Source organism: Pseudochaenichthys georgianus, chromosome 3, assembly GCF_902827115.2.
Source record: "Pseudochaenichthys georgianus chromosome 3, fPseGeo1.2, whole genome shotgun sequence".
In the NCBI taxonomy this organism is placed as follows: domain Eukaryota; kingdom Metazoa; phylum Chordata; class Actinopteri; order Perciformes; family Channichthyidae; genus Pseudochaenichthys; species Pseudochaenichthys georgianus.
Genome location: NC_047505.1, coordinates 11,411,362 through 11,483,450, shown reverse-complemented (window position 1 = coordinate 11,483,450; position 72,089 = coordinate 11,411,362). Strand labels below are relative to the sequence as shown.

Below are 72,089 nucleotides of genomic sequence, written 5' to 3'. Positions count from 1 at the left end.
ACTTCCTTATATCTTGAGTGACTCAGACATTACTCGTTGCCCTCTCTGTCTCTCACCCTTATGCTCTGGGTCACACGTTGTTGTGGCTGCCATCGCACTTTGCATGGAGGCGACCAGACTTGTGAAGATGTCGGTATGAGTCATACCCCCATATGATCTGAAGCGGGAACAATCATTGGACCATTTTTACAAAGCAATATACATAGGGGTCAGGTGGCTTATCTGGGTTTTGTGGAGGATATGCATGCATGAACATAACACGCATCCCAGCTCTATATCATGTAGGAGTGACGAGTTCAGTGAAGCAGCAAGTTTCAGAATGAGAGTGGGCACGGAGAAATGAGAAATTCTCCACTCTGTGAACAGCGTTCCACACACACACACACACACACACACACACACACACACACAAGCCAATCTTTGCCGAGTGCCTCTCACACACACTGGGAAGTGAAAGAAAAGGGAAATTCTTGCGCTGAATTGATGCCTGAGCGTCCTGCTGGGACAATAGAGAGGGTGTGGGGGTGGAGAGAGAGTTAGTTTACACGCCATGCACTTCAGCAGGTTGAACAGTTGTGCGAGAGAAGGAGATTATCGTTGTTTGAGCTGTAAATAAAGGTTTTCTGGTATTCAGGAAATGTCACTTTAATGTTAAATGCACACATTGGTAAGAGGGGCACACAATGGCACGACACAAAAGGGTGCTGTGTAAGTGGGGGATATTTTCGCATTCTCTCAAGCATTTCTAGAGAACTGAGCCGTCCACTGTATCTCCCCCTGGCAGCCTGTGGGTGGGCGACTGGCCGCGCTTCAGTGCCACTATTTCTTCTTCATCCATACACTGTCTATATTCAGTGAGGCTGACATGAGTCAGGCAGCCTTCGCCACCAGTGCGATACTGAATTAGTGTTGTCCACTCCTGTTGTTCAGTTGTGTGTCATTGCTTTCCCCGAAACATGCTTACGCCTGATTTGGTTTAACTTTAGCCCGTGTGGACATTGTTCAAAGTATGCCATCGCTCAACTTAGGCACCTATAGGTTACATCATTTCTTATTACTTTGTTAAAAGAAAATCACTTTAACATGTATTGTTTTATCCTTTGATTTTCTGTCAGTTGGATTTGAGATGTAAAACTGAACAGTTACATAATAAATGTAAGACGTTGTATAACTTCTAACAATATGATGTCGTCTTATTAGTGGCTTTTATTTCAGTATTGTAATCTCTCCGGTTGATTTGGGTCATTGTGTGTTAATGTTGGAGAGTTGATCTTGTGATGTGTATTTGTTGTTGTTTTAATGCATTTTGATTGTCAGGATGAACTGCTGTTTTCAGCTGTGTGTCCGTAAAGAGAACCGTTTGGAAAAAGAGAACCCACAAAAAAAGTGCACTTGAAACCAATGACCAGAAAAATGGGTTTACAAGCTAAAGTACTGTCTTTTACAAAGTCAACAAACAGCCTTGTCTATATCTGTGAAGTTTCCATCAGTGTTTTTGTATTACAAATGCATGCTGGGTAGTTTTCCCTATCTTGCATTACAAAGGTGAACAACAATAGCCGAGTTCACTGAGAAACAGCAAGGTATTCAGCAGATCGATCAAAGATATGAAAGGTACATTTGATGTACTCTTCTCTTGACCCTCAGACTGATAACGACGTTGATCTGAGACGTAATGTTGCGATTGATTCGGCGGGAAAGCAGTCCCGATCGTTTGTTTCCACAACAATTGCAGATTAAATAGCCAAACTAAAAAACACAAAACGAGAAGTTTAATTCTTGGATAACATGACGAAAAACTTAAGTGACCTTCTGGTACTCACTCAAATAACTGCCAGACAACGTTACGTTATCACAAAATAGATAAAGATGTTACCTTTAACCTCTTTGTATTGTAATTGTAGATTAAGCCCACGTTGCTGTTGGTTTATGTAGACCTCGGTGCAACCACGGCATGCTTGCTTTAGCATAGGAGACCACTACCACAGTCGTAGGCTGCTTGGCTGTCTTTGGTTGTTGAGCCACTTAACCAACTCTAGGCTGCACTCATATAAGCATGTGTAAATGCGAACCATTATTAGTTATTGAACTCGAGAGCACCCGAGGCATGATTTTCACCGGTGAATTCCATTCTGCATGAGGATGGGTGTGAATAACACATACGTTCATTGCATAAACCACTGTGAAGTCCCGCCTTAACACCTTTTCCCCAAACCTTTATTGTCACTCTTGAATTGATAGAAAAGGGAAGTGCCAAACCACAAAAGAGAACCATATGATGCCGTGTGAAAGATTCAATAGTTGCTGTTTCACATGATTTTCACACGATTTAACTGAAGTGAAAGCATATCATATTTTTGTTTAATGTAGAATGGTTTATTACAGTATGTACAAAATAATTAGTTTTTCTTCCTGATATACATTTGAATTGAAAATCACCTTTTAAAGACAGTCAGAGTTCAGTTTGAACTAAATCTGGATTTCGGTCGGAGCTGGTCAGTTCCACAGATCCGAGACCAGGGTTCATCTGATCCAAACACCGAGCCCCGTCTGAAACAAGCCCGTGTAAATACTGCCTGATCATCATAATGCACAACATCAATTCAAACGCCGAGTGGAAACTGAAATATATAACTTAAACCACAAAATACATACATATATAATATGCTTTGGCAACAGTTTGGTCTTCATGAATGTCCCTCATACTATTTGTAATCACGTTTATTTATTTGTTGTCTTTAAACATGACATTTAAAAACATAAACAAACACACATCACTTTTGCTACAAAGCTCAGCCATGGGTCAAACGTGTATAATCATTTGAATTGGCTCCACTAACCTCATGCCAGAAATAAATGTGGTCTTTAAAAGTGTTGCTAATGTCAAGTTTTCAAAAGTCTTAACACTAAATAAGAATCACCACAACTACTTTATTCATCCCAGGGGACATTTGGTTAAGTGACAGTTGCTCCATTTTAGAATGAAATCAAATGAATGATGAGTCAAAAAATAAATATGTACAGTATAGAAACTTAAGAAGGGGCAATAAATAAAAAAAATATACAATTAAATAGAATAAAGATATTTATATAAACACAACAAGTTAAAGCCTGGTGAATGTGTGTTCTAATTTAAACACCATTCAATTTCAAGCAAATCTCATAAAGGACACTGAAACAGTGTTTTGCAATCCAAAAGCCTGAACTGTAGGTACAGTTTCATCGCAGTTGTTCATCGACATCGTGACTTCTGTCGTGAGACTTTCGAGGTTCCAGACAGCCTTTGAAAGATTGCTATGTGCGGGGAATTTAGCAGGATACAATCCTATATAAGCTAAAGGTTAACAAGCTAGATCAAGTCCCAGCAGGAGATGTATGCTGCTCGCACGGCTGGTTTTGTGTAAAGAACTTTGAAACACATGCATTATGATCGCACATGAATCGGACTGATTACATTCACAGTTAAGGGATGCAAGCTACTGTTAAAGTGTCACAACACATCTCTGTGTGTTTTTGTTTATCAGTCTGTCTACGAGAGGTTGTCCACGGCTCTGTTTCTGCTCGAGTATCAGGTGTGTGCTTCAGCTAACCCTACAATTATAAATAGTCCACTGTCCAGCAGCCCACCACCCCCCAAACCCCCCAGGATATGTAGCTTGATATTTTTTTATTTTTCTTTCAGTTTCTGTCTGTCTGTCTTTCTCTCTCTCTGTGGTTCAACCTGTTGCCAGCTTAAGATGTTGAGCCGACGACCGCGGCTGCTGTGTTTCCCCTAAAAAGCTAGCGTCTGGATGTAGACGGTACTAGACACGCATCCCACTATATGTCGCACACGCACGTAACTCCACAGTCATCACACATCCAGTGTTTATTTGATGTGTTTTCAAAACAGCAACGTGTGACCGCAGTGAATGTGCCAGTCTTGTGACAAAGCCGAGTTATCATACTGCTAGCAGCCAGGAAACCTTGAAGTCTGGTCGCTGACGACTGTCTGTATGAATTGTTTGATGACGGGGGTGTGTGTGGTAAATTGATACACGTCTGTGTGGTAACACTCACATGATTCTCAGGTTGTCTACTTTGATGCAAAGTTGTGTATTTTCTCGGAAATCCATGCTCTTATTGTCTGTGGCGTGTTGATATAAAAACAAATGGGCTATGTTACTTATTACTTGCTAGTGTGAAGGAAAGACTGCATTGTTGGCGCGCTTGGCTGAATGTGTGTGTGTCAGTTAAAAGGAAAGACTGTTTCCATTGATAACGGCGCAGAAAGGTCCCGTGTGTATTTTCGGCATGAACTCATTTGTATTCATTGATAAGAGTGTAGATAAGAAAGCAGGAAGAATTATATCATTTAAAGAAACGTGTTCAGTCTAACCAATGCTGCCTCGAGATAGAGACTTTTTGTTTTATTAAGGATGTGTGTTTGGAAAGAAAGAATGTTAGATATGTTTTCCTTTTATTGAAATGTGCCTTTTACAGTTGGGCTTTTTCCTTGAATCCTCCACTTTACCAGCAGCACGTTGCAGTGGTGGGCGTTTTTAATGTGTTGCCTGTGCAGAAATAACAAATATATATGTGTGTTCCTCTTTTACAACTGCATTTCTTTCTCACCAACAGCAGCAGTTAGAAATGGAGCCCCGGCTAATGAATAATCTGAGGGTGGTGCTCCTCTTCTTCATCCTCATCTCTACAGGTAAGATAAGCACACATGGAAAAAAGCACCTTTTATCTTAAGAAGCTTTTTTAAACTCCTTTTCGTTGTCTCAACAGTGTTGCTCAACTTTATGCGTGTTTGTGTACGTGGTGTTTCAGACGTATTCAAGACGAGACATTCAAATACAATTTATGATGGAGACTTCAAGTTTCTTTATTGTCAAACTAACATAGCTACAGAGTACTTATGTCGTTGAAAATCTTAGGTCATAGGCTTCTCCAACAATGCAACACAATAATACAGATAAGCAGACAATATTAAAACAATATTAAAGTATACTATATTAAAAGTAATACAAAAAGAAAAATAGTTTTAAAAAAAGTATTGGAATGATATAATAGATACATAATTACTAAGTAGCAGATGAATGTTATGAAATTGTTTCAGCAGTTCAGTTGTTGAACAGTCTTATTGCCTGCGGGATGACGCTGTCTCTGAAACTTCTAAAATACACAACATGTTTATTATGGCAGACATGACCATTTCTCAGGTAATGGTATAACTCATGAGCCAATTGCCTTTCTTTTTTATGTTTAACAATATAATACGATAAGTGTAACATTGTGAGAATTAGGCACCTGAAGTGCCTCCTTTTAAAAACAACAACAAGAAGGATCGTTTTGCAGGCAAAAAGGAATGCTTTTATCAACAGCAATGTGCAATTAACCACAAAACATACAAACTCAGACCAACAAGAAACATGCAGGTGCATCCGCTTGCAGCAACAACTCTGCATTTTCTTCTTGCATCAATAGCTGCTTTCACACCAAGTACTTTGCCGTGCTTAGTTCCCAGTACTTAGTCCCGCTGAACTCTTTAGTCCCGGAACTGTCCAAGTAAATCGCGTTCACACCGGAATAAGTCCCTGAGGGCCGCTGACGTCACTTCTTCTTCTTCTGCTTTGGGTTTACTGGCAGGCCGCAAACAACTTCACGGCGCATACTGCCACCCGAAGTCCGCGTCTTCCGGGTAAAATCGCCAGAGCGCAGGACCACCTCCTCTATTCCAATTCCAACCGCTTCCCGAGTTTTATTTTGTGTTGCCATAAGTTCTGTTAGTCCCTCCGTTGGTGGCGCTGGCCTAATGCTAATAATGCTAATGCGAGCAATAAAATGGCGGGCTTCACGAGACTTTTCTGAGTTTTACAAAGGCGTGGTTTGCAATTCACCCAGCCAATCAGAAATTGGAACCTTTTCCTCCCCAGGAAAGTACCACCTCTCGAGCAGGGACTGAAAAGGGATGAAAAGGTTCCCATGAACTAGGTTCTAGTTCCAGATGTTTTTGGTGTGGAAAGCAAAATCCCAAGAACTATCAGAACTATTCCTGGGAAAAGTACTCCGGTGTGAAAGAGTCCTAACGCTTCCATTCCGCAATTCTATAAGCTGGGTGATAGGGCTGTCCCGAATAACCATTTTTCGGGCTCCGGATATCCGGTAGTAATCAGCAGCGAACCGCTTCAAACACGTGTATTTCGTTTTTTTTTTCATGGCATTGTTATTCTACAGTATTGTTGTTTTATAATTATTTGTTAATGTCTGTAACCCAATTTGTGTTCTTTGAAATTGAAAAGGATATTGCATTGTGTTTGTTACTTTCGTTGCAGTTGTGTCTTAAGTGTAATTTGGCTTGGCTTCCTATTTTGTATGGACATGCTTTTATTTTGAAGGAGAGTTAGCGCTGTTGACAGGAAGTTGTTGTTGCTATGGAAACAACGTGACGGAGATTAACGGCGAAAAAGTAATATCTACATATAGATATAATATAAAGACGGAGAAAGTAAACGATAACGTTTATGGTTAACTGTTAGCACCCCTGAAGAGACACAAGCTCTTACGTTGATATTGGAGTTTTCAATAAATTCAATTTGAAAAAAAGAAACAAATATCCGAATAACGAAATTGAAACCCGAGTAGTACTCCAACGAAACGAATTTTCGCATATTCTGGTACAGCCCTTCTGGGTGACAATTTGTTTTACTACGTTTAGAACCTCAACAATGTTTTATCACCATTAATTGAGCATATAAGGATATTGAAAAATATATTGGAAAAATAACACTCAATCAACGTTTTTGTTGTTGTTATGACCACTGTTTTGTTGTGTGAGCTCATCATGTATTTCAGATAAGTTATACCAAACATCAATCCAATGTGTGACTACGTTTTGTCTCGTTCAGCTTCCTGTGAAAATGACCTGGACTTGAAGTTTTGTGGCTTGTGGCAACACGGTAAGGGCAGTCTGAGTCTGAACGTCAACCTCTCCAAAGGCTGCAGCGGGATCTCAGTCTCAGCCAATCAGAGCGCTCTGTCCATCGAGGGCCAGATCACAGCTCAGTGTAAACAGGCCAATGAGATCCAGCTTGGACTGAATTTGAAGGAGGAAACTCCCTTCTGTCTGTACTGGGACCCATTGCTGGACCACTTGATGCTGCAGGTAAATCAGAAAAGAAGGAGGCTAGCAGCAGATTTGTTGAGGAATTTCCATGCAGTGGAATCTAACCCTGGCTTTATTGTGTTGTACAGGTGGGAGGGAAAGACCTGACTCTGTGCTACCCTGCCAGCCTAAAGGGTTCCTCCTGCTGCACCGATCTGTCCGACGGTCCCAACGCAGACCAAGCCCCCTACGGCATCAAGAATGGAATCGTCAAAACTGATTTCATCTCCTCTAAAACACGAACACACTACAATTTCATAGCACAACCAATCAACTGCAGTAAGAGAGAATGTTATCTACAGCTCATATCTGTCTATATGTAAATTCAGCTACTCAGTGTTTTGTTGTATCTTATTGTTGTTATTTGTATTCATACTGCTACTTATCCCTGCGGGAGGTGTTATCTGTGTTTCATTTTGTTATTCTGTTGCTGCTTTGACACAAACTTTCCCCACGGGGATTAATGATGCTCTCTTATATTTTCTTTTCATTTTCTATCCTATCTTGTTTATTTTTCTGATTGTACATACATTTTCTGTATGGTTTTATAGGTCACTGCTTGTTAAAATGTTCCTTTTGTCCAGGGTGAATGTTATCCTTTTAAAGATGTTTTAAAATTGTCTTTAGAGTCATACAAACTCCAATTCCTATGAAGTTGGGACATCAAGTAAAACGTAAATAAAAACCGAATACAACGATTTGCAAATACTTTTAGACCTAAATTAATTGAATACACTACAAAGATGAGATATATAATGTTCAAACTGATACACTTTGTGAACAGGTTAATTGGAAACAGCTGAGCGAAGAGGAAAAGGACCATCCAGATTGTTATCAGCGCAAAGTTCAAAAGCCAGCATCTGTGATGGTATCGGGTGTGCATGGGTTGCACATCTGTGAAGGCACCGTTAATGCCGAAAGGTACATACAGGTTTTGGAGCAACATGTGCTGCCATGAAAGAGACGTTCCTGCTTATTTCAGCCAGACAATGCCAAGCCACATTCTGCACATGTTACAACAGCGTGGCTTCGTAGTAAAGAGTGGGGGTACTAGACTGGCATGCCTGCAGTCCAGACCTGTCTCCCATTGAAGATGTGGGGTGCATTATGAAGCGCAATATACGACAACGGAGACCCCGGACTGTTGAGCAACTGAAGTCGTACATCAAGCAAGAATTGGAAAGAACTCCACCTACAAAGCTTCAACTATTGGTGTCCTGAGTTCCCAAACGCTTAGTCAGTGTTGTTAGAAGGAAAGCTGATGTAACACAGTGGTAAACATGCCCCTGTACCAGCTTTTTTGGAACGTGTTGCAGGTATCAAATTCAAAATAAGTTAATATTTGCAAAAAAACATGACGTTTATCAGTTTGAACATCACATATCTTGTCTTTGTAGTGTATTCAATTGAATATAGGTTGCAAAGGACTTGCAAATCTCGGTATTCTTTTTTTTTAGCGTCCGACCTGGGCATAGGGGCGAAAGACTAATCGAACCATCTAGTAGCTGGTTCCCTCCGAAGTTTCCCTCAGGATAGCTGGCGCTCAGAGTCTCGCAGTTTTATCTGGTAAAGCGAATGATTAGAGGTCTTGGGGCCGAAACGATCTCAACCTATTCTCAAACTTTAAATGGGTAAGAAGCCCGGGAGTGGAATGCGAGCCGCCTAGTGGGCAGTTTTGGTAAGCAGAACTGGCGCTGCGGGATGAACCGAAGCGTCCCAACTTCATTGGATTTGGGGTTTGTATTTCAAGTGTCATGTTTTAAAACGTTTAAATCCCCAGCTGTGCTTTTTTTTTGCAGAAATATTATGTGATCAACAGAGCCAGCAGTCCACCAGAGGCAACATGTAATTTCCTCTCTTTTGTTCTCCTTACACACCGTCACCGTCCTTTGTCACATGGCGTTGTGTTCATTTCTAAGGCCTCTTTAGTGAAGCCTATGTAATGAAATGCACTACAAACAGGAAGCTAAACTGTATACTATTATAGGGTGGTGGGGGGGGGTGTGTTACAAAAATATGCTTGCTCCTTTACCATCGAAAACCACAGTTTTTAACGTAGTATCATGGTGTGTGTCCAGGACTGAACGGGCTGCGGTGAAGTCCTTCGCTGGTTGGAACATCGAGCATCCCTGCGCTCGCAGCTCCGAGGTGGAGATGACGGAGGATTTCAGAGGCGTCTCCGTCACATCGCCTGTAAGACTAAGATTCAAAGATATAATGGCTTTATTGTCATTTGCACAACAGTTACAGTGTAGTACTAAAGACATTAAAATAAATAAAGATGTTAAGTAGTAACATGAAATACTGTACAGTAGAACAATTACTTAGATGTAGACTGTTATCAAATGTAAGTGACTTATATCTTCTTTTTTTTCAGCACATTACAGACCTTATTCATGTTTTAAAGGCTCAGTGTTATAAAAGAAATGTAACAGAAAATGTACTTAAAAGTATTTCTGAGGCACCAGAATCGTATGCCGGGAAAAAGATCCAAAGTCCAGGCAAGAATGTATTTGTGTGCAGTTTATTCCAAGAAACAAAGGGTTAATCATTATTGCCTTGCATCACCAGGTGCCCAAAACCACCTTCAAAATAAAAGCATATAGAATGACTTTAACTAAAATAATTACACTAAATAATAATGAATGAATGTTAGAAAAAGTCAAGAAAATAAATATTTAACTATTACAAATTATAAATAAACAGATGGCTCCAACACGCAGATTTAAAGACGTGTAAAGTAAACGGCACTAAAGAAAACAAACTTTCTACAAGGTCCATTTGTTTGCTTTTTATCGAGTCATCATAGCATATTGTACATAAGAAAAACTTCACACTTCAGAATTTCCACTGACATGTCGTGTCACAGCCACATCAGCAGGATGTCGTAACAGTGTTTCCATCTTAGTTTCATTTGAGCTGCATATCCAAAAAATGACACTAATTTCCTGGGACACAACAGAAACTGAAATGCATTACTTATGTATTTCCTTATGCATGCTTTCCTGTAAATTGAAAGGTTGTATAAGCAATCGTTCGTAAAACACTGAAAGTAAGTGACTTCATGCCAGAAAACAAAGAAAGCTGCTATAAAGATGAATTAAGAAGTTCAATTGTATTTAAACAAAGCATGTCCGGGTAGAGACGGTAAAGGATTTAGTTATTTCCGAAATTGTTCATTAATTCAGTAAAAGTGCCATTGACTTGTCTCGACTCCACAGTATATTACAGGTCAGCTGAGTGGGCAGCATCTCTGTGACTGTGCACGTCCATCTTTAATCAGAGGCTAACTTTATAGCAGGTTTCAAACTCAGTAACTTTTAACATTACATTTAAGTCGAGGGTGGTGGTGATTTAGTTGAGAAAATAGGTGAGAGGGTAACCACATGAAAGTGAACGATACAAGCATTTTACTGACAAGTACAGGACAGATTTTGAAAGCCGGCATTTTTCCTTCCTAACTATTTTAAAATAGGGCCATTTGTGTTAAGTGCCCAGCGATCCACATGCAGATGTACTCATTACAGCTCTCACAAGCAGAGCAGAGGCTGCTTCGACTCATTGATGTAGCTCCAAATATGTTTGACATTGTTCCTGCATCCTGTATTTATTGCAATATGAAGAACTGATGTTCTGTTTATGGTTAAGGGATATCCAGTTCACTTTTCATTTGCATTTACTAAAATTGACCCACTCTAACTTTTCAATGTATTGTTCCTTTTCTCTGTTTTCAGTTCTCTAAAGGTGAATCTGCAGAGTCCGCTACCACTGTCCACCTCCCTCCCGCTCTGAAAGAAGCTGCAAAAAAGTCAAACAAAGTAGTCTGCACTTTCTTCCAAAATAACTCTTTGTTCCAGGTAAGGCTCTGATTGCACGCACCTTTCTGTCTGCATGAATCACGCGAGTATGAAACACTTAAAAGAGAGGACATGTTATGTCCATTTTCAGGTTCATATTTGTATTTAGTGGCTCCACTGTGACATGTCTCCACGCTTTAATGTTCAAAAAGCTCTTTATTTTTCTCATACTGCTCTTTTCCCCCTCTGTCTGAAACCAGAGCCCAGTCTGCTCTGATTGGTTAGCTGGACAGCGCTGTTGTGATTGGTTAACCACTAAGTCACCAATGTAAAAGAGAACATCAGAAATATATAGGTTTTTTTTGCTGTTGACACCTCGTCTAGCTTTGCATGGTGGGATCAATCTCGTCACACATTAGATTTTTTCACAAATCAAATGTACTTGGTAATCAGATTTAGGAATAAGTGAATAGTTTTGCTACATTGCTATGAATTGTGCCTATTCAGAAAAAAACAATATAGTGATATTGAGGAGATGAAAGCTTTTGTGAATCAGGAAGTGGAACACAATTGACAAATGTTCAATGCTGTTGCACCACAGTGGCAGTGGCTCCGTCAGTAAGGGCTTGGACTGGGAGCTGTAGGGTCGCCGGTTCAAGTCCCCGACCAGACCTAAAATATGGAGTGTTACTTGGAGAGGTTCCAGTTTACCTCCTGCCCTGCCGTGGTGCCCTTGAGCAAGGCGCCGGTCACCCCCCCTCACTCCTATTGCTCCCCGGGCACTGTACAATAGCTGCTCACTGCTCCTGGTGCTAGACTCCTGGTACTAGGATGGGTTAAATGCAGAGAACACATGTCACTGTGTGCTGTGTGCCCTGCATGTGTGACCAATTCACCTTTGCGGGTGATGTGAGATGATCTTGCAAAGTAAAGCAATCAGTGGTTCCTTGTCAAAAATGTAATTTCTCTTTCGAATTTCTGACAAATATGTCGGGTGTGTTATAAGATAAGATAAGATGGACTTTTATTAATCCCTCGTGGGGAAATTGTTTCTCTGCATTTGACCCATCCTAATATTAGGAGCAGTGTGCTGCCATTTTGAACGGCGCCCGGGGAGCAATGTGGGGAACGGTGCCTTGCTCAGGGACACCTCGGTAGCACTTGGTCTTGCCGGGACTTGAACTGATGACCTTCCAGTTGCCAAGCCAAGTCCCTATCGACTTCGCCACCACCGCCCATCACCCATTTTATATCATATCATATGTATATCAATGTTTTTGTTTGTGTTCCAGGAGGTTGACAAGGAGGCCAGGATTCTTGATGATGTGGTGGGAATCACCGTGGAGAACGAGATCATCGCCAATCTTTCTGAGCCAATCAGGATTGCCTTTCACCATGATGTCATACCTGTACGTTTGTGTTTTCTTTCATCTCAATTATCATTCTGAACAGTGACTACTTTATATTGTCTTAAAGATCTCCTATCATGCTATTTTTGGTATATATATATATATATATATATAGGGTCTCAGATATATATACAAATATGTAAAAAACATGTCAATGATGTGTTTTGCTCAAAATACCAAACAGATCATGCATTGTAGACATCCCTCATATCCCTCTATCCCAGGCCTGTTAGAGAAGGGCTGATTCTGGGTCCTTGAAAAATACATACAGCTAAATGCTGCCGTGATGAAACGCCATATCATGTTCCAAATCACACCAAGGATTATTTCTGAAACAGTATGGAGCTCAAAAGCTTTTTCTCTTGCGGGTTTACTACAAGGTGAGTTCCTCCTTTTCCCCTGCTTTTTACACAGGGTGTTTCTCAATGTCGAGGAAGGCTGCTCCAGAGCCACTATTTCAAGCATACTACGTCATCGAGTGCCGCCGAAAGACTGTTCCAATGTCCAGCATACTTGGAATTCTACCAAGGCCGGCGTACTTGGTAGCGCAAAATTTCGAGGCTCCGCGGTCTTAAAATCCCCACAATGCTTTGCGCACGGACCAATTTCCAAATCTTTGGCGGAAATCGAGCTCCATTTAAGGCGGGGCCACGCATATGACGCACACCTGTTAGCCTGTTCCACAATTCTTCGATTTCCAAGGCTAGGAAGGATTCTTGCCTCGCTTCTGAAGCAAGTGACTTGGAAGACATGTGCTACCAAGCAAGCCTCCTCGACATTGAGAAACACCCACATACTCTCTCCAGTACAGCTTAGCTCTGAGTGTTTCCCCTAGATTCCACCGGGTCCGTCTGCACCGCGTTACGGCTGCGCCGCGGCGTTCACAGCGATTGCGGCCACTCGAGTCAATGGGTGCTATTCCACCAGACGCGCCGCGTTATGGCCCAGAAGCGTCGCAGAAGCGTCTCGGCGCTGAGCTCCAGAAAGTGGAACGGTCAGAGCATCCGGCCCATCCCCAAAATAAACTAATTTTGCAGACCCTATCCCTCCGTAGTATTTCAAGTAGGAGAATAAATGCCAGCGTTCTCCTCCGGTTTACTGGCACGGTGTAAATTATATATTTAGAATAATTATGATGATAAATGCATTTTTTTACCACTAAAACACAGCAACACAGCTTTGATGTAGTTTATAACTGGAATATTACAATTATTATTAACTTTGTCTGTACAAAGTAGCCTGTCCAGGAAATATGCCCAAATCAACAAACTGCGAGCCGGCATGCAAGACGCTCCGCTTCTGAAACACGCCCGGTTGGATTATGACGCTGGAGGAGGTCGGACCAAAACCGCGGTGCAGACTGACCCGGTGGAATCCTGGGGTTAGCGATGCTTGCTAATGTAAACCAAGACCATATAAAGTCCAAAACACATCGAGCATTGTTTCTGATAGCAACGTTTCTGATTCTGATTCAGATATTACGTCACACCGGACGCAAATCTGGATCAGCTCCATTGTACCCCCGTGTTTAAAGATTTGGGTACGGAGGAAAAGAGAGAGGGTTTTATTTTCTGACGCTTTGAGTTCCCTGACACAACGGGGACACATATTTATGTATAAAGTGCATTTTGCATGATAGGAGACCTTTAATCTGTACTTTCATACTGTATTTCTAACACATTTGGTAAACAATAAAAACATAAAATCTCTCATACAAAGTTCAGCAAGTATTTTGATGCTACATAGATTTTGGTGAACTCTGGTGGTGCACGTCATGCTCATTGTGTACCTTCGGCCACAGGAGTATATTGTTTTTATGAAAAGCAGAGTTGGATATTTCTCACAAACTTGCAACAAAATGTTATTTCAAAACGAGACGCTTTTTTTTTGTTCAGTGACGTCTGCTTTAGGCCGTCTACCTCAACAAGACACAGAACCACTTGAAAGTTACTGTTCTTACTTCACATCTCTGTAGCTTCCTCTCTGCAATGCGCACAAAGCCACCATGTCTGGTTCACATGATTTCTTACAGTATTGTAGTGACACGCAACGAGCCAGATTTTGCACGTAGGTCTTAAATAAATGCAACTCTTTCAATCACTATAGAATCAAATTCTGCAGTGGTTACCTTTTTAAAATGTCGTAAATATGAATACAAATGAGCTGCAGATTAAAAGAATAAAACTCACATCTCTTTCTTTTCCTTTTTTTGTTTTTGTTTCAGAAAACGCATTCACGGAGTTGTGTTTCATGGGACACGAGGAAAGGTAGGAAACCTTGGAACAGCCGTACAAGCAATATTCATTTGTCAGAAATATAATTTACTGCAACTCCCCGAGATGTTTATTAAGTACAGTACGTGTCAATCTGTGTTTTCTTTGTGCAGATCCGTTGCAGGTCAATTGGTTAGGAGATGGATGTGAGGTCGGACAGAAAGGAGAGAAGTACACCGAGTGCCTCTGTAACCATCTCACATACTTCACTGTGCTCGTGGTGAGATACAAACAGGAACACTGCTCCTGCCTTCACTCAAGAAACAAACACATGTGTACTTATCGATAGTTCCGTATGTGACCTACAGTATCGTCGGCACGCCCACATTTTGGAGAAAAACACAGTTACGGGAGTTAAGGCACGTCATCTGAGCAGTATACAGCTGCATATGAAGACCTAATATACAAATATATATCAGTTTAAAGTACGCTATATTAAGAATATGTGTAAGCCTTTACTTTACATATATAACGGCTCCTTGTCAGAAAGGGCTGTTATCTTCCTCTTCCAAACTACCAGACTCCATTGATAAAAATGCAATTTTACCATGCCGATACAGAAGTTGCCCGTCTACTGTTGCCTAGATACTGGTTAGATTGTGTTATTGTGTGACTTTGGTGAATCTGAATAACCCTTTAAAAGCACCAAAGTCTCACATTAAGAAACACTAACTGTTGGAGGCAGTTTCCTGCGAGGTAGCATGACTGTTTTTGTATGCAGTATGGTGGCTTTGAAGATAGCATAGGACAAGTAGGTACAGTAACTAGTTCACTTCAGCTTTGCTCATGTGCCGTAACTCATGTGTGTTTCTAAAAACTTGGGGCGTACCAACCACAATCTACGACACTGAGTATGGATGAGTACATATACAACCCCACTTTGAACAAATACGAACACTTATTGAGGAAACTGACCTTTGGAATAGCAACACGTTATGTTGGTGCATGAATTCCTTTCTTTGTTTCCCCCTGACAGCAACTAAAGCCTCGCCCAGTGCGCCACCTCCTGGCTCTGACCGCCATTTCATCTCTGGGCTCTGCTGTGTCTGTGATCAGTTGTGTGGCTGTCATCGTTTTTCTCGCCAGGAAAAGGTATTACTTATTTTTAAGGGATTATATAAAACATACTTCGATTTTTCCTTACAATTAACCCTGTTGTTTCGCTCTCCCTGTAGCAAGCGATGTAAGGAGGCATCTATCCACATCCACCTGGGCTTAGCTGTGTCCCTGGCCTGCCTCAACCTGCTCTTCTTCTTCACCGGGGTCCTGGCTAACGTGGGAGGGGAGAGCGTGTGCGTCTGGGTGGGGGCGCTTCTTCACTACAGCCTGCTCTGCTCCTTCGCCTGGATGGGTGCAGAAATTTTCCACACCTTCTGGTTGATCTGCATCATTTTCAACCCCCCCCCGAAGCCCTATGTGTGGTACACGGTCGGTTTCGGTGAGTACAAGAAGATATATTTCTGAAATGTAAAATCATGGCACAAACGTGATACTAATGGTCGAACTGAAATTGTTTTCTCCAGTTCTCCCTGCGGTTCCCACAGTCATCCTCGCTGCAGTCGGGGACATTTACGGAGTGAAAAAGGTGGCGCCGAGCGATGACATCAACAACCCGTATCTCATGTAAGCAACATTTGTAGGATCAAGATATTTGCTGTGGAGAAAAATATACAGCAATGCTTTAATAGTGTCAACCACAGCAAATACAAAGTGTTACAACATATTTTTTAGGAAGGAGGATGTAGACATTTCTGTTTTTAGGGAAAGACGATAATTACATAATTCCTGGATTTGACTCCTCCCTCTTTGGGATTATTTGCTTTCCCCCTCTGAGTGCATTTTGGTGTTTCCAGGTGCTGGATGAAAGAGAACCACAAGGCCTTGCTGGCCCATTATTTCACCAACATGACAGTCACGATGGTCCTGGTGTTCTCGGGCTTTGTGATGCTCTTCATGGTCTACAGAAAGATCCGCCACAGAGAGGAATGGAGGCAGAACCGCAAGGCTTTTCTCAGCATCTGGGGCCTCAGCTGCCTCTTTGGGACCACTTGGGGTCTCACCTTCCTGGACTTTGGACATCTCGCTGACTTCATGCTCTTCATTTCCTGCATCCTCAACTCCTTACAAGGTCTGAGCTTGCGATATACCGTGTTAGTTATTTAGATAGATATATAGATGGTTGTGAATGTTGGCTTAAATAATAGGTTTTGGGGTTTTCCCTTCACTGTAATGTGTTGGAGGGTTTTGTGCATGAAAGTGGTCCGCAAAGGCGAACATCTCAAAGTTCAAGTCAGGTGGAAAGAGCATGTTAACATATTACAGTAGAGGCACAATATACACAAATGAACCTGGAAATGAGCATAATAGGGCCCTCTAACTTATCATAAGGAGCTTGGCTATCACACACCTGTCAAAACAGGAAATAGAATTGCCTTGTTTTTACCCATCTTATTAGACTGTTACCCTTGTGCATATCTTTAAAAAGAATGCTCTGGTGTGCTAAGAGAACAAAATGTCCATGTTGAACAATTTCTTGAAATATTGATATGAACATTATTTCCCACTTTCACTTAGTTCAATCTTTTAACCAACTTCAGTCCTCTGCATAACCTACCAAATAATGTGTTATGATTCCCATGTTAAGCTTTGAGAGGCCAGTGTGTATAATAGCCTTATAGGGCAAACATAAGAAAGTGGCTCAACCTGGTGGAAATAATTAGAATGACACTTTGAAGCCAGGGCTCTAGATCTAAAGCCATATAGCATGTGAGGTGTAAATGTGTTTCTATGGGCGCATCTGTGTCCTTTAGCGTCCGAGTGTCTGTATTTGGCTTTAACACTTTTTTATAGAAGCCCAGGTTCAACTTCCAACATTTGAAAAAAGAACTTGAGCCCCTGGAATAAATGTATTGCATATGCATTAACACAGTCAAACACAAAATCATGATCTTATCAAAACCACTTTCACCGAAGGTTTCTCTTGATATAATCAGGGTTGTTTTGTTGCTGACTGTATTTTGAGCCAGCAGCCCATTGTATCAGTGTGGGAACGAGACAATGGCCGTGCTTATCAAGGCCTTCTGTTACTGCTGCCTATCAGAGGAAAGGCTGCTTCCTCTCACATGCAGGGCACTCGTTTTGGAATCAGGTCCAAACAATTCAACACAACCCCATTTTTGCTTCACATTGCTTGGTCATTAAGAGCATTTTCGATGCTAACATGCTAACGCTAAAGGCCGAGTTATGCTGAAAAGATGAAATAGATAAAGAACACAGATGAATGACTGACCCCTGGTTCTGCCCCCTCCTCCCAGGGTTCCTCCTCATGCTGCGGTTCTACATGCTGGACTGGTTGAGGAAAGAGAGCGGAGGCTCGACTCTGGGCACCAGCAGCACCGGCTCCACCCGGCAACACATGCTGAAGGCCCAGGAGCAGGGCAAGAGGGACAGCGAGCAGAGCTGCAGCAGTCACGCTTTGTATGCCAGAATGCAGAATCCTTTTCAAAGGAAATGAAAGAATGTTCCTCCACCGACTTGTAGACTGACTGCCTCCCCTGCTGGAGTTCTGTGGGAAATGTAACGACCCACGACTGAAGAGAGAGAAAGCAGTGAGTGAGCTTTCCTACACTTGTTCTAGTATTGGCAGCTTTGGAGGGAATGGATTCAGCCATTGGTGTGCATGCACTTGTGTCCGTTGGTCATCGTATGAAGAGTTTGGATCTGTTTTGCAGTAAATAATGTTTGCAGCAAATGAGAAGACAATTCTGGTGAATCCATTTTCTAAGTCTGATCTCAAAATAAATCTCATGTGTTTAGAACCTACTAGAAAAGTAAAAAATAGCTGTTGCCAGTATAGTCTTTCCAAGCTCCTTACGAAGGATGTAAAGTCATTTAGAACATGTGTTACATGTTACCTTCAGCCTCTTGTGGACAGAATGAGTATTTCCTCAACTCAAGGAAATATTTTAAGTTGGACGTAGGCATGGATACCAAGACTTTGACCTTCTTATTGCCTCTCAGGGCTTCCATACTTTGCACTGATGGAGAGAATCTGAATATACTCAACCTTGCTGGAAGTTTTTTAAATAACATAATCCGCTTTGCCGTCAAAACGGGTTAAAAAGCCTCGATTCATCTTCTCGTGGAGAAGGTGTGACCCCATCACTCAGGAAATCATAATACAGGCCTGGAGCCTTTATTTATAAAATATCTAGACTGGGTCTAGATATAGAAGGGAACGAATTAATTTCAGATTTGAAATTGAAACTGTTAATAAAGTTAAGCTTTCTTTCCAGACAGCGAAACATGAGCATGCTCAATGTTTCAAGTGTCTCTGTTGTCATTTCCATTATGTTGTCTACAAAAGAAATATATTATTTCTGAAGATCTCCTTGAACCTTAGATAAGCTTTTTATTTGTTTTTTACTGTGTAATTGTTTTGTAGCTAATTGTAAGTCTTTTTAGCACTTTAGATTTTCAAAAAATTATTAGCAGAACGTTTCATATTCATAGCTGAACTAGATGACTTTTCCAGGCCCTGTTGAGACCTTCAGTAAACATTATAAAGTCTTTCATTTCAACATGTTCCTAATTGCATTTCAATTGAGGTCATTTGAACAAACCTGATGGCAGAATCTGATTTAAAAACATTTGATATTTCTGTAAATATAATTTCAGTGAATGTTAAGATACTGTGATATTTGCACTTTTTTATTTTTTTCTAATGAAATAATGTCACTTAGATGACTGTATATGATTTTTTTAATGATGTAAATAGACTGTTAATAAAAGTTATTGTGGCATAAAGGAATGAACAGCTGTGTGTGTCAATAAGTGGTTGTACAAGTAAGCACATTTCTGTGTCCCTGCTCTGTCCTCCCTCCTGATCTGTGCCTGTGGGTTTCCTCCCTGGGGGGTTGATGTGTTCTCTTCACAAACACGCTGTTTGTTTGCCATTGAATTACTCAGGCTGCGGCCCCACGAGGACGAATTCGGTCGTTTGCGTTACTGTTTAGTGTCATATAGACCGTTCGGCCACACGAGGACGACCGAATATGGCACTAAACGACTGAGGAAACGACAACGGGTCCCAAGGTGGATAGAAATGCATACGCCACTCTCTGGGGGGTCAAACAGCTCCGTGTGTGCGCCCTATACGGACATTTTCAGATCACTGATAGTGATTGCGCAATAGCCCCGCCTCTCCCCACCTCTTCTGCTCACCTCCGCTTACCCCGCGCCAGTGCTGAAGTGTTTCGCCACCAACAACAACAACAATGGCGGATCGCAGAGTTGCTATCGTGCTCCGGACGCTATTGACCATGCTACAGTTGTTTGTGCAACATCTACAGCAATAATGATGAGGCAATAGCCCCGCCTCTCCCCACCTCTGCTGCTCACCCCCGCGTCAAAGTAAACTGCACCCTGAATTCAGATTATTTATCTTTCTCTCGCGAGTGAAGTCTAATCTGACAGGACGGAGACACGCAGCTCTGCTCACCTGCAGCTCCTCCCGCTGCAGCAAAACACACACTTCAAGTCAGATCATCACCCTTAGCTATTTTAATTACCTCTCAAACTGCCTAAACTAGTTATAAATATGTTTATTTTTACTGTCGGCCGGGTCACTCATTACTGGATCAGCTGCTGCATGAGACAGACACTGACGCTGTCCGAAGAGAAGGAGGAAAAAGAGAGGCTCCGTGTATTTTATCATTATATTATATAGAGTCGTTATTCATTTATTTTAAAGCTCAATAAATAACAAAGAAGACCTTTGACCGGCACTTTTATAATTTTGTCCGGAAGATTTCAATTTTAATACACGCTGACTGGCGAAAAACTCTGCCCGGTTCCCTCGGCCCCCACCGCGGAGAATAAACAGAAGGGCAACCATGCTTCTTCGCTGCTTTTGTGGAGGAAGTTACAGCGCCATGTACAGGCTCGGCATATGTACTGCAGCTTCTCCAGCGGTTGGAGCTAAACGGAGCGGTCTCGTGTGGACAGACACTATCCAGATAACTATTGCATGTGGACGGAAGCCGTTTGCGATTGCGTTTGCGTTAATCCTATGCGTTTAGCCATTTTCGTCCTCGTGGGGCCGCAGCCTCAATGTCTCTGCTACAGTTGTTTCCCCCTCAGGGTGTTGGAGGCCACCAGGGGGGTATACTACGAAGCAGGATTTTCGCTAACTTCAGGGAAAACTCGGGGTTTCCGGTCCTACGACGCTGGTTCTCTTTTAAACGGGCTAGATCTCCATGGTAACTTATGCTGTGCGGCTAACCTGGGGGGTATACTACGAATCTAGTTCAACCTATCCTGGATATGTTTTGAGTTATCCTGTTGACTTAATCCAAAACAAAGCCGCTCTCGCTAAACGGTCCTACACGCTGGCTGTCAACTCGTTCGCTCAAGCCAGCCGTGTCCTATCTAGTGAGGTGCGCGTTCACATAAAAGGGGTGGTATCTGGAGCATTCAACCAATCACAAACATGGAGAAGCGTACTGACAGCGCAGCGTCATGCTTCCTTTTTTTTTGTGATCACATTTGTATTGATGTTAATACACGACATGTACAACTACAAGCACAACATTTTATTTATTTTTTTATCCTTAAATGAAATAACTGAAAGTACACAAGAGAAACAAAATGAGATAAAAAATAATTACTTACAAAATATACAAAATGCAGAATTCAGAACACACAAGACAACGAAAATAAAATAAACCCTACCCTCCCTCCCAGACATATAAACACACACAGACAAAGACACACACACATAAGGTGTTCGCTGTTGGGTGCCAGCACTCCATCAGCGCTATCAGACAGGAGTGTGTACACACACACACACACACACACACACACACACACACACACACACACACACACACACACACACACACACACACACACACACACACACACACACACACACACACACACACACACACACACACACAGAGGTCGCAATTGAAAAGGCTGTGGATTATGGAAAGGGAGAAATCATTCTAAAAGATCTTTGAAGGAATCGACTTCAGAGCGCCAATTGTTTATATTAGTGTCATTTGTCCATTTATTCGGGCAGTTGACAACTCTAGGTAAACAACATCCAGGGATGCAAGGACCCAGTGTCTGAAGGTGAGGGAATTAGGAGGCTTCCATCGAACCGCAACCATCTTTTTTGCAGCTGTTAGGCCAGCTAGTAAGATGCGCATCTTAAGCTTGGTGATATTGAGCTTTGACAGATCATTCAATAGTAGAGCGGGTGCAGTCACCGGCACTGTCACTGAGAGCACACGTGACATGCCAGAAGCCACTTGAGTCCAGAATAGAGCGACTGGGGGACAGTCCCACATCATGTGCATAAACGTGCCAGGGGACTTCATAGTGCATAAACTACATGAGGGATCGTCTATCATTTTCATACAGTGAAGTTTACGCGGGGTAAGATATGTTCCGTGGACATAGTTAAAGTGGATCTGTTGGTGATCGGGATTCGGAGAAGCTTCTTTGATGCTTGACCAAACACCCTCCCAACTGAAATCAGGGTCTAACACTGGGCAGTCACGTCTCCATACTCTGTCCAGCTGTAGGTTATCGTAGGAAGCCTCCAGAAAGAAAGTATTCAGTGTAGACACCATACCCCTGTTTTTCCCTACAGTAAACAACTTATAAAGAGGATGAACGGGTATAGGTTGTTGCCATGGGACACCATGTGCCTTGAGAGCAGATCTGAGCTGCAAATAGAAGAAAAACGAGCTACCTGGCAGATTGAACGCACTCTTAATTTCTTGAAAGGAGCACAAGCCCGTTATCATAAATGTCACTCAAGTGGTGAATACTGCTGTTGCTCCAATGAGAGGATGAGACGGGTCTCCCACCAATTAGCAGACCTTTATTATCAAATATAGGAGAAAGTGTGTGCCACTTGCAGGAAATCTTACATTGTGATTCAGCTGTGCGCCATATCTTGATGAGATGTGAAACTATAGGGCCAAAGCGTAGTTGATATTGCCTATTTGTTAAATTGGCAAAAAGGATATCCTGCAGGTTCCAAGGTTGTACGATATTTTCCTCTATATTACGCCAAGAAACGGAAGCATTAGGGTTAAGCCACACCAGTAACGGACGAAGCACAAATGACCAAAAATACAATTTAAAATTAGACACCGCCAGACCACCACCTTCCCTCCTCCTCTGTATAGTGGATCATTTCAGTCGTGGACGCTTTGAATTCCAGATAAAGCGCGAAATAAAAGAGTGGATTTTTTTCCAATAGTCAACCGGGGGTGAGAGGGGGATCATTGAGCTGAGAAAATTAATCCTGGGTAAAATGTTCATTTTGACTATAGATATTCGGACCCGAAGACTGTTCGGAAGGCTAGTCCATCTTTCCAAATCCATCTTAATCCTGTTCCATGCTTCTGAGTAATTATGTTACAATACGATTTAAAGATGGAAACATTTCTATCCCAAGATATTTAAAGTGCTGGACAACTGGGACATTGGGTGGAAATTGAAGCATTTTAGCTGACTCATTAAGGGGTAAGAGGGCAGATGTAGACCAATTAATCCTAAAGCCAGAGAGACAACCAAACTCCTCACAAATAGATAACAATACAGGCATAGATTGAGTCGGTTTCTCCATGAAAACCAGAATATCATCTGCGTATAGCACCACCTGATGGTGAGTGTCATGAACAGAAATCGGATGTATACTAGGGAATTGGCGTATCATTTGGGCTAGAGGTTCAAGGGAGAGTGCAAAGAGTGCTGGGCTCAGTGGACATCCCTGACGGGAAGATCTAGAAACAGGGAATAACGCGGGAGATAATTGCCCAGTGAGCACCAGAGCTGAGGGATGAGAGTACAGCACCTTAACCATATGTATAAAGCCATTACCAAAACCCATTTTCTCCAGCACAGACCACAGAAAGGACCACTCTAGTCTGTCAAAGGCTTTCATTGCATCAAGAGACAGCACCGCTGCCGGGTCTTTTTTGTCTACTGAAGAATCTATTCTATGGAGAAGACGTCTAACATTATCAGCAGCTAGCCTTGACTTTATAAAGCCAGTCTGATCACAGTTAACTAAAATTGGCATATAATCCTGAATGCGCCTGGCAAGCACTTTTGAAAATATTTTTAGATCCGAATTTAATAAACTTAGAGGCCTGTAACTAGCACAATCTGTCGGGTCCTTATCCTTCTCTAAGAGCAAGGAAATCAAGGCTATGTTCACGTCCCTCGAAAAACTGCCTTTATCTATCGAATACATTATCATATCCAAAAGTAGTGGACCCAGTTTATCCCAAAATGCTACATACAATTCGGGAGGTATCCCATCTAAACCTGGTGATTTGTTTCGTTGCATGTTGCGTACTGCATCTTTTAATTCCTCTAAGGAAAAGGGATCATCAAGATGGGTGGAATCAGTGACTGCAAGCTGTGGTAAGTCTAGCTGACCGAGAAAGGCGTCACATCTATTCTTGTCCAACTGAACCTCTGACTTATATAAATTGGAATAAAAGGTTTGAAACGTCTCATTTATTTGCTTTGGCTCAGTTGTGACATTACCATTCAAAGATTGAATGGAGGGAATATCTGCAAAGTGCTCACTAGACCTGATTTTTGAAGCCAAGAGGTGACTGGGCCGAGACCCATGGCGCTGCCTAACCCTATGTATTAGAAATTCTGATCGTTGTTTCAAGATATCATTTATTTCCTTTTTGACAAGTTTACGTTTAGATGCTGTTTGTTTAGAGTAATTGTTCTGCAAAATGGAGTCAAGACTAGCAAATTCTGCTTCCAAAGCCTGTAATCTGGCGGATCTTTCCTTACATACATTTGAAGAGAACAATATGGTATTGCTTCTTATAAAGCCTTTGACTGCATTCCATAATATTCTTGGGTCCTCAACTGAACCTATATTTAAGTCAAGAAATTCTTCCAATTGTGTCAGGAATTGTTCTTTATATTTTCCATTTCCTAGTAAAGTGGAATTGAGGCGCCATCTAGTGGCGCGCTTGGATAAATTGCCCCGAGTCGCACAACAGACCTTGTGGTCTCAGAGGGAAATAGGAAGCAACATTACATTATCGACTTTCTGGAAAAGTTGTGGAGAGGTAAAAAGATAATCTATCCTCGAAAAAGATTTGTGTCTGGCTGAGAAAAATGAATAATCTTTAACCTGTGGGTTAAAAGCTCGCCACATGTCCACTAGTCCCAAACTCCCAGCCCAAGACTGTAGCGCAGCAGTAGCAGACTCCTGATCCCAAGAGGCTGTTAAACTTGACCGTTCATTTGAATTCCATACTGCGTTCATGTCCGCTCCCACCATGATAGCATACTCGGTTAATTCTAGCATTTTTTTAGTTAAGGTATCATACAAATCCTTATCAAATGTATTTGGGGCATAGGCAGAAATAAGAGCCACCTTTCTCTCATAAACTTCCACCCTGGCAATAGTTATCCTCCCTGCAGTGTCTTCCCACATGTCCAGCACCTTAACGTTCAAATTAAGTCTAGATACAATGGCTACTCCTTTGGTTTTGGAGTTAGCTGAAGAGGATGCAATAGTGTGATAGAATTTATTAGCAATGCGGGCGGAATCTTTACTCAGCAGGTGCGTCTCTTGTAGGAAAGCCAGATTAATTTTACGGTGATGTAACATAGTCAACACACTAGCTCGCTTGTGAGGTGCATTCAACCCATCACAGTTCCACACAAGAATAGATAAGTCACCCATTGGGCTGCACTGCTCTGGAAGATGTCAACAATAAGCTGAGTGGTACGTCAGATGATAAACAATCATATTTACTAAACCTGTAAACGAGACCAAAATAAAATGGAGTCCCTCCCTACATAATCAATCCGAGAAGATGTAAGCGTTTCCCATAACTGGACAAAGACAAAAACAAGACAGTCCCCCATACATTTCCCCGGTAACAAAAACAAGATGATACAGAAAAATAAAGATTAAAGACGATACATAAAATAACTGAACAGTGCATTAAACGGATATTCCTAAATTGATCTATGATCTGATTGGATATGGGGCTGCAAAAGGATTATAACTACCCTTCAACCCAGTACTTAAAGCTTACTAAACTGTTGTTAACAGACTAAATGAAATAACCTAAGGCAACAATGAGCTTAGTTATTAGAAGAAAAGAGAGCAAAAAACGTAAATAGGTAACATCATAGCATACACTGTTCCGATAACCAACGCACATTTTACCGGCCATTGTCCATTCACATCCGGCAGGCACAGCGGATCCGCCGTGATATAGATCAAAACAAAAAGCCGGCTGTGTTTGTATTAAAGTCCAGAGTCTATTACGTGGTGTGGGATCCAAAAATCAAGCAGTAGGCTCGCAAGTTAGTCTGATCAGCCAAACAATGATAAACAACTATCCGTCCCCAAATGAGTCCAGCGTTAGACAGAAACAAATAAAAAGAAGCCTGCAGAAATAATCCAAAACTCTGTAAGAGATCCCAGACCACGCAAAGCAGTGTGCATTTAATCTAAAACAGCTACGCTATATAGTCCAGCAGGTTCCAAAAGACCGCTATTCGCCGTCAGACCATGCCCGGCGCCGTGGGAGGGCCAGTCCCTCCCATTTGACATTCCTGCCCTCCCCCAATAAACACCTTAAAAAAAATTATTTATAACATTTAATTTTTTTTAAAACATTTTTATTTTAAATGTTTTAAATTATAAATAAACTGTGAACTTGTATGCTACGATGTATGTGATGTCAGATAGTAACTACAAAAAAAATCGCAGGCTACTCAAATAAATTCATGTGTCTGTTGTGATTTGTGATTCGTCCACATTTAGACCAATCACAGCGTCAAACTCTGCCGCCAATTCTGGATTTGTTTATTGTTTATTGTGCATTCTGTAGACTCCCATTTCTGTTTGAATTACAAAATGGACATCAGAAATTGGCTTAAAATATCTAAGAATGTATTCAAACGAAATAGCGATGAAATAACTGCAGCCGATGGTGCTGCTGGCGACCCTGCACCTGCCGTTGCAGCAGCACACCTTAATGTCACAAGCTTGACCTCGGCAAATCCCGGGGCTGAGTTAGCGAGCCCAATCCTTGACTCATCAAGGCGGCCGCCACCAACGCTGTCCTCCGACTACCATCACCACCTGCGTTGCCACACCCTGTAATACACCCGCCAGCAGCAGCATCCTCCTCCTCCTGCTCCGTGCCGGTGCCTCCACTACAGACGCTACCTCGCAGCACATCAACAGGTACTATTGGGCCAGCAACCGCTCAAAGACCAACAGCCCCAGATGATCTGGTTAATAAACCCAGCCAGGTGAAACTGGATCGTTATCCAGGGAGATTGTTTTCAGGAAAGAAGCGCACTTTTGCCACTGCATGGTACAACAACAGACCATGGCTTGAAGATTCGTTAAAAGCAGACGCAGCCTTTTGTTTCCCCTGTAGACAGTTTAAAGTAATTACGTCTTCATCTGATGCGGCTTTTACTGTCAAAAGTTTTTGCGACTGGAAACACGCATTACAGACTGATAAAGGACTGCTAAGGCATGCCGCATCAAAAGAACACATTTCATGTGAGAGTTTGTGGAGACTGGAGAGAGACAGATACGCGAGGAAACAAATAAGGAAATTAGTACTTTGGTGCACACAGATCAGCTGGCACGGAACCGTTATTACATGTCAGCTGTCGTTGATATGATAGATTTTTTAGCTGTCAACCAACTCCCTCTCAGAGGTGACCACGATGCACTCCACAGCATGTCCGAGTCAGGCAGTGGGCTCTTCCTATCGCTGTTTTAGTATACGCTGCACAAAGATGCAGAGTTGGCCAAAATAATGGAAAGCATTCCCCACACAGAAACACCTCTCACGACTCACTGCACCTGCAGTGCATAGAGAAAATAAACCATGCCCAAGGCGGACTAAACAGTTCATCGTCTCCGTCTCTACTATTTCTCTCCGAGTGCAACGATGAGAAAGCTGCCATCCTTAACCAGTGTGTCTTGCTCGTGATTTACCAGTGTCTGTGCTGCCACGCACACAATGTTTCAAAAGTGGTTTCTATGTTGCCCTTTATTTGTGTATGTATTTGCGATAAGTGTGCGTCTTTACGCAATGCTGTTGGCCTCGCTGTTTGATATATATTGTGCCGCAGGCACGCAGCACGTGACGGTTTTGTGGGCCCTCCCATGAAAATCATAGGCCCTCCCTTTAGATTTGTTCTGGCGCCGGGTCTGCGTCAGACGAGCGCCCAGGTCCCGGGTCCCCACCGGTTGGTGCATCCTGCACTCCTGGTAGGGAGACGATGAAGTCTTCGGCATGTCCCGGGGAATGAAATGTCTTAACTTGACCAGCTCCTTTGACCTTCAGTGTAGCGGGGTAAAGGAGGAAAAATTCCACCCCTTTGTCACGGGCGGTATCCATTGCCCGGGAGAAAGCCTGACGACGTTTAACAGTGTAGCTGCTGTAGTCAGGGGAGAAGCGAATCCTCCGTCCATCAATCGTGAGCGGGGCTTTCGAGAGACAGCAAGCGCATTTCGTGGCATCTGCAGGCAGTGGCAAGTCTTTCCGGCATATGCCACAGAGGCCGAGCTCTGTGGTAGCTGTGGCAAGTCCTTCCGGCATATGCCACAGATGCCACAACTTGCCGAGGCATCTGCCGCTGCTCAACGGGAGTTGCTACAAGATGCCAGAGTAAGAGAAGGTTTACTGTAGCTGCCACTCGCCTTCCGTGGCAAATGCAGCTATTTAAACCCGTATTTATCGTGTAAAATGTCGCTGTTTAGGCATGACTTTATCGAACTGATCTGTACACAGAACTGATGTGCGATCTCTATTTTTCAAAAAGATTATACATTATCATTTCTATTCAATTTTACGTGGAGCATGGTTTGCTAAAATAAACAAACGTGCTATATTTATGATGAAATATTGGCGAGTGAGGGTTGCAACGCCCTTGGCAATTGTCGCTTCTTGAGGAGAGTTTCCACTGCTTGCTACGATAAACCAGGTGTTGTCACGCCCTGGCTCAAGGACGGACAAAGGAAGGAGACCACACATGATTCATCCAATTGAAGTGCATTTATTTAAAGAAACTAAATTAACTATGAAGTCAGTTAATCAGTAATGTGTGTGGGTGTGTGAACATGCATCAGTATATAGAGAAAGAACAAACAAACCAAGGTCCAGTAGAGCCAAGCTACCCAAGAGGAGAGAAAGACTGACTGCTCAGGCACCCATACTTGTAGCTGAGCAGTCAACCCAAATCAGGTGTCAGCAATCTCTCCTGATTTGGGGAGTGGCTAACCAGGGACCTGAGTCTAAGGCCTAGGGGCCGTCACACCTCCCCCCTTAAGAATGAGGTAGCACCTCAGATCCTGAAACAAAACAAGAATATTAGACACAACATTTTCTTCCAATTCATAAATCCGAGTAGCACGTCTCAGAGCACATACAAACTGCATTATAAGCCTATCAAAAGTGATACTAGGCAAAGAAGGAACTAAGACAAAAAGTACCTGAGGTGACTACCGAAATTTGCACAAAACCTGCAATCATTATAGCCTAACCCCAGGAAAAGCAACTTCTGCTGCTTAGTGTACGGCCAACACTTCAAGAAGACTGGGACGAAGCTCCCCTTGCCTGCCCCATCTTATCCAAAGAGGTTACTGTAGCTCTCTTTCACATACTTCCGTGTGTTACAAATGTTGCACTCTGACCTTCTAGCCCAATTGACATTGCCACATGTTTTGCACTTCCAATCATATACACTGAAGAGACCCCTGCTCTTCCCAGCCAGAGTTTTCCAACTATCTGTTCCTCCAGCTTTCATCATCTGTGCCCTCATGGTTTCTTCCTGCCACATCTGTAACAACTGCTTCTTCTAGCAAAGTTCATCATTCCACACTTATCAGTACAAAACCAGTCCTCGCCTCTAACTTGAAAACTCTTTCCTGCAATGTTTATTTTGTTACCCCTGAATGGCTTTGCATGATCTGGCCAAACACGACCACCTGCCAGGTCATTTCCCAAAATGATGTCCACTCCAGTCACGGGCAACTCTGGACGAACACCAACCTCCACTTCTCTCTGGACCAAATCACAGGACAGAAACAGTTTATGCTCAGGCACAGAAATGGATTGCAGACCAATCCCTCGAACTGGAACACAGCGCCCCATGTCTGAATCTGGAGAAAAAGGCAAGATGGCCTCCCTCACCAAAGTATTCAAAGCGCCTGAGTCCCTCAAAATCCTGACTTGAACTTTCTTGTCACTCCCAACTAGGGTTACAAAACCGTCAGACATAAACGGAGCATAACCCGACTCAACCTCTGAGATATCAATTGCCTTACCCTGCATTTGCAATGGAGCCAAGACTTCTGTTTCACCAACTCTGGGATTATGAACAGTTGTAGCCAAACCTACTGACTTCACACGAAAATTGTTGCTTTTCCCCTCTAGCAAAGGACATTCTTTTTTCCAATGACCCTGTTGATGGCAATAATTACACACATTTGGATTGCTTGTGCCATTAGGATGCTGTGCAAACTTTGAGGACAAAGATCCTGCTTTCTGAGATTCATTCCTTTCATAACGCTCACCAAAGATGCGCCTGTGCGTCAACACATACTCATCAGTCAGTACTGCTGCCTCCCTAGGACATGTGACTTTATGTTCATTAATATAGGTTGCAATGTTCTCAGGGACCGACTGTTTCAACTGTTCCAGAATGATTAAATCACATAACTGATCCAATGTTTTTACCCCAGAAGAAGAGTACCAGCGCTTGAAATGCAAGATCAAATCCCGTGTAAATTCCACATGTGTTTTGTTACCACTCTTTCGCCAGTCTCTAAAACGTTGGCGGTACGCTTCAGGCACCAACTCATAAGCCTTCAAAACAGACGATTTCACCGTATCATAATCTTTACAGGCGTCAGAAGATAAAGTGGAGTAGGCTTCTTGTGCTTTACCTGTAAACACACACACTGCAACATTAAAGTTCTGTCCTCATCAGGCCAGCCTCTTGAATCAGCAACACGCTCAAACAGACAAAAAAAAGTGTCTATATCATTTTCATTAAACTTTGGCAACAACAGTAAATTACTTGCAACATCAAAGCGTGAACTTACAAGTTCCTCATTCAATGCCGATGCAGACATTTTACCTGCGCTAATCAAAGCCAATTTTTGCAGTTCCAAATCCAGTTTCATTTGTTCTAACCTCAAAATCAACAATTCTTTCTGTTGTTCAAATGTCAAGCCAGACACATAATTAGTGACCATGCTCTTACCTCCCCTGTCCATCAGTACCGCACAGTCTAGCAAATGAGCCTTTATAACACTTTTCAGGGTTTCCTTTGTTTGCTTGGAATCAAAATCAACAGAGTAATAATGAGCAATCTTCAACAACTGCTCCTTTGTACATTGCTCCAACAACTCAGCCGAGGGACACTGAACAAAATCTTCCACAATGTTAGCCATATCAAACCACAAAAATCTAGCAACCTAGATAACCACATTGAGGTAACATACACCGAACCTTTACACTATGCAACTAGTGGCAACAACAACTGGTGACTCCCCATACTCAACTAACTCATTAGTGTATGTCCCTTATCTGATTAAACTCGTACCTAGTCTTCGTACAGATACTTGTGGCGGGTATTTATGTGTGCCACTGTGTTTCACTGAAACCCAGTGGCACTGGAAAGCAACTGTATACACAGCGACCCCACAAGAAACCATGGACGTGATCCCGAGACAACTGCTCTAGCCACTTTCTCTGTCACACTAATAAACCCAACCCCTGACAACAGACATTAGAACCTGCTGCTTGGCCTCACAGAGGAGAACACCAGTCACATGCCACACCAAACATTTAGCATATTTACCTCAAAGAAAACTGGCCCAAACTAGATTATAATAAAGCTCTCCAAAACAACTACATCCATGTGTGATACTCCAACCTAAATTAGTACAGAAAATTCATACCAACAAAATGTATGTCAAAATTTGACTTTTGACTTTAGATGAGCCCCCATGTCACGCCCTGGCTCAAGGACGGACAAAGGAAGGAGACCACACATGATTCATCCAATTGAAGTGCATTTATTTAAAGAAACTAAATTAACTATGAAGTCAGTTAATCAGTTATGTGTGTGGGTGTGTGAACATGCATCAGTATATAGAGAAAGAACAAACAAACCAAGGTCCAGTAGAGCCAAGCTACCCAAGAGGAGAGAAAGACTGACTGCTCAGGCACCCATACTTGTAGCTGAGCAGTCAACCCAAATCAGGTGTCAGCAATCTCTCCTGATTTGGGGAGTGGCTAACCAGGGACCTGAGTCTAAGGCCTAGGGGCCGTCACATGACTAGTAAAGACAAATAATTAACAAATAAATATCTGTATTGACACAGCAACGTGTACACTGGTGTTATTAGACTTGGCTACAGACTTAGGGCAGCTGTAACTGATTGCAGTTGCCACTGCTAGTGAGATGCTAAGTTTACTTTATAAATTAGGCAAAGGACTTATATTTGCCCCATGCCTTCAGCAGCGGCAGGCCATTCACTTTGATTTGATCCAGTTATGAAATGTCATCATTTCGACAATAAAGAAATGCTACATAAACGTTATCTTGCACGTTTTATCGAACCATCTCCGTTTCTAACTTTCAATATATTTAAAAAGAGATCTCTCTCTCTCATCTGCGTGCGGGGGCGGGGCCTCACAGACATGCTGCTGCGCTGTGCACACTCTTATTATACATCCATGTGTGCCGGTAATGAATATTAGGATACATTTAGTGAGGAAACTTTTCCACCAATAATTCCAATAAGTATTCCAAGATGTATTCACTTCAGGTTTACGAAAGTAACTGTATTCGGATTAGTTGTTTATCAAATGTAACGCGAGCTGAATACAGTTAGGCTACTTGGTTTTTGTATTCTGATTACGTAACGCCGTTACATGTATTCCGTTACAACCCAACCCTGTGTACAGATCATCAGTCCTGTGTAGAGATCAGTTCGATAAAGTCATGCCAAAACAGCGACATTTTACACGATAAATACGGGTTTAAATAGCAGCATTTGCCACGGAAGGCGAGTGGCAGCTACCGTAAACGTTCTCTTACTCTGGCATCTTGTGGCAACTCCCGTTGAGCAGCGGCAGATGCCTCGGCAAATTGTGGCATCTGTGGCATATGCCGGAAGTACTTGCCACAGCTACCACAGAGTAGCGGCCTCTGTGGCATATGCCGGAAGTACTTATGAGCTGTTCATGAGCACTCATGAAACATTCATTATATGTTCACTTGTCATGTTCATGAACCAACATTCTTAAAATGCTCATGAACCATTTTAAAGAGCAGTTCATGAAATTGTTATGAACATTGTTCATTCATATAAAGTTCCTGTTTTGCTCATGACAGACTTTTATGAGCAATTTATGAACTTTTCATGATCCAGCCAATCACAACATTATAATTAAAACCCCAAAAAGTGTGCATGAGTATTTCATGAACATGAGCATTTCATGAATTTTGGATGATTGTGGCAAGTTCAGAATATTTTGGAATATTCATGAGCATTTTATAAACTTTTGATGATCAGTGTGATGATTTTAAAGACCTCTTGAATATTCATCTACTATTTGAACATTTCTTTCTTTTTTAAAACTTTTAATCTTAAAACAAAACAATAGTGAATTTGAAACTGAACATTATCTGTATTTATTTTGGTGACATTCATATCATTTTATGGTTTATCTGTACTGTTTGAGAAGCAGTACGAGCAGAGCCATTTAATAGAAGAGTTACGACATCTCCGTTCACTCCAATGGACCACTTTTTTACAGCAATGGCGGATCGTGGAGCCTCTCAATCGTTCCCCGGAAGTTAGCGCCAAGGCTGGCAGAGCTGTGGAGTTGCAGCATAATACACCGTTCGTGACGGACTTTTAAAGGTAAGAAGAAGTTTAAAGATGTATATTGCGGATATTATCAGTACATCTGATTCAAATGAACATGTGTATTAAAGGATGTCAGTGGATTATCCCTAAATTAGTAGATTTAGGGAACGTTTACAGATAACAGATTAAGCTAGCATACCGAAGCAAGTTAGCAACACACGTTGAACAGCCTTTTAATTGTAAATTCCGTTCTCTCTGTCATTTCGTCCAACATGTTGAATTAGAGAAGAGGGGCTTCTAAACGGGATTGTATGCGGGGGTGGAGGGAGTTAAATATTAGATAAATATAACTTTGGTGCGTGTAAGAGTGAGTGTTTTTAGCAGAGCCATATTGTGTCCTTGTGATTCTGTTGATTATTACCTGTCTGTATAATGTTGCAGCCCAGCTGATTCTGGATTGATGGCAAAGGGATAGGGACTTAAGTGAGAGTGAAAACACAAGGTACGTTTAATACTACTGTTTTATATAAGTAAACACGTTATCTCCCCAAGGCAATAGGTGTGCTATATAGGTGTGTATAACCCTTTCTCCTGTCTGTTGCTCCCTCTCTCAGCACAAGAACCAGAGGGGGGTTCAATGGAGCCTGAATACCTGCACTGAGACCCTCACCCTGCACCCTGAGTCTCAACTCTCAGTGTTTTTCAAGCCTTTCCCTGTTTTTTTGTATTAAACAAAACATGAAGCTCTCCCAATGGTGTGGTTTTCGTTTTGTGAAAAAGTGCAAATGCAGTGTTTGTATATAAATCACATATTTTGTTGCTGTTGGTCGTGAAATTGCTCCTGCTGACTTGAGCCAGCCATTTTTTCCTCCGCTCTGTGTCAGTGGGGAAGCCGTACATTCGTACTCCTTTCTCTGAGCGATTTGAGCATCCCCAGGCAGCACATCAAACCATGGTGGCGACTAGGAGGCAGCACATCAAACCATGGTGGCTACTAGGAGGCAGCACAGCAAACCAGGACAACACGGAGGAAAAGGCACCGACAAACTGCATGATATGCTATTCAATGTTTATTGAATTCCATGTATTTGCAATGGATGTTCCTAAAACAACACATTTAACATCATCATTATCATCATATGCTGCTAGTCCTGCTGCTGCTGCTCGTCCTTTGATAGTCACCTGTCGGTCTCCTGTCCTTTCTGAAAGCCATAAAGACGACATTAGTCATTTAGATAACTTGTGTCCTCAGTTACCATGGGATTACTGAAACTACCATGAATTTAAGAAAATGGTAGAAATGAATCCAATCTGAATTTTAAAGCATTACTTTAGATCCCCTCCCTCTAAATGTATCAATAAACATTAGAAAGTGATGCTCCTGACTACCATACAAGTTTAAGAAGATAATATTGGTTTGAAAGAATTCAAAGCTATACATAAACAGCAACAGGCTCTTTAACCAAGGCACTGTTAGTAACATGTAAACTAGTTGTTCACACTAATCCTAATATTATCACTTAATATTAGCAAATTCGATTTTATTTTTTAAAACATATTGATGTAAATACATACACATATCGATTTGTTGTATAAATATTGCAAATCAAAACCTTTATTCACTAATAATTAACAAAAATCGTAGTTATATCTCCTGTTATCAATGCATTCACATTGCCCGGCATGAACTTCCGGGGAACGATCCTCGTCTACATGAACCACGTGACGATAACCGTTTTTGGACTTCCGGTGTCGTAACTCTTCTATCTATATGGCGCTGAGTACGAGTAAGTAGCGCCAAGGTGGAACCTTTGGCAGGTGAGCGGTGACATCTGGGTTATTTTAGGGGGACACTTCCGCCCCCTCCTCAGAAGCAATCCAGACGATCAACCGGATCCTGTGTATAATTATTGCTGCTCCACTTTTCTGTTTTCTACAGGTCAGTACATAATGAAAATGATCGATGTTAACTTGTGTGAATTAGATATGATGTTGGAGATGTTTAGGAGAGTGTGTCAGAAAGTTTTGAGCATGTTTGACATAGTAACGGTATTATAAAAATACTAAACTGTCGGCAACAATAGATGCCATTTTCGCGGGCTTCAGCCGCACCTGGGTAAATGTGACCTGAGCGAAGGCTCGCAGGCAGGTTAGCTGCTGCGCACGGGTAATATGTTTTGTTTACCTGAGTGCAGTCTTGCAGGCACATTGCCTTGTTTTTTGTTTATTAACATTGACAGTGTATTTTTGTGATCTCCATAATATGTTATATTTGGTAAAGATAGATATATTGATAGAAAGTATTATTTGATAGCGTTATGTGTTTATAGATAACAACCTGTCCTTCATTGCAAACATAGCTGCTACAACCCGCTGCTGCAGATACACACTTTACAACATCAGGAGGATGCGTCCCCAGCTGACCCAGAAAGCGACGCAGGTTCTGGTCCAGGCTCTCATCATCTCATGCCTAGACTACTGCAACTCCCTCCTGGCTGGTCTACCTGCATGTGCCATCCAACCTCTGCAGCTCATCCAGAATGCAGCGGCTCGTCTGGTCTTCAACCTTCCTAAATTCTCCCACACCACGCCGCTCCTCCGCTCCCTCCACTGGCTTCCGGTAACTGCTAGAATCCACTTCAAGACAATGGTACTTGCGTACCATGCTGCGAATGGATCTGGCCCTTCCTACATCCAGGACATGGTTAAACCGTACACCCCAGCACGTGCACTCCGCTCTGCATCAACCAAACGGCTCGCTGCACCCTCGCTGCGAAGGGGACCCAAGTTCCCATCAGCAAAAACATGTGGGTTTGCTATCCTGGCTCCAACATGGTGGAATGAGCTCCCATTGACATCAGGACGGCAGAAAGCTTACACACCTTCCGGCGCAGACTGAAAACTCATCTCTTTCGACTCCACTTCGAGCAATAGAACTATTAACAAAGCACTTATGGACTGGCTTACCTAAAGCCAGTTGAGTAGCACTTGAAATGTTTTTTCTCTATGAAACCTGATGTACTTATATGATTCTGTTTTCTTCAATTTGTATTTTGTTGGTCGAACGCACTTATTGTAAGTCGCTTTGGATAAAAGCGTCAGCTAAATGCAATGTAATGTAATAATTTATATTGACTATGTTGAATTTCTCCTTGAGATACAGTAATTGACTGTGACAGACAGATAACTTAAATGGAGAAATGTGATGTTTGTAAAGTACAGCTATTTGAATGTAACTGTGTACTTTGAATTTTGAATAAGAAGCATTCCAGACGATCAACCGGATCCTGTGTATAATTATTGCTGCTGCACTTTTCTGTTTTCTACAGAAATCATTTATTGTTGCTGTGTACCCAAGCTTTTGGGACCCGTAACACAATTTTTTGTGCAGCTGAGTGTCAAGAACTGCTTCAAATAGTGATAGGATTAATTGTAGTGCTCCACCTGTATACATGTATGTTTGTTTGTTAATTTGAGTAAAGTTCCATTGTGATTGACATAATTGTTGTTTTCTATGGTTGCCAATTGACCCACAGTCAATGGTTCATGAACAGTTCATAGCCAGCCATTGAATTATATTCAGTGACTGGGTATGAACTGTTCATGAATGGTTCATGAAGTTGTTATGAACAGTTCTTGATATGTTCATGAACAATTCTTGAAATGTTCTTGGTTGAAAACTGAATATCCCTACACACTCACTGAAAACTCCATTTCATGAATTGTTCATGAACCTGCCTAAAACCATATTCCATGAATTGTTCATGAACCATTCCAGCACAGGAGTTTCATGAGTAGTTCATAAACTGCCCTAGTGCCATTTAATGTTCATGTCACTTTCATGAACAGTTCATCAACTTTGTTATGAGCTGTTCATGAATATGGTTCACTAATATTTCATGACAAGTTCATGAACAGTTCACTATCATCTCACTGGGGCCTACTGGGACTTTCTTTGCGGCACGGAGTATGTCTTGGCGAGTGGTATAACGGAGAACGTTGAACATCAAAGTGCGGGTAGCGCCCACCTGCTTCTTCCTGTTGTTGCTGTAGATACGATGAGCTCGCATTAACTCGCCCTTCAGATTACCTAAGGAGGGGAACCACTTTGGAAGCGAGTGTGTCAGAAATTGTATGGCGTTAGACCCTTCAAGTCCTTCCGCTAGCCCAGTTATACGGACGTTGCATCTTCTGCTCCGGTCCTCCATGTCCACTAGCTTGAGTTGCATCTAGTGTTAATTTCGTTGACTAAAACTATGACGAAATATGTTCGTCAACGACCTTTTTTTCCATGACGAAAACGAGACGATGACGAGACGGCACCGACGGCAGTAAACAATAACTGTAACAAAATCATCATGCAATATCGTTGACGAAAAGTGACGAGACGAAAATGTAGTTTACTAAATAAAAACTATGACAAAATCTCTCTTTACTTTCGTTGACGAAAAATGAGGAGACGAAATATTATCAAAGATAACGTTAAATCTCTGATAGTCAGTTTTTCTCCCAGCAGTTCCATTTCCGGTGCTGCGGCAGGGCAGCAGCTGTTTCTGTGCTGCGCGCGGCGGTACATACAGTACCGGTCAGAAACAGTCAGAAAGACTCGGGTCTAACTCATGGTCTAACTAACCTTATTTAACAGAAAATAAAATGGTAACAACAGGGCTTAGGAGCAGTGGTCGCGTTAACCGAATACCCCCCCGTCAGCGCGAGTGAGTGATACATTGTGCACTCGACGGATAATAATGGATTATGACGGAAATGTTACAATCCTGTCCGTCAAAATGACTGGCAACGAAAAAGTCTAAAGCCACCACTGCTTGGGAGAAAGAAATGCAATGCATTGCGAATGCATTGTTTCATCAGAAGGGAAGCAATGTGGCCATAACACAGCTGGTAAAAACACCACAAACCTGACCAGATACTCTCTGCAAAGCTTCTTAATCATTCAACCTGTGTTTTTCATCAAATAAGGACAAGATATAATCTTATTTATTATATACTAAAATGACAAATTATTGGTTTTGGCTAGACTAGTTTGACTGAAATGTTCTATATAATCTGATGACTAAAAAAGACTCAACAGTTTTCATTGACAAAAAGTAAACTAAAATAATTAGTTTTCTTTGACTAAAATAAGACTAAAATGCTCAGACTTTTAGTCGACTAAATCTTGACTAAAATGTTTACTGTTTTAGTCGACTAAAATAAGACTAAAATGCTCAGACTTTTAGTCGACTAAAACTTGACTAAATAAAAACAGGATGAAGGTGACTAAATATGACTAAAACTAAAAAGGAAATTTAACACAGGACTAAGACTAAAACTAAATTAAAAAATAGCTGACGAAATTAACACTAGTTGCATCATGTCCAGCGTATCCTTGTGGGTAGCTTAGCATACCCAAATTGTTCACCACATCCAACCGTATCTTGCCCATCTCTGCCTTAACGGTGCCGATGCTTTCACTCAGTACCATCAAGTCCGTTTGGATAGAAGTCAATTTCCCCTCCGTCTCCCTCCCCATCTGTTGGAGTTGGTCGAAGCGCGAATCCAGATAGCATCGTTGCTTCTCAAGCACCGTGTCGGCTAACGCCTCCATGTCAGACTTCCCCCTCGTCTCGGGACCCTTTTCAGGCGGCGACTTTTTGCTCGATTTAGACATTGCCTTCGATCAAACACTCATAGAGGCTAAAATATATATATTTTTTAAATGGTCTCAACTGTATATATTTACAGAATTAGCATCACTGGGTTGAGCGAGTTTAACCTATGCTGCCATCTTGTCCAGCTGATCACGTGACTCAGCGTCATACTTCCTGAATGAAAAGTCAACTATAATATTAGACATATGAAGAAGTTAAACTTTAAACATCCATGATTTAAACACTTTATCCAGGATCAAAGCCACATAGCCATGGTCAGCCGAAGGTTGTTTTAAATGTGCTATATAAATAAATAAAGATAGCTGCACCTGCAAGGTGAATACAGCTGGTAACAGAAAAAGTGTTTGAATGCATACATTAACAGGTTTATGATATCACGGCCCCGTCCAAGACACGAGTGGATCTGACTTTAATTATATTTGACTCGAGTGTTTCGTCAACATGTGTTGCTTAAAATAATACTTCTGCATACAGTATGTGACACTGTGAGTGTTGCACGGGCAGATACGGCTCAGCTGACTCAGATAAGGAAATATATGATACATTATGATGCATGTGATATGATGTGATATGAATGATAATGGGACACATCGACGTCTGCACTCACAGTGCCGCTGACTGTAGGCTACGTAATGTTACTTTGATCCGGTTACTTATGTTGTGGCAGATATTTAATTAAGCTTTCTTAACATAGCCTAATAGTATAATAGTTATAATAGTCAGATTGCTCTGAAGATGGGAGGTGATATTCTATTAATTTTCACGTTCACACAGTTGGTGATTTTGGCCGGCCGTCTCTCCTGCAACGGCAGTTTAAACTGTATTTCCTCCGCACACTGAGCTCTGATTGGTCAGCAGGCGTGGTGCTATCGCTGAGTTGATCTCTTATCCTCGAACTGATCCTGCTTCGGAGCACAGACAAGGTTCCAGGATAAGTCACCATGGAGATCTAGCCCGCTAAAAAGTGAACCAGCTCCGTAGTACCGGACATCCCAGAAGTTATCTTGCTAAACAAAAATACTGCTTCGTAGTATACCCCCCTGGTTAGGTTGCAGGCTAACCCCCTAAACGCACCAGGAGCGTCTGCGCTGCGTTACGGCCGCGGCGTTCGCAAAGATCGCGGCCACTCTAGTCAATGGGTGCTATTCCATCAGACGCGCCCCAGACGCGTCCCAGAAGCTCCTCGCCGCAAGGAATTTCTAAAATATAGGATGAATCCTATTTTTGACGCGGCGCAGCGCGGCGCAGGCAGGAAGTGATGAAAATCACCTTGTTGTCTGCTTTGCTGGTTGAGGGGATGCACCCAAAACCGGCTCCTTCTCCTCCCCCCCACCACCGTCTTTCAAATAGGAGAATACATGCCAGCGTTCTCCTCCGGTTTACAGGCACTGTAAATTATATATATATACAATAATTATGATGATGAATGCATATTTTTTTACCACTAAAATACAGCAACACATCTTTGATTCATGTCGTTTATAACTGGAATATTACAATTATTATTAACTGTGTCTGTAGTCTACAACACAACCAAATAGGAAATAACAACAATAAACACGATTTAAACAGACACAAACATAAACTATTTAACTACGTAACTTACTTGTAGAAGTACAAATGTCCAGGGGGGTGTACTACGAAGCAGGATTTTCGCTTAGCCGGCTAAATTCAGGGAAAACTCCAGCTTTCTGGTCCTACGAAGCTGGTTCTCTTTTTAGCAGGCTAGATCTCCATGGTAACTTATGCTTAGCGGCTAACCTGGTCGGGACCAGGTTAGGTTGCAGGCTAAGAGCTCAACTCAGTGAAAGCACTGCCTGCTGACCAATCAGAGCTCAGTGTGCGGAGTTTAAAGCGATCAAGTCATATTACAGGAGAAAGGAAATACAGAAAAACTGCCGTCGCAGGAAAGACGGCCGGCAAAAATCACCGACTGTGTGAACGTGAACATTAATAGAATATCACCTCCATCTTCAGAGCAATCTGACTATTATAACATTAGCGTTAAGAAAGCTTACTTACATATCTGCCACGACATAAGTAACATTAAGTACAGTCCGCGGCATATCACTTCATAATGTATCATATATTTCCTTATCTGAGTCAGCTGAGCCGTATCTGGCCGTGCAACACTCACAGTGTCACATACTGTATGCAGAAGTATTATTTTAAGCAACACATTAAGTTGACGAAACACTCTCGAGACAAATGTAATTAAAGTCAGATCGTGTCTTAGAGACGGGGCAGTGATATCATAAACCTGTTAATGTATGCATTCAAACACTTTTACCAGCTGTATTCACCTTGCAGGTGCAGCTATGTGGCTTTGATCCTGGATAAAGTGTTTAAGTCCTGGATGTTTAAAGTTTAACATCTTCATATGTCTAATATTATAGTTTACTTTTCATTCAGGAAGATTGGTCAAATGCTCCAGATACCACCCCTTTCATGTGAACGCGCACCTAACTAGATAGGACACGGCTGGCTTGAGCGATCCACTTGATAACCCGCGTCGTAGGACCGTTTAGCGAGAGCACGTATGTTTTGGATTAGGCCAACCGGCTAACTCAAACATATCCAGGTTAGGTTGAACCAGCTTCGTAGTATAGGCCCCAGGAAATATTCTAAAATCAACAACAACTGCGAGGCTGCACACACGACGCTCCGCTTCCGCAACGTTTTGAAACGCGCCTGGTGGGTCGCAGGAGAAGGTCGCAGGAGAAGGTCGCAGCGCGGCGCAGTGTGGCACAGCCGAATGCTCCTGGTGCGTTTAGGGGGTGATCAACTCAATGAAAGCACCGCCTGCTGACCAATCAGAGCTCAGTGTGCGGAGTTTAAAGCGATCAAGTCATATTACAGGAGAAAGGAAATACAGAAAAGCTGCCGTTGCAGGAAAGACGGCCGGCAAAAATCACCGACTGTGTGAACGTGAAAATGAATAGAATATCACCTCCATCTTCAGAGCAATCTGACTATTATAACATTAGCGTTAAGAAAGCTTACTTAAATATCTGCCACAACATAATTAACCGGATCAAAGTAACATTAAGTACAGTCATATCACATCATAATGTATCATATATTTCCTTATCTGAGTCAGCTGAGCTGTATCTGGCCATGCAACACTCACAGTGTCACATATGCAGAAGTATTATTTTAAGCAACACATTAAGTTGACGAAACACTCGAGTCAAATGTAATTAAAGTCAGATCGTGTCTTAGACGGGGCAGTGATATCATAAACCTGTTAATGTAGCCTTCGCATTCAAACACTTTTTCTGTTACCAGCTGTATTCACCTTGCAGGTGCAACTATGGGGCTGTTATCCTGGATAAAGTGTTTAAGTCATGGATGTTTAACTTCTTCATATGTCTAATATTATAGTTGACTTTTCATTCAGGAAGTATGACGCGCTGTCAGTATGCTTGTCCATGTTTGTGATTGTCCACTTGATAACCCGCGTCGTAGTACAGTTTAGCGACAGCGCGTATGTTTTGGATTAGGCCAACCGGCTAACTCAAACATATCCAGGTTATGTTGAACCGGCTTCGTAGTACAGGCCTCTGGAACGCTCAAACTGCCTCTCTAACTCCTTTACTTCAGTGACTTGTCTCTACACTGCCAAACAATGCAGACATGTGAGGTCACAGTGAGATAAACAAGGACTCAACCCAGACCCAGAGCAGTACTGTTAAACATAAGGGAGATCACAAGGAGTCTCCACCACCGATATGAACTGAAAAGCAACCATGTATTGTTCCCTTGTCCAGTAATAACAGGAGCTGGCTGCTGTGGTGTTTCTGTGTCTGCAGATGGCGCTGTTTACTTTGTGATCTTGGTATTCCACTGGTTTGTAGCATCTATCTTGTCGTAAAAAGGGAAAGAAAGTTATTGTATCCATTAGTCTTTGGGCTATTTTTCAGCTTTATTTAGAACATTCAGTACATTACATGGAATATACTCCCGGTATAAAAGTTACGATGTTGTATAAAAACAACAATACCAAACGTTTTCTTTTACAACAAATCCAAAAATGTAAGAAAAGGAAAGAAGCATAGCTAACAAATACTATTTGCTGGAGAAAATGCAATCTATACAAATATCTATGTTCAATATTGTTCCCTTTATAATCAAAATAAGAGCATATCTTAAACAATCAGAAAGATACGACAGAAATAAGTTGAAGTTAGGTAAGATGGTGTTTTTTTTATTATCAAACATATACTTACATATGGTAATAGCATCATGCTCAAGATGATTGGACACTTGTGAAAAAGTATTATTCAGGTATAGAGACCCCAGTAAAGGGGGTATCATCATTAAAGGTTGTGTCCTTCTCCTCGTAAAATAAGCTAAACTACAAAAAAAAAAATGCTCAATCTTATTTTATTTTTGCCTTAATGCTCAATATTCTTTAATGAAATCCCCTGCCTCATTGTACCTTTTATTGACAGTACAAAGTGACAAGTACATATTGACCTAAGGTGGGACCTATATAACTATAAATTGGTACTGTACTTCAACGGCCATTTTTGTGTGTGTGTGTGTGTGTGTGCGCGCGTGCGTGTGCGTGCGTGTATTTCACCATCCCTGACACTTCACTAATTTGGCACATACTGCTCACCCCTCTGCCTCTGCCCCATGCCCCTAACACGACCGCTCTAATTACACTTCTGTTCTTCACACACCCACAGTGGCTCAGTGGAAATCATGGGACTGATTATAATTATATGATAGATAGAACATGATGTTAATGGCGAATCAGCCAATAATACAAAATAGTATATTGTATTTAATGCAATCAAAGTCAAACATTTGAATGCATTTATACAGCCCAATAAAACGTCAATGTTTCTAATTCTGTGGGCGTTACAGTGTGCACAGAAAACATACAAACTGTAGGTGTATGTACTTCTCCTGCAATACTTGCACATTAATCTTGCAACATTTTCTTTCAACATTTTTTATTGTTTCAAAAATGACTTTTATTGAACTTTCAGTGAACTTGCATAGTTTATTTTTTGCAAACATATTTCCCGATGTTTATGGGGACAATGTTTTCTTTTTGACTAGTGCAGTAAACTAATTTCCTTATTAAGTTGTGATTGGAATTTATCTGTCAAACACAAGCAATAAGTATCCCATAATAATGACTCTCTTTTATCTTGTACTGCTTTTGGTGGTATCACAGATAAGAAAATATTCCCTAAATAGCCCTAACCAGACGGGCCCTAACACATAATGTATGCATACTGTAGTCATGAACTGGTGTACAGTAGGCTATATAAGAGGCAGCGTCACATGACATCTCTAGTGAGCAGCGCAGCAGCCAGTTGTTTCCCGGCACTGATGCATTCACTAATGGACCTCGCGTTGGCTGGTTGTCAAAACCGATAGGCAGGAGGAGGTACAGGTAAGACTGACAAGATGCCCTGAAAGTGTTCCCGCTGAACAACGATAATTCCTGTTAAACGGGACATTATCTACTTATTCGCTGAAGATAGAGCTACCTGAACATTTTCAAGCAACGGGACAAAATGAAGTCCCGTCTGTCTGAAGTCCCGGCAAAGTAACCGCATTTAGCCCGGACATTACCGGAAGCTAGGAGGTTCCCATTCAAAATAATCCATTTATTATTTTTATTTCACATTTTGTATCGTTTACCTCAGCTGTGACATTTTGTTGAGGGAACGTGAATATTTTTTAGCCACAGTAACATGTTAGGCCATCATTTGGGAGCGGGTCTTATCAAAGAATAAACCTGCGTTAACCGAACGAAAGTAAAGAAAAAACAAGTGTACGGTATGCCAACGCGTAAATACGTTTTCCTTTTAAACTGGCCGCTCCATTTGCCTTTTGGTTCGTAAAGTCTATATTAAACACAATGTGGGTTTAGTCAATGCAAATAGCCTGACTTGACGTGTTAAGTGAAACACAGTTTGAGAAAGACAACAAAACAGTATTTCACATTAGTTAAGTGTGGCTTTATTTTGAAAGTCATCAGCGGAAGTCGGGGTTAGTAATTCTCTGTTACTTGTCGCGGGTTATTTTACTAAGGAAACGCCGGCTTGGGATGCTTTGTAGCGTTTTCTTATTGATAGCGATGTATTTTATGTAGTAGCAAACATGGGTCAATCATAGAAATGTAACATTGTATCAGTAAATAGACAGATCCCTACTGACCTAGTCTCAAACGGAAATTATTAAAGCTAAAAGTGGTAATCATGAGAGCTATGTATGATATCATTCAACACAACCCACCCTTTATTGTTGTAGTGATGTATCCACCTTTGTTTAGCATCATTATCCGTATGCTATACATTATGCTTGCATATTTAGTTTTTTTTAAAAACATGTCTACTGCATACTATAGTACAGGTTGAACATTAAGGTCACGTTTTGATCAATAAGATGCAAATTGGCCTGGTCGAAGTTCACATGGTTACACATTTAAAGTGCAACCTCTAAATGTAAGGTTTCTTGCAAAAACATCTCAGATACAATTTACCAAACTTGGAAAATGTCACTGACAGTTTTATTATCCGTTAAATTATGTGTTTGGAAATAGATTTGAGTAATCTCAGGTAAATGTTACTCACATACAATTACTAACAAAGGACTGGCTTATCTATAGTTGAGTCGCACTTGCAATGTTTTGGCTCTAAACCTGATGTACTTATATGATTCTGCTAGTGAATTGTCCGAACGGCCCACTTCGGTACCGGCCCACCGGAAAAACTCCCGGTATTCCCAATGGCCAGTCCGCCCCTGGCTACAAGTCAACATATTAGGAAACAAACTGTATTAAAGTCAGATATTTGAAAATAAGAAAAGGGAAGAAGTAGATCAATGGGTTTCATTATCAGGAGCTCTGTCATGTGTACCTGGCCGTAGCTCTTTTAACTCTGTTTACTCAGTAACACTCAAACTGAATTGTGATAATGGTCTTGGTTTCTGGGCCGAAAACATACTTAGAAAAAGTCTGAAAAAAGCAACAAAATGATCAGTGATAAGAGAGTCTGCAACTAAAGATTATTTGCATTGTCAATTATTTCCTTGGTGAATCCATTATTGTATTTTTTTTTTCTATAACATTTCTGAAATGAGAATCAAATACCCATCCCAGTTCCTCAAAGTCCAAGGCGATGTCTTTAAATATCTTGTCAGACCAAAACCCAACAAAAGTAGGACATCTCCATATTGCAGAGACTGAAAACCGCATTTTCTGACATTTTTAATTATTATCAAATAATGAATTAATCCAGAGTCTTATTCTTTCTGTCTAACTAAGTGTACTAAGTTTACACTACAAATTGTAAAATTGCTTGATAAATTACTATAACACTGAATCTGTTAAATAAGCAAGAGATACATTTTCTGTTGACAATCTAATCTTGTGATCTCAGCACAATGTACTACTTTACACTTAACTTCCTATGGAGGGTGGGTGACACAATGTCCGGGCCAACATTCAAACCAGGACATCACAGTGACATGGAAAGCGCGTTGGTGTCTTCCACGTAGCAGCAGGAAACAAACTGGCCGATCTTCTAATGAATCCAAAAAAAGTCACATGATTGTATCAAACGACGACTGTGACGAATGTACATACTTTTGTATCAATGTATTGCTAACTAAAGCATCACAAGGTATGGCTGCACACCACACCTACGTGATGTCTTCTTCTGCATTGTTGACGCATTTCACAGGGCGACGCACACACGTTCACACACGTAAAAACTCACACCACTTACACTTTTTTAAAGGGGCCCTATTGTTCTCATACTGCCTGTGCCGCAGCACCTCTTTTCAGCCTCTGTCTGTTGTGATTGGTCAACCGCTTAGAGGTGTCATTGCCATTAGCCTATCACGGACAATTTGTTGGAGCATTACCCAATCGAAGCGTGAGTGTTACATAGTGATGTCATTATGTTACGCTAGTAATCTATTGATTAAGTCCAATGGAGGCACTTCAGGCAGGGGGGGAGTGTGTGGGAGAGAAACTCCCTCTGGGGGGAACACAGGGAATTTAGCCTTTGCAGACCATTGACATGCACAAACGCCTTTACACCAAATGACATGAAAGTGGTATCCCCCAAAGTTTGAAGAAGTCTGTGTTTTGATTTGGCAGTATAGCTCATGTTGTTGACCTGCGTGTGGGACAGTCTCATTGACTAATGAGATTGAGTTAACAGCGGTGCGGTTCTTTGAGTCATCGATTGGTCTGTTTTTGTCAGATAAGCAGGTGTGTGGTGGTGAGTCACAGCATGTGGAACAGATGCCTAATGATTGAAGTGAAGCATGCACCCCACATGGACACAATCACTGGTCTAATGGGATCCCTGAGCCCTCAGTCCCTGATATGTATTGTCATGTTATTGTACTGTAAAGTGCACATTTCACCCCTGCTTGTACACTTGTGCTCTTATACCCTGCTCTTATGCCACTTAGTCCAGAATATTCTCTGAAGTTACACCATCTTCAGACCAATTTTAATTGTGCATGAAGTTCTATCTGATGTCATGTTTTTGTATGTGAGCTACAGCTGTGGAAGAGACATTTCTACCCAAGTACACACCTTCCGGCGCAGACTGAAAACTCATCTCTTTCGACTCCACTTCGAGCGATAGAATGACTAACAAAGAACTGCTAACAGAGCACTTATATACTAATAAAGGACTGGCTTAGCCAGTTGAGCAGCACTTGAAACGATTGGCTCTTTGAAACCTGATGTTCTTATATGATTCTGTTTTCCTCAAGGTTGTGTCTTCCTGGTCGAATGTACTTATTGTAAGTCGCTTTGGATAAAAGCGTCAGCTAAATGCAATGTAATACAATAAAGTAAGTGAAGTTATACCACAGTGTAATAATATTCTGTTACATGTACAAGTCAAATGTCGCTTATGTAAAAGTACAAAAGTAGATGCATCACAACATGTAGGTACTTATTTTGCCAAATGGCCTATTTAAGAATAGTGTTTTTTTTTAATGGGCCTTTTATTTGGATGTCAAATGAAGTTTTGCTGCTGCTCCAGTCTGTGGAAGTACATTCCTTTCTGCTTCACCAGCTTGGGGCTACAGACCCCCCTCCGTTAGGCAGGGGCCGGGCGGGTGCTGTCAGCTAGGGAAGGCTAAGCCTTCCCAATTATTTTTGTCAATGCATCCTGGTAAAAGAAAAATATAATGTATAATGTTTGTGTCTTTGACATTAATAATAATAATAATAATATATTTTATTTCTATAGCGCTTTTCTTGAACCCAAAGACGCTTTACATTTGGGAGGGAGGGTAGACAAACAAAGACAAAGCCAAAAAGAAACAAAACAAAACAGAAAAGCAGTCAGGAGGAAGTTGATTGAGAGGGGGGGGGGGGGGGCTTATGGATACAGAGTTGAAGAAGTGGGTTACATTAGCGCTATGCAGCCACCTGTGCCCTACTACGAAGCCAGTTCAACAGACCCTGGATACGTTTGAGTTATCTTAACTAACCCTAACAAACGAGATCTCGCTAAGCGGTCCTACGACGCTGGTTATCAACTCGGTAAATCAAGCCAGGGTTTCTCTCTCCAGCTGAGAACGCGTTCACGTGAAAGGGGCGGGGTTAGCTAGATTTGACCAATCACAAACAGGGACAAGTGTACTGACAGCGCAGCGTCATACTTCATTAATGAAAAGTAAACTAATATTAGACAAATATGAACTTTAAACATCCATGATGACTTAAACATATAATCCAGGATACAAGCCACATAGTTGCACCTGCAAGGAGAATACAGAACAACTCGTTAAAAAAGAAACTACCGAGTGTTTGAAAGCGTACAACAGTTTTATGATACTGCCCCATCTAAGACACGAGGGGATCTGACTTTATTACATTTGAGTTGAGTGTTTCGTCAACTTAATGTGTTGCTTAAAAATAATACGTCTGCATACAGTATATGTGACAATGTAAGTGTTGCACGTCCAGATAGCTACGGCTCGAGAAGCTCAGACTCAGATAAGGAATATTGTGATATTATATGATCTGATTGATGATGTGATGTCAGTGTGATATGAATGATAAGTGCGACACGTCGGCGTCTTTAAACTCCGCACACTGAGCTCTGATTGGTCAGCAGCCGGTGCTTTCACTGAGTTGATCTCTTTTCTATAGACGCCGGAGGCGGGCAGCGTCAGGTAAAAAAAGTTATTTAGCCTTCCCAAACCTGAGCCTCACGCGCCGCCTATGGTTGTAGGTAATGGACTTTAGAAAAGTACTTCATACAACCCCACTTTAAAACATCCTAACTCTCCCTTTAAGGCTGGTACCCTCAGGCTGGTACGTTTCCACCCTCGCTGCCCTTTCTGTTATCTGTCCATCCCGACCCTCTCTGCTCATGACCTTTCTCTCCCCCCTGTTACACACACTAGAGATTACATTTACTGGAGCAACTCTTCTGACTCACCACTGGCATTCAGCTCCTCTCCGCGTCACCAACAATGACTTTTTACATCTATGTGTGTTGGACAGGTTGCTCCAGAGGTTGCCAGGCAGGGTCTTCAGTCTGCAGCGTCCACGTCTGTGAGGGTCTGAGACGGCGGTACCATGGCCGACCACGAGGAATCCCAGGAGATGAGCGGCTCCTCCCGTCGTGAGGAGGCTCCCAAAGAGAGCATGCAGCTGAAGAAGGAGATCTCGCTGCTCAACGGAGTCAGCCTGATCGTGGGGAACATGATCGGCTCCGGCATCTTCGTCTCCCCCAAGGGCGTGCTGATCTACAGCGCCTCCTACGGGCTGTCGCTGGTCATCTGGGCCATCGGGGGGATCTTCTCTGTGATAGGGGCCCTCTGCTACGCTGAGCTGGGCACCACCATCACCAAATCAGGGGCTTCGTATGCGTACATCCTGGAGTCATTTGGAGGCTTCATTGCATTCATTCGCCTGTGGACTTCTCTGTTGATCATTGAGCCCACCAGCCAGGCGGTCATAGCCATTACGTTTGCAAACTACCTGGTGCAGCCGCTCTTCCCGACGTGTGAGCCGCCGTACGCAGCGTCCAGACTCATCGCTGCCGCCTGTATATGTGAGTGCTGTCTGCTCGTGTCTGTGTTCCTGGAGGGGTAAATACAAAGAGCATCTCTGAAGTATTTCTGTCTTCCCCCAGGTCTACTGACGTTCATTAACTCTGCCTATGTGAAGTGGGGCACGCGCGTGCAGGACACTTTCACCTACGCCAAGGTGGCAGCCCTCATCGTCATCATCATCACAGGCATCGCCAAGCTGTGCCAGGGTCAGTGATGTCTCTACCACATGTACTTGCAGTGGTGAACCGTGTCTATCACCTCTGGACCTTCTGTAGACACCCCCCCCCCCCCCCCCCCGTTATAATGTCCGTCTGTTCACTGAATTGTCGTCTTGAAAAGGGTACTCACAACGATTCCGCAACAACTTCATGTTCACCGGTTGCTCTTGTCATTTCAACATTAAAGACAATAAAACGGCATGAATTGCTTCGTTGCATTCATCTAGATCCTCTGTCTCGAGCCAGTTAACTAGCGGGCCTTCTAGAGCACCTGGAACCGAGGGGAACTCTGAAAGAATACGCCCATTGGCTACAAATCAATATATGATTGATTGATCAAACTGTCAGTCCAAATGTACGCTCTCATTCAGTGCAACGGCCAGGGCATTCGATCAAGGATGTAGAATACCTTGGTTGAAGGATATTCGACGCAGAGACCCAGAACAAGATCTGATTGGTTGCTTTCTTTTCTAACACAAAACCACTGAAATGCGTAGTGCATGGTCCGAGAAGGACACACAAATCAACGTAACACTGTAATATTACAGATCAACAACACAGATACCATTCTCATTTATTCATTTTATTACATTTTATTTATATAATTAAATGGATTTTTAGTTTGTTGTCTCTGAGTGCTCCAGGGTATTCTCTGAATACCTTGAAGGCCCTGACGGTTTGCCACTGGTGATATCATGATAAGAAATTGTCTATATGAGTTTTGAAGATATTAGTATCTTCTATACTCGTATAGACAATTTCATATCACCATAAAACGATATACAACAAGATATAGCATTTTTTTTTTCTTCTGGATAGTCAATAATTAAATATTCAATATAAAATAACGCCATGGTAGAGCCTTGTTTTGTTTACTCCCATGTTTATAAAATACTCGGTAAATGAGAAGTAAATTCTTATTTGAATTTAGAACTTGAACCATGAAGTAAATTAAATACATTAAAACATATATAAATATGTTTACAAGCATGCATGTACTGAGTGACAGATGAAGCATTAAGAGAAAACTGAATATTTGTCATTACACTATGGTGCTCCACTCCACTATCGAGCACTAAAACCCTGTTGTTTAAACCAAAATGTTGGTTTCCGAATGGGTACACACACTATTATATATATATATATATATATCCCCCATTATTGTGTCCTGAGCTGTATTGTATTCTGGGTAATGTAAAGCGCAACGTAAAAACAAATCCACCATCGGCTGTTATTATCAATATAAACACCATAGCAGTATCATGTTATCTTCATATATGATTTCATCATGCATGAGTCATGACTCTATTGAGAAGACACCATCATATCACCCGGCCCTTGCAAGCTTTTACTTACATTTTAAATACAAAATTAAGCACAGGAATTGCTTTACATTTCATACAACCTTACCAGTCTGAAGTGGATTATTTAAGAATTGTTTTCAGTCCTTATAGCCACAAGGAACCCTCTCGTATCTCATGTGGCAGGTTCATCAGTTAATGGCTGAACACCACACTGACTTTACAGGGAGTTTGAAATCCCAGGATCCATCGACGGTGGGATTATAGGATCAATGCACAGAATTGTGATCATGTTGTATCAAAAGTATCTTTAATTATTGTGTCTCTCTCTTAGGTAACACAGCCAACTTTGAATCATCCTTTGAGGGATCGTCTACAGACCCTGGCAACATCGCGCTGGCGCTCTACTCTGCCCTCTTCTCCTACTCGGGCTGGGACACTCTCAACTTTGTCACTGAGGAGATCAAAAACCCTGAAAAGTAACTTTGGTGCTTCATTTTCTGTAGAAGGTGTGGACCCAATACGTAAAGAGCCAGCTAATAATCCGATGCGGTGTGTTTCAGAAACCTGCCCTTGGCCATCGCCATCTCTATGCCCATCGTCACCATCATCTACATCCTCACTAACGTGGCCTACTATGCTGTGCTGGATGCTAGTGCTATACTGGCCAGTGATGCAGTGGCAGTGGTGAGTTAAGCAGCTGTGATGAAGCCCCTGAGAGGCACGAGAGAAAGATAGGTATCATTCATTTTCTGATATTTCTTTCCTTTGTTTATGACTAAAGAAAAGCTGAAAGAGAGTGTATGCCCGTACGGTATCAGATTTCTAAGTTCATTCATTATCATTTTTTCATCTGTGATACTTTTTCTTTAGTTATGTAAAAGAAAAAATGTAAAGATTATTAAGCTTTTATCTCCTCTTTGAAAGCCAGTGAGAACAATTATATATATTATATTATATTATATATATTGTGTGTTGTAGTTCTGATTTGGCGACATAAGGCCACGCTATATTCTAGATGGGACTCAAAGCGTTCATGTTTACTTCCAGGTGAATTTTAATTTCTTGATACATTTTACTACAAGGTATGTAACATTACTGTCATATTTTAAAATATATATATTATTCTTTATTTTAGCTAAACATTTATTTTAATCATATCAATTTAAAAGAAGAGTCATTTAGCAAAATGATTAGAGCAAAATGTTTCCCACCGGTTTCACAGATAAAATAAATAAAGGAACTAAGAAAGAACCCGTCAGACATTTTTTCCCCTGTTATGAAGTCATACACAAAGGACCACTCAGAAAGAAAATCCACAACATGTTTCCCCCTCACTTGCCTTATATGCAGATGAGACAGAGAAATGTGTGTGTTTGTGTGTGTGTGTGTGTTCAGACATTTGCAGATCACACTCTGGGTGTGATGAGCTGGACCATCCCCATCGCTGTGGCTCTGTCCTGCTACGGAGGACTCAATGCCTCCATTATAGCTGCCTCCAGGTACTATGAGCACCACAATTCAATAATATCCTTCCCTCAGTGTTCTCCATCTTCATTTCTGTTTCTTGTGTGCAGGTTGTTCTTCGTGGGCTCTCGTGAGGGTCACCTCCCAGACGCTCTGTCCATGATCCACATAGAGAGGTTCACCCCCATCCCCGCTCTCATCTTCAATGTACGAAAACAGATCCATTATTATTGGATTCTAGCAGAGGAAGAACAGGAAGCTTCAATTTAGCCCACATCAATCACAAGGGATACTTTTAGCTTTTGAAGTTATCGCCTGGTTTGGCTGTGTTATACAACTTGCATCATTTATGGCAAAAGTGTGAGGTCTTGTCTTAAGAGTTTAAAGCCTTAAAGGGGCCCTAAAATGGAGTGTTTGAGACTGTCACTCACTGTTTGATGTCTCCCTTCCTCCTCTGTCCTCTGTGCAGTGTATCATGTCTCTGATCTACCTGACAGTGGAGGATGTGTTCCAGCTCATCAACTACTACAGCTTCAGCTACTGGTTCTTCATGGGGCTGTCCATCGCCGGGCAGATCTACCTGCGCTGGAAGGAGCCCGACAGACCCCGACCTCTCAAAGTAAGACCCTTTCTTTATTATCTCCTAAATAAGGATTTTAATATCATGTTCAAGATTGATTTTTTTCTTCTAAATGCTTCATTTAATTATCTGAGAGAATTTTCATTTTTGTCCCCTCTTAAATATAAATAGATATTTTTCTTCTAAATGTTTCGTTTGAACATTTTTGGGAATATTCAATATTTGATCTATTAAATGAATGATTTTATAATTTTAGGGAATATTCAAGATATTACCTCACATTTTGTATTTCTTTTTGGAGGGGGGTTTTACCACTTTAATTTCGTAGAATATCAAAGTTTGTTTCTTATAAATGTATAACTTTAAGCTGCAGAATTCCGTTTTATCCAGAATATGACTCCATCCATCCATCTTCTCCCGCTTATCCGTGGTCGGGTCGCGGGGGTAGCAGTTCCAGCAGAGAGCCCCAAACTTTCTTTTCCCTGGCGACATCAACCAGCTCTGACTGGGGGATCCCAAGGCGCTCCCAGGCCAGCGAAGAGATATAATCCCTCCACCTGGTCCTAGGTCTACCCCTTGGTCTCTTCCCAGCTGGACGTGCCTGGAACACCTCCCTAGGGAGGCGCCCAGGTGGCATCCTAACTAGGTGCCCGAACCACCTCAACTGGCTCCTTTCGACGCGAAGGTGGAGCGGCTCAACTCCGAGTCCCTCCCGGATGACCGAACTTCTCACCTTATCCCTAAGGGAGACACCAGCCACCCTGCGGAGAAAACCCATCTCGGCCGCTTGTATCCGCGATCTCGTTCTTTCGGTCATGACCCATCCTTCATGACCATAGGTGAGGGTAGGAACGAAAATGGCCCGGTAGACAGAGAGCTTTGCCTTCTGGCTCAGCTCCCTTTTCGTCACAACGGTGCGGTAAAGCGACTGCAGTACCGCTCCCGCTGCTCCGATTCTCCGGCCCATCTCACGCTCCATTGTTCCCTCACTCGAGAACAAGACCCCGAGATACTTGAACTCCTTCACTTGGGGTAAGGACTCATTCCCTACTTGGAGTGGACAGTCCATCGGTTTCCTGCTGAGAACCATGGCCTCAGATTTGGAGGTGCTGATCCTCATCCCAGCCGCTTCACACTCGGTTGCGAACCGATCCAGTGAGTGCTGAAGGTCGCAGACCGATGAAGCCATTAGAACCACATCATCTGCAAAAAGCAGTGGTGCAATCCTTAGTCCACCGAACTGCAGACCCCCTCCCCCATGACTACGCCTCAAAATCCGATCCATGTATATTACAAACAGGATTGGTGACAAAGCGCAGCCCTGGCGGAGGCCAACCCTCACCGGAAATGGGTCCGACTTACTGCCGAGGACCCGGACACAGCTCTCGCTTTGGGAGTACAGAGATTGGATGGCCCTGAGTAGAGACCCCCTCACCCCATACTCCCGCAGCACCTCCCACAGTAACTCCCTGGGAACTCGGTCATACGCCTTCTCCAAGTCTACAAAACACATGTAGACCTGGATAAGCGTACTCCCAGGCCCCCTCCAGGATCCTTGCGAGAGTAAAAAGCTGATCCGTGGTTCCACGACCAGGACGGAATCCGCATTGTTCCTCCTCAATCTGAGGTTCGACAATCGGCCTGACCCTCCTTTCGAGTACCTTGGAGTAAACATTCCCGGGGAGGCCGAGTAGTGTGATGCCTCTGTAATTGGCACACACCCTCTGATCCCCCTTTTTAAAAAGGGGAACCACCACCCCGGTCTGCCACAACTTCGGTACTGTTTCCGACTTCCACGCAACGTTGATGAGACGTGTCAACCATGACAGTCCCTCAACACCCAGAGCCTTCAGCATTTCCGGGCGGATCTCATCCACCCCCGGGGCTTTGCCACTGTGGAGTTGTTTGACGACCTCAGTGACCTCCCCCCGGGAGATTGGTGTTGATCCCCCGTCATACTCCAGCTCTGCCTCTAACATAGAGGGCGGAGTTGTCGGGTTCAGGAGTTCCTCAAAGTGTTCCTTCCAACGCCCCAACACTCCATCAGTTGAGGTCAACAACGACCCATCCTTACGGTACACAGCTTGGATGGTTCCCTGCTTCACCCTCCTGAGGTGTCGGACAGTTTTCCAGAACAACTTTGGTGCCGCCCGAAAGTCCTTCTCCATGTCTTCTCCGAACTTCTCCCACACCCGCTGCTTTGCCTCGGCCACGGATGAGGCTGCTGCCCTTCGGGCCTGTCGGTACCTTGCAACTGCCTCGGGAGTCCCCCGGGATAACAAATCCCTGAAGGCCTCCTTCTTCAGTCGGACGGCTTCCCTGACCACCGGTGTCCACCAGGAGGTTCGAGGGTTACCGCCCCTTGAGGCACCTAGGACCTTGAGACCACAGCTCCCCGCCGCGGCTTCGGCAATAGAGGCTTTGAACACCGACCACTCTGGTTCAATGTCCCCAACCTCCACACGAATGCCCGAAAAGCTCCGCCGGAGGTGTGAGTTGAAGGCCTCCTGAACTTGGGCCTCCTCCAGACGTTCCCAGTTCACCCGAACTACACGTTTGGGCTTACCAGGTCTATCCAGAGGCTTCCCCCGCCACTCGACCCAACTCACCACCAGATGGTGATCAGTTGACAACTCCGCCCCTCTCTTTACCCGAGTGTCCAAAACATACGGCCTCAATCGATCATGGACCTTCTGACTAGGGTGCTCTGGTACCACGTACACTTATGAGCATCCTTATGTTCGAACATGGTGTTTGTTATGGCCAATCCATGACTAGCACAGAAGTCCAGTAACAAACCACCACTCCGGTTCAGATCAGGGGGGCCGTTCCTCCCAATCACGCCCCTCCAAGTGTCTCCATCATTGCCCACATGTGCGTTGAAGTTTCCCAGCAAGATTAAAGAGTCCCCTTCAGGAGCCCCATACAGGACTCTTTCCAGGGTCTCCAAGAAGGCCGAATACTCTGAACTGCTGTTGGGTGCATAAGCACACACAACAGTCAGAGTTTTCCCCCCCCTAACCCGCAGGCGTAGGGAGGCGACCCTCTCGTCCACTGGGGTAAACTCCAACAACGAAGCACCTAACCGGGGACTTGTGAGTATCCCCACACCCACCCGGCGCCTCACACCTTGAGCAACTCCGGAGAAGAATAGAGCCCAACCCCTATCCAGAAGTAAGGTTCCAGAGCCGACGCTGTGCGTAGAGGTGAGCCCAACCAGATCCAACTGGTAACGCTCCACCTCCCGCACAAGTTCCGGCTCCTTCCCCCCCAGAGAGGTGAGGTTCCACGTCCCCAAAGCCAGCTTCTGTCGCCCGGGTCTGGTCCGTCGAGACCCTCCGCTTTCACTGCCGCACCCGACCCCATCGCTGTTTCCCGTAGGTGGTGGGCCCGCGGGACGGAGAAGCGGAGGTGTTGCCCACGTTGCCTTTTCGGGCTGGGCCCGGCCGGGCTCCGTGGCAAGCCTGGCCACCAGACGCTCGCCGACGAGTCCTCCTTCTGGGCCTGGCTCCAGAAAGGGACCCCGGGCTTCCTCCGGGCCGGGTATCCTCACTTCTTGTGTCGTCTTTCATGAGGTCTTTTGAACCAATCTTAGTCTGGCCCCTTGCCTGAGACCAATTTGCCATGGGAGACCCTACCAGGAACACCAGGTTCCAGACAACACAGCCCCCAGGTTCCTCAGGGCACACAAACCTCTCTACCACTGTAAGGTGCTGGTTCTTCAGAGAGGAATATGACTCCCCTCAGGCTAAATGTTGTCTTTACTTCCAATGACCCTGTTACTCTGTCATGTCAGAGCCAATGAAGACTAACCATTCTTGTCTTGTGTTTCTCTCCTTAAAGCTGTCTCTGGTGTACCCGGTGATTTTCTGCATGTGTACTGTGTTCCTGGTGGCGGTCCCTCTCTACTGCGACACCATCAACTCCCTGATTGGCATTGGCATCGCCCTGTCAGGGGTCCCCGTCTACTTCCTGGGCATCTACCAACCAGAGTCCAAACGGCCCCCCATCGTCACCAAGCTGCTGCGTGAGTGCACTGCACATCCTGCACACACCAGAGGCCTGTACTACGAAGCTGGTTCAACATAACCTGGATATGTTTGAGTTAGCCGGTTGGCCTAATCCAAAAAATACGCGCTGTCGCTAAACTGTCCTACGACACGGGTTATCAAGTGGATCGCTCAAGCCAGCCGTGTCCTATCTAGTTAGGTGCGCGTTCACATGAAAGGGGTGGTATTTGGAGCATTCGACCAATCACAAACATGGACAAGCATACTGACAGCGCGTTATACTTCCTGAATGAAAAGTCAACTATAATATTAGACATATGAAGAAGTTAAACTTTAAACATCCATGACTTAAACACTTTATCCAGGATCAAAGCCACATAGCTGCACCTGCAAGGTGAATACAGCTGGTAACAGAACAAGTGATTGAATGCGTACATTAACAGGTTTATGATATCACTGCCCCGTCTAAGACACGATCTGACTTTAATTACATTTGTCTCGAGTGTTTCGTCAACTTAATGTGTTGCTTAAAATAATACTTCTGCATACAGTATGTGACACTGTGAGTGTTGCACGGCCAGATACGGCTCAGCTGACTCAGATAAGGAGATATATGATACATTATGAAGTGATATGCCTCGGACTGTACTTAATGTTACTCTGATCCGGTTACTTATGTTGTGGCAGATATTTAAGTAAGCTTTCTTAACGCTAATGTTATAATAGTCAGATTGCTCTGAAGATGGGAGGTGATATTCTATTAATGTTCACGTTCACACAGTCGGTGATTTTTGCCGGCCGTCTTTCCTGCAACGGCAGCTTTTTTGTATTTCCTTTCTCTTTAAACTCCGCACACTGAGCTCTGATTGGTCAGCAGGCAGTGCTTTCACTGACTTGAGCTCTTAGCCTGCAACCTAACCTGGTCCCGACCAGGGGGGTATACTACGAAGCAGGATTTTCATTTAGCAAGATAACTTCTGGGATTTCCGGTACTACGAAGCTGGTTCACTTTTTAGCGGGCTAGATCTCCATGGTGACTTATCCTGGAACCTAGTCTGTGCTCCGAAGCAGGATAGGTTCCAGGATAAGAGATCAACTCAGCGAAAGCACCACGTCTGCTGACCAATCAGAGCTCAGTGTGCGGAGGAAATACAGTTTAAACTGCCGTTGCAGGAAAGACGGCCGGCCAAAATCACCAACTGTGTGAACGTGAAAATGAATAGAACATCACCTCCATCTTCAGAGCAATCTGACTATTATAACTATTATACTATTATTATAGGCCTCTGACTCCTGTTCATCGGCTCTACACTATTATGTTAAGAAAGCTTACTTAAATATCTGCCACAACAAGTAACCGGATCAAAGTAACATTACGTAGCCTACAGTCCGCGGCACTGAGTGCAGACGTCGATGTGTCCCATTATCATTCATATCACATCATATCACATCATAATGTATCATATAGTTCCTTATCTGAATCAGCTTATTGAGCCGTATCTGGCCGTGCAACGCTTACAGTGTCAGATAGGCTACTGTATGCAAGGCAAGTTTATTTATATAGCACCTTTCAACACAAGGCAATTCAAAGTGCTTTACAAAAAACGAAAGACATTAAGAAATGGCATTTAAAATCCGTCATTAAAAAGAAAAGATAATAAAATAAACATTAAAAGAAAAAATACATGGATAAAAGTTACAGTGCAGTTTAAGATGTGAATAGTTCAATTAAAAGCAGCGACAAAAAGAAAAGTCTTCAGCCTGGATTTAAAAGTAGTCAGAGTTGCAGCGGACCTGCAGGTTTCTGGGAGTTTGTTCCAGATATTTGGAGCATAATAACTGAACGCTGCTTCTCCATGTTTAGTTCTGACTCTGGGGACAGAAAGATGACCAGTCCCTGACGACCTGAGAGATCTGGATGGTTCATAATTTAGCAGCAGGTCAGAGATGTATTGTGGGCCTAAAGTAAACCATTCAGTGCTTTATAAACCAGCAGCAGTATTTTTAAATATATTCTTTGACACACAGGAAGCCAGTGTAAAGACTTCAGAACAGGAGTGATGTGATCCACTTTCTTAGTGTTAGTGAGGACTCGAGCAGCGGCGTTCTGAATCAGCTGCAGCTTCCTAATAGATGTTTTAGTAAGACCTGTGAAGACACCATTGCAGTAGTCCAGTCTACTGAAGATAAAGGGACAAGTTTTTCCAAATCCTGCTGTGACATTAGTCTTTTAATCCTAGATATGTTCTTTAGGTGATAGTAGGCTGATTTAGTAACTGTTTTAATGTGACTGTTGAAACTCAGGTCAGAGTCCATGACTACACCTAGATTTCTGGCTTTATCTGTTGTTTTGAACATTGCAGACTGAAGCTCAGCGCTAACTTGTATACGTTCTGCCTTGGCTCCAAAAACCATTACCTCAGTTTTATCTTTGTTTAATTGGAGAAAGTTCTGACACATCCAGTCATTGATTTGTTCAATGCACTTACTCAGTGTTTGAAATGGAGCATAGTCTCCTGGTGAAATTGTTACGTAAATGTGTGTGTCATCTGCATAGCTATGGTAACTTATTTGGTTTGTTTTTTTATGCAAAAATATTATTTTAAGCAACACATTAAGTTGACGAAACACTCGAGTCAAATGTAATTAAAGTCAGATCCACTCGTGTCTTGGACGGGGCAGTGATATCATAAACCTGTTAATGTACGCATTCAAACACTTGTTCTGTTACCAGCTGTATTCACCTTGCAGGTGCAGCTCTGTGGCTTTTATCCGGGATAAAGTGTTTAAGTCATGGATGTTTAAAGTTTAACTTCTTCATATGTCTAATAATATAGTTGACTTTTCATTCAGGAAGTATGACGCTGCGCTGTCAGTACGCTTCTCCATGTTTGTGATTGGTCGAATGCTCCAGATACCACCGCTTTTATGTGAACGCGCACCTAACTAGATAGGACACGGCTGGCTTGAGCGAACGAGTTGACAGCCAGCGTGTAGGACCGTTTAGCGAGAGTGGCTTTGTTTTGGATTAAGTCAACAGGATAACTCAAAACATATCCAGGATAGGTTGAACTAGATTCGTAGTATACCCCCCAGCTCTGGGGCATGTTAGCCGCACAGCATAAGTTACCATGGAGATCTAGCCCGTTTAAAAGAGAACCAGCGTCGTAGGACCGGAAACCCCAAGTTTTCCCTGAAGTTAGCCCGCTAAGCAAAAATCCTGCTTCGTAGTACAGGCCCCAGGCACTCTTCAGCTGCCCCCTCTCCCCCCTCTCCCCCCTCTCATCCCTCTCATGCTGTCCTCTCTTCTCCCTGCAGGTTCCCTCACTCACTGCACTCAGCACATTGGCTACTGTGTGCTGACAGAGATGGACAAAAGTGAATAGCCCTGAAGCAGCAGTCTCATCCTCACTGGGGCTCCTGTGTGGGTCAAAAGAAGGACTTTATAGTACTGTTTACCACGTTGAAGCCCTCAGACTCCACTGACTTTTTTACAAAACTGAAATGCTGCCACAGACGCCCTCGGTCACATGCAGATGAATCCTGGAATTCCTGGATATTCAAACACTCCGAGACATATTGTGGATACTGTTACATTTGCTTCATCACATTATTTAATTACCTCTATTATAAAGGATTGCCTTGTTATTTTAATATGCAGTGTATATATATATATATATATGTATATGTATGTATGTATGTATGTATGTATGTATATGTATGTATGTGTATATATATATATATATATATGTGTGTGTATATATATATATATATATATATATGTATATTAGGGCTGTCAGTCGATTCAAATATTTAATCACATGATTGTCCATAGTTAATTGCAAATTAATCGCACATTTTTTATCTGTTCTACCTTAGAGGAATATTTTTCAAGTTTGTAATACTCTTATCAACATATGAGTGGACACATATGCTTTATGCTAATGTTATTATCATTTGAACAATGACAAATAGTCTCATGAATATTAAACGACAACCTCTGAACATTACAAATATTCGCCTCAATTCAACCTCTCTCATACGTGTGTGTGTGTGTGTGTGTGTGTGTGTGTGTGTGTGTGTGTGTGTGTGTGTGTGTGTGTGTGTGTGTGTGTGTGTGTGTGTGTGTGTGTGTGTGTGTGTGTGTGTGTGTGTGTGTGTGTGTGTGTGTGTGTGTGTGTGTGTGTGTGTGTGTGTGTGTGTGTGTGTGTGTGTGTGTGTGTGTGTGTGTGTGTGTGTGTGTGTGTTGGAGCTATGTGCAACTCAAGGCATATGCTCGAACGGGAGCTGCCTGGACGCTGCAATCATGTTGCGCACTATCCGTGCTGAGTGTGCTGACTTTTCGTACAATGTCCCGCTGTCTGGCTACCTGCATAAAGTCAAGTGCTCGGCGCAGTTGTCGGTGAAATGCCGCTCCTCTGTTTTCATTGAAACAGCTCCTTATATCCGTTAGCGCAGCTAGCTAGCACCAGATGCTAACAACAACAATACACCACACGTAAGGTCTCTCTCTCGCTCACTCGCGCCACACATACACACACCCTCCCGGTCCTCCCGATGGCCAGTCGGTGCCTGCCGGTGAGTGTGGAAGTGTGGTCTGCCGCAAGCAGGCAGCAGGAGCGAGGCTGTCAGCATCAGCTTGTAGATGGTATTTTAAACTCGATGCGCTCTGAAACTACGGGGCGGCCGAGGGAAAAAAATACACATGCGTTAATCGCGTTAAAATAATTAGTGGCGTTAATCTTTTTTTGCGTCAACGCGTTATCAACGCGTTATCAATGCGTTATTAACGCGTTATTAACGCGTTAACTTGACAGCCCTAATATATATATATGTATATATACGTATATATATATATGTATGTATGTATATATATATGTATGTATGTGTATATATATATATATATATATATGTATGTATGTGTATGCCTCTTCAACATCATGTGCCTGTGAGGCGCTGCACATGACCACAGGGACCTGATAATGATGCAATGCATTTGTATTCTATGGTTTAGTCCTATTTTAACTGAAGGATATTACGTGCAGTATACGGTGTTAATGTGCTCAAATCTCACCTGAGAATTCAGACAAACCATGAGTTGTCCATCATGTTCAAAGTGAAGAAAATGTCTTTCTGTCTGCTGCTATGTGAAGTCATCATCCTCCATTGCCTTTAAGTATGTCTGTCCTTCATTTGAACTAAATAAAACATTGTTGAGGGGATTGAATCCAGTGATATGGCAGTGATACGATAAGAAAACAGTTCCGACATTCTTATTTTGTGTAATCCAGTATTGTTTTTCAAAAATATAAAAAGAAAACATAGTGTGTAAAAAATAAATGCAAAAACGCATTTAGTTTGCATTTACCCCAAGGATGTCCAAAATACTTTTTAAAAAACGGCATAGTGTAATATTATGAAACAATCTATTCTATACCATGTAGTGCCGGGAAAGAGAGTCGGAGGCGGTGTATTAAGAATGGAGTTCCAATCTTTATTATCCATTAATATCAGAGAGGTTAACACATGAACTGCTCTGCCTGATGAGCTAGCAGGAATGGCAGCTAAAGCTACAGGTGTTCCTCACTAAAGGGTCCGTGTGGCAACACAATAAGCAAGGTGAATTATGGTCCCACATGGTGTCACCACACAAGCCCCCCCAGAATTCACACATAAACAAAATCAGCATGGCGGGGAGGAAGGGGAGGGACCGGAACAACAGGTCTTAAATCCGTGACAGGGGTCGAGGCCGGGGGGCGGCCCCGTCATGGAGGTCGAGCCAGCACCACCGGCTGGTCCAAGTCCAGGTGAGCAGCCTTCACCCGGTCCACCGAGACGTGCTCGGCCTTGTCACCCAGGTCGACCACCAGGTGCTTGTCCCCGTGCTCCAAGACCCGGAAAGGCCCATCGTAAGGGGGCTGCAGGGGGCCTCTGTGCGCATCGTGCCGGATGAACACGTGCCCCGCCGAGCGGAGCTCTACGGGAACCTGGGACACCTGAGTACCGTGCTGAGTAGTAGGGATCGGAGCAAAGGCCTCAGCGGCGTCCTGCAGGAAAGCCCGCTGGGCCGACGCCGACCAGGGAGCCGATGCGTTAGGGAGGAAATCCCCTGGAACTCTCAACGGCTGCCCGTAGACCATCTCAGCCGTAGAGCACTGCAGGTCTTCTTTAGGCGCAGTCCTCAGGCCCAGCATCACCCAGGGCAGCTTGTCGACCCAATTCCCGTCCGTAAGGCCGGCTTTGAGGGCCGCCTTCATGGAGCGATGGAAGTGCTCGCAGAGGCCGTTAGCCTGAGGGTGGTAAGCGGTAGTCCTGTGCAGCTTAACCCCCAAACCGCCTGCCACAGCGTTCCAGAGTTCGGACGTGAACTGAGAGCCCCTGTCCGAGGAAATGTCTGACAGGGTGCCAAAACGACACACCCACTTTGTAATGAAGGCCCGGGCAACGTTCGCGGCCGACGTCGAAACAAGCGGGACCGCCTCCGGCCAACGGGTTGTCCTGTCCACCATGGTGAGGAGGTAGGAAAAGCCCTGAGAGGAGGGCAATGGACCCACCAGGTCGATGTTGACGTGGTCAAACCTCCTCTCAGGCACCAGGAAACGCTCCAAAGGGGCCTTCGTGTGGCGGTGCACCTTAGCGCGCTGACAAGCCACGCACTCACCAGCCCAAGTCCTCACGTCCTTTTTCAGCCAATGCCAGACGAACTTCGCGGCCACCAAGCGCACTGAAGGCTTAACGCCAGGGTGTGACAGTCCGTGCACTGCCTCGAACACAGAGCGCCTCCAGCTGGCAGGGACGACAGGCCGCGCCAGGCCTGTGGAGACGTCACACAGGAGGGTCGCCGAACACCACGTCCTCCAAGCGCAGCCCCGCGCCCTCCACCTTCAGAGCCTGGACGCCGGGGTCTGTGACCTGGTCCGCCACCATGCGAGTATAGTCCAGGCCCAACTGGACGGCTCCGATGACGACTCTGGAGAGGCAATCTGTAAACAGGTTTGATTTGCCAGCCACGTGCTTAATGTCTGTGGTGAACTCAGAGATGTAGGAAAGCTGCCGCTGCTGACGTGCAGACCAAGGCTCCGCCACTTTAGACATGGCGAAAGTGAGTGGCTTGTGGTCGACAAACGCCGTAAACTCCCGGCCTTCCAGCATGAAACGGAAGTGCCGCACGGTCAAAAGCACTGTACCTGCGTTCTCTGGGCGTAAGCTGGCGGCTGAAAAAGCTGAGCGGTTGCCAAGCGCCCTCCACCCACTGCTCGTGCACAGATGAGCTCTGCCTCACCTCAGAATGCGTCACCCCACAGAAACTGGCTGGAAAGCGGGCCCTAAGCGCATGCCTGTTACCATCTCACTGTATTTCACCAATGTAATGTTTGTAGATCCCTTTATTACATTTATCCTCGCCATTCATAGTCTCTAAATAACTTATTTCACGTATATATGATATTTAGGCTCGCTGGTCTCATCATACAACGGCAATGAAAAAAGCACCAGGAGAGGCAGCCATAACCTCTGCCGCACTGAAGGGGGCGTACGTGAGCCCACAGGTTCTTGTTGCTACTGTTATTCTACGCAGAGACGGTAGACGCGAACAACAAACTAGACTTTTGAAACTACAGGAAGATAAGGAGGACTTTTACAAAGATGTAATGGAGATTGTTGTCCAGAAGGATAGCATGGACTTCATCTTCAATCAAGGTAAGACCCCAATTGTAATGAACATGGGATCTTACTAAGAAAGAACAATCCAATATTTAGATTTTGGGTATCCTTTTGTTGAACGGTCTGTTTAAAATGAATCGAAGCATCAGACTAAAGCTTTTGAAAATAACCGAACATTTTGATTAAGGTCAAAATATAATATTTGTAAATCTGACTCTGAAAGCCATGAACCTCACCGCACGTCACTGGTTTCTAGTCTTCGGTATTTCCAGACAAGTGGCTACTGAAATCAATCTTACTAACTGCTGTCAGTGCAATTTACTCCGAGCGAGTTGGCGGACTTTATTTTGCTTACTTTTAACATCATTGTTCATGGTGGGGCTGTCCCCCGTTCAAAGGAAATCGCCGCCAATCATATTTCCAAGCTCGTGCCAGGGGGGGAGGGGTTACAAGGCTCCCGTCTTGTGCTGCATTCACTTGCACTCGGACATTAGAGATTTTCTCTCATAAATGTCCGATGAGCCACAACTTTTCTTTCAAAACAAAGCTGCCAACTGGGGTGGCAGCTGGGGTGGCAAGGCATTTTTCTGAGGTGGCAGCTGCCACTGCAACCAACTTATTTTACAAGTTAAAGGTGGGGTATGTAATTTTGGAGAAACCAGCTCGAGTGCGCTAGAATTTGAAAATACACAACCGGAAAGAATCTGCCCCTTCCTTCAGACTTCCTTACAGAGCCCCTCCTCCAAGGTTATGGCTAGAAAGGATCCGTCTTGTGTAAATATGACGTCACGTTCTCGTTGTAACTCTCGTTGTAATCGGAGCGGCTCTTAAACACATCTACAGCAGTAACATGATGCAACATACACATGAATGCAGCAGCAATATTAATAGAGAAACATCAGACATAATAGTAAAACACTAACGGCCCCTACACACGGCGGCGTGCGTTGCCGCTTCAACGCTTCTGCCCATTCAATTTGAATGGGGTGACGTCACGATTCGCCGAACTGCATTGTGGGAGCAAAGCGTAGCGTCTCTCGCCATGCTCGCCGCAAAAGTAGAGCAATGTTCTACTTTTGACGCCTCGACGGAGGCGTCAGCCAATCGAATCATATGCCAGTACAAGCTCTAGCCAATCAAACCGCGTGCTTGTGTGTCTGGGGCGGGAGATTCATGTGATTGGTTGTTGGTCGAGTTTCAGCCCCCCCCCCCCGCCGACAAGCGACAATGCACGCCGCCGTGAGTAGGGGCCGTAACGGCCCGTCCACACAGCGGTGTGCGTTGAAGCTTCCAACGCTTCTGCCCATTCACTTTAATGGGGTGACGTCACTGTTAGCCGAACTATATCTTGGGAAGCGACGTGGAGCGTTGCTGGCGTTGCTCGCTTCAAAAGTTGAGCAATGTTCAACTTTTGGCGCCTCAGTACAAGCGCTAGCCAATCAAACCGCGTGTATGCTGGGAGAGACTGCGCAGGTCATTTCCTCATATTCCAAAAAATGGAGGGAAAATTATAGCGGTAGTGAATCACCCGGTGCTGAATGATCAGTCTCTGTTCATCTACCGGGATACAAACCGGAGGAGCGAGGCATGGAGGGAGGTGGCAGAGACAGTGGGTGAAACTGGTAGGTTTTCGCCTGTTTGGGGATTTTATATCCAGTTTACTTCGTTTTAACATTGCTATTGCTTTGTATGTCGGGGGCGGGAGATTCATGTGATTGGTTGTTGGTCGCGTTGCTCGCAAAAAATCGTCAACGCACGCCGCTGTGTGGACGGGCCGTAAAAGGGAACATTTTATTGCACCAGGAGCTATCTTGGGACTTTTACTGTGACAACGTTAACTTGCCTGTGAATAAAAAATAAACCATAGTGTTGGTGATTGTTACGTCCCAACTAGGGGAAGAGGAATGCAACACACACCAGTATGTAATTGGTAATAATTATAAATAGTTTTATTACAGAACAGGGTGTAACAAAATGGAAGGCGTGCAGCCTGAACAAACAAAAGGGCCAAAAGGGCACAGGTTAATAACCAACCTAACAAAAGGAGGACTCTAAAAAAAAGGAGCCTACTTAAATACAAAGAAATATAGCTAATAACCAAAATAACCCTCACCGTCAAAGTGGTACAGTTTAAAGAAAGGAAGCTGTAAGAAAACACAGCTGAAGGAGGGAAACAAAGCACCCTCTACCTGAGCAACTGAAGACTCCGCCTCAGACTTCTGTTGTCTCCCAGCTTCAGACAGGACATTGAACGCAGCGAACTCAGTTTGTACAGGCAACACCAGAAAACCCCTTTCCACCAACTCATCCACCACCAGAGCTTTTAATTCTTTTTTTCCTAACTGTTTTGCCACTGTGAGACCGAAATGTTGCACAATCTCATATAAGTCGTCTCTACGACACTGAACTAACTGCTCATGAGAAGGACAGACCAAAAACGACTCCAAATCAAAAGTTGCCATACTCAGCTAAAACTGCACACAACCTTACCAAATTGTTTTTAGCTGTACAAAACCACTTATAACCCCAGGAAAGTAGTTAATATCCCGGACGAGACCCCAAGTATGTTACGTCCCAAGTTAGGGAAGAGGAATGCAACACACACCAGTATGTAATTGGTAATAATTATAAATAGTTTTATTACAGAACAGGGTGTAACAAAATGGAAAGCGTGCAGCCTGAACAAACAAAAGGGCTAAAAGGGCACCGGTTGATAACCAACCTAACAAAAGTAAGGCAAATGTCAGCCTTATGAACGGAGGTACCGTGGGACTTGCCCTTCCCATGTACGGGAGTCCGCTCAATGGAAATGCGATGTCAAGTTCCGATGTCAAGTTCCTGTCAGCGGCTAGACATATGTTACCAGTGTTTACCAGTGTTGCCAGGGGCATGATAACATCCTCCACTGGAGGTTGGGTGTTGCTGCTGTGAATAAGGCCGACTATGGGTGCCGATGGGCGGACGGTAAAGCACCGCAAAGTAGACCCCCTTTAAGTGTAAGGCAAATGTCAGCCTTATGAACGGAGGTACCATGGGACTTGCCCTTCCCATGTACGGGAGTCCGCTCAATGGAAATGCGATGTCAAGTTCCGATGTCAAGTTCCTGTCAGCGGCTAGACATATGTTACCAGTGTTTACCAGTGTTGCCAGGGGCATGATAACATCCTCCACTGGAGGTTGGGTGTTGCTGCTGTGAATAAGGCCGACTATGGGTGCTGATGGGCGGACGGTAAAGCACCGCAAAGTATACCCCCTTTAAGTGTAGCCAGGGGCACGAGAAACATCCTCCATGGAGGTTGGGTGTTGCTGCTGTGAATAAGGCCGACTATGGGTGCTGATGGGCGGACGGTAAAGCACCGCAAAGTATACCCCCTTTAAGTGTAGCCAGGGGCACGAGAAACATCCTCCATGGAGGTTGGGTGCTGCTGCTGTGAAGAAGGCCGACTATGGGTGCTGATGGGCGGACGGTAAAGCACCGCAAAGTATACCCCCTTTAAGTGTAGCCAGGGGCACGAGCAAAATCCTCCATGGAGGTTGGGTGTTGCTGCTGTGAATAAGGCCGACTATGGGTGCTGATGGGCGGACGGTAAAGCACCGCAAAGTATACCCCCTTTAAGTGTAGCCAGGGGCACGAGAAACATCCTCCATGGAGGTTGGGTGCTGCTGCTGTGAAGAAGGCCGACTATGGGTGCTGATGGGCGGACGGTAAAGCACCGCAAAGTATACCCCCTTTAAGTGTAGCCAGGGGCACGAGAAACATCCTCCATGGAGGTTGGGTGTTGCTGCTGTGAATAAGGCCGACTATGGGTGCTGATGGGCGGACGGTAAAGCACCGCAAAGTATACCCCCTTTAAGTGTAGCCAGGGTCACCCTGCATGCGTCGTCAAATGTGATTGAAATGGACAGATTCCTGTACATTTCAATCACTTTTAATGGGAGTCGTCAGTATATGGAGCTTAACCCATAATTCCCGGACGTTCCAGGCCGAATTTGGAAGCTCATATGCGGCCTGCCATGCGCCTCCACCCGTGGAAAGCAAAAAAAAAGTAAAGAAAACGGTCAATTATATGTTAAAATAATCAAAAATGAAGTTTTTGAAAATTCTTGAAAAACGGCTAAGTGCCAACGGGGGAGGGGGTCAAGTCTTCGGCGCTTCGGAACGAAGCCCCGGAGACTTTTGCACTCCCCCGTTGCAATTTACAACGGAGAGGGGAAACGAGAGCTCCCCTCCTCCGTCCAAAATTTTCATTCATCTTTTCCAAGCTACCATCTGCACGAAATCGGAAACCCGGTTTTTGAGAGCACTTAGAAAAAAACGAGCTATTTTCACATGATGGGGAAATCATGGAGGAATGTATCCGCCTCATGAGCACTTTGGATCGGATGAAATTGTTGCCTGGAGGACCCCCAATCATGGTTCTCACAAAACTTTAAGTTTTCAAACTGGTGTCTGGAGGAATGCAAGGGGAGTTGTCAGGGGACTCTACCCGCCTCAAGAGGCACTATTTTGGGATACATTTTATCCATTTTCACCCCTTTTTATGGTTCTTCCAAAAAGTTAACTTGTACTTTTTCCGACTCTGGAGAAAGGTAGGGGGAGTTGTCAGGGGACTCTACCTGCCTTTTGGAACACTATTTTCGGGATACAATTTATCCATTTTCACCCTTTTCTCTGGTTCTTCCAAAAGTTGACTTAAACTTGTTCCCACCCTGGAGAAAGGTATGGGGAGTTGTCAGGGGACTCTACCTGCCTTTTGGAACACTATTTTCGGATACAATTTATCCATTTTCACCCTTTTCTCTGGTTCTTCCAAAAGTTGACTTAAACTTGTTCCCACCCTGGAGAAAGGTATGGGGAGTTGTCAGGGGACTCTACCTGCCTTTTGGAACACTATTTTCGGATACAATTTATCCATTTTCACCCTTTTCTCTGGTTCTTCCAAAAGTTGACTTAACTTGTTCCCACCCTGGAGAAAGGTATGGGGAGTTGTCAGGGGACTCTACCCGCCTTATGGAACACTATTTTGGGGTACTTTTTTCCCATTTCACCCCTTTTTTCTGGTTCTCTGGTTGTGGCGGCCTCGCCCTGGCCGTCCACCCTCTGGGTACCTGACTCCCCTGCCTCCTCCGGGGGGCAGTTGAGAGGGGTTCAATGCCTCCCCGGAGGATACTGTTATCCCGGCAACCCGCCAGCAGATGAAAAGACCCACCCCTCCGCCCCTCCGCCTCTCCACCTCTTCTGAGGGACGAGGGAACCGCGCGGGGGTCTGCTGGAGGCTACTGCCGGGTGCTCCGTCCTGCGCCTCACCGGTACCCTGACTCCAGCGCGGTGTGGCGGCCTCGCCCTGGCCGTCCACCCTCTGGGTACCTGACTCCCCTGCCTCCTCCGGGGGGCAGTTGAGAAGGGTTCAATGCCTCCCCGGAGGATACTGTTATCCCGGCAACCCGCCAGCAGATGAAAAGACCCACCCCTCCGCCTCTCCACCTCTTCTGAGGGACGAGGGAACCGCGCGGGGGTCTGCTGGAGGCTACTGCCGGGTGCTCCGTCCTGCGCCTCACCGGTACCCTGACTCCAGCGCGGTGTGGCGGCCTCGCCCTGGCCGTCCACCCTCTGGGTACCTGACTCCCCTGCCTCCTCCGGGGGGCAGTTGAGAAGGGTTCAATGCCTCCCCGGAGGATACTGTTATCCCGGCAACCCGCCAGCAGATGAAAAGACCCACCCCTCCGCCTCTCCACCTCTTCTGAGGGACGAGGGAACCGCGCGGGGGTCTGCTGGAGGCTACTGCCGGGTGCTCCGTCCTGCGCCTCACCGGTACCCTGACTCCAGCGCGGTGTGGCGGCCTCGCCCTGGCCGTCCACCCTCTGGGTACCTGACTCCCCTGCCTCCTCCGGGGGGCAGTTGAGAAGGGTTCAATGCCTCCCCGGAGGATACTGTTATCCCGGCAACCCGCCAGCAGATGAAAAGACCCACCCCTCCGCCTCTCCACCTCTTCTGAGGGATGAGGGAACCGCGCGGGGGTCTGCTGGAGGCTACTGCCGGGTGCTCCGTCCTGCGCCTCACCGGGACCCTGACTCCAGCGCGGTGTGGCGGCCTCGCCCTGGCCGTCCACCGTGCGCCCTCTGGGTCGTACCCGAAACTGTCGGGTATCCTTTGGGAGAATCAGACTCTGGAGGAACGTGAGGGGAGATTACAGGGATCTCTGCCCGCCTAACGAGTGCCTAAATGGGACACCGCACCATGATGCAAATGAAAACAAACACAGATTTGAAAATAAGCTGAGTGCGTCTTTCGTGAGTCTTTTCACGCTTCCTTCTTTTTTACCCACGATTCTGGTGACATTTTCCGGTACCGAAATGCTCAAGAATACAGGTCGGATGGCGGTCCGTTGTCCGATCTGCAATAGCTCCTACCGTGCCCTGAGCAAGCACCTACAGAGGAACCATGGTGTGCGTAACTTGGATGAAAGAAAAATTCTGCTGTTGTTGGCCAACGGACGGACCAACATTAGGCTCCATCCCTGTACCATTCTGGGATGCGAGTACCACGGCACAAGG

At 43.7% G+C, this 72,089-nt stretch overlaps 2 protein-coding genes and 1 long non-coding RNA gene across 3 annotated transcripts; all 3 read left to right on the top strand.

Annotated features, from left to right (window-relative positions):
• The first annotated feature begins 4,419 nt into the window (after nt 1–4,419).
• Nucleotides 4,420–19,439, top strand: adgrg1 (adhesion G protein-coupled receptor G1). The gene is made up of 15 exons (XM_034105197.2): nt 4,420–4,531; nt 4,621–4,696; nt 6,894–7,150; nt 7,240–7,429; nt 8,950–8,995; nt 9,229–9,343; nt 10,885–11,007; nt 12,240–12,356; nt 14,581–14,623; nt 14,743–14,849; nt 15,606–15,721; nt 15,805–16,067; nt 16,153–16,252; nt 16,483–16,757; nt 17,944–19,439. Exons 2-15 carry the CDS (start codon nt 4,633–4,635, stop codon nt 18,141–18,143), a joined length of 2,016 nt encoding a protein of 671 aa, XP_033961088.1. The 5' UTR covers nt 4,420–4,531; nt 4,621–4,632; the 3' UTR covers nt 18,144–19,439.
• A 14,077-nt stretch (nt 19,440–33,516) lies between these two features.
• LOC139433036 (uncharacterized) lies at nt 33,517–34,307 on the top strand. The gene is made up of 3 exons (XR_011642610.1): nt 33,517–33,617; nt 34,005–34,065; nt 34,178–34,307. It is a non-coding gene; the product is annotated as an uncharacterized lncRNA (long non-coding RNA).
• Nucleotides 34,308–44,549: 10,242 nt separating this feature from the next.
• On the top strand, nt 44,550–61,886 carry LOC117461423 (Y+L amino acid transporter 2). The gene is made up of 10 exons (XM_034103286.2): nt 44,550–44,645; nt 49,743–50,295; nt 50,377–50,502; nt 52,150–52,294; nt 52,379–52,502; nt 53,214–53,317; nt 53,393–53,489; nt 53,752–53,901; nt 57,706–57,889; nt 61,191–61,886. The coding sequence occupies exons 2-10, from the start codon at nt 49,818–49,820 to the stop codon at nt 61,256–61,258; spliced, it is 1,476 nt and encodes a 491-aa protein (XP_033959177.1). The 5' UTR covers nt 44,550–44,645; nt 49,743–49,817; the 3' UTR covers nt 61,259–61,886.
• Nucleotides 61,887–72,089: the final 10,203 nt, after the last annotated feature.

What these genes read in the sequence shown, in the direction of transcription:
- LOC117461423 (XM_034103286.2), top strand. Translation starts at nt 49,818, where the DNA reads ATGGCCGACCACGAGGAATCCCAGGAGATGAGCGGCTCCTCCCGTCGT. An exon ending in CCAGTGATGCAGTGGCAGTG is followed by an intron (nt 52,503 to 53,213) that starts GTGAGTTAAGCA and finishes GTGTGTGTTCAG; the next exon opens with ACATTTGCAGATCACACTCT. An exon ending in TCCCCGCTCTCATCTTCAAT is followed by an intron (nt 53,490 to 53,751) that starts GTACGAAAACAG and finishes TCCTCTGTGCAG; the next exon opens with TGTATCATGTCTCTGATCTA.
- adgrg1 (XM_034105197.2), top strand. Translation starts at nt 4,633, where the DNA reads ATGGAGCCCCGGCTAATGAATAATCTGAGGGTGGTGCTCCTCTTCTTC. An exon ending in CTTCATCCTCATCTCTACAG is followed by an intron (nt 4,697 to 6,893) that starts GTAAGATAAGCA and finishes TGTCTCGTTCAG; the next exon opens with CTTCCTGTGAAAATGACCTG. An exon ending in ATCAACAACCCGTATCTCAT is followed by an intron (nt 16,253 to 16,482) that starts GTAAGCAACATT and finishes TGGTGTTTCCAG; the next exon opens with GTGCTGGATGAAAGAGAACC.